The sequence below is a fragment of the Cynocephalus volans genome, chromosome 7 (genome assembly GCF_027409185.1).
Source record: "Cynocephalus volans isolate mCynVol1 chromosome 7, mCynVol1.pri, whole genome shotgun sequence".
Taxonomy (NCBI): domain Eukaryota; kingdom Metazoa; phylum Chordata; class Mammalia; order Dermoptera; family Cynocephalidae; genus Cynocephalus; species Cynocephalus volans.
The window spans coordinates 132,837,653-132,898,600 of record NC_084466.1 but is presented as its reverse complement, the minus strand read 5'-3'; the positions used below and the strand labels follow the sequence as shown (position 1 = coordinate 132,898,600).

The 60,948-nt window shown below is 46.3% G+C and overlaps 3 protein-coding genes across 7 annotated transcripts; all 3 read left to right on the top strand.

The window, feature by feature from the left end:
* The first annotated feature begins 1,878 nt into the window (after positions 1–1,878).
* Positions 1,879–26,675, top strand: OGA (O-GlcNAcase). Its single transcript, XM_063102860.1, has 16 exons — positions 1,879–2,174; positions 5,554–5,605; positions 6,012–6,109; positions 7,898–8,028; positions 9,765–9,936; positions 11,279–11,377; positions 11,834–12,118; positions 14,085–14,243; positions 14,725–15,338; positions 15,701–15,875; positions 19,107–19,192; positions 20,189–20,293; positions 21,139–21,224; positions 21,474–21,666; positions 23,289–23,448; positions 24,511–26,675. Exons 1-16 carry the CDS (start codon positions 1,976–1,978, stop codon positions 24,645–24,647), a joined length of 2,751 nt encoding a protein of 916 aa, XP_062958930.1. The 5' UTR covers positions 1,879–1,975; the 3' UTR covers positions 24,648–26,675.
* Positions 26,676–27,731: 1,056 nt separating this feature from the next.
* NPM3 (nucleophosmin/nucleoplasmin 3) lies at positions 27,732–29,795 on the top strand. 2 transcript variants are annotated; one of them, XM_063103283.1, is made up of 6 exons: positions 27,732–27,858; positions 28,186–28,271; positions 28,490–28,609; positions 28,733–28,805; positions 29,194–29,318; positions 29,413–29,795. In XM_063103283.1, exons 1-5 carry the CDS (start codon positions 27,741–27,743, stop codon positions 29,307–29,309), a joined length of 513 nt encoding a protein of 170 aa, XP_062959353.1. In that variant the 5' UTR covers positions 27,732–27,740; the 3' UTR covers positions 29,310–29,318; positions 29,413–29,795. The 2 variants fall into 2 exon arrangements, with proteins under 2 accessions (XP_062959353.1, XP_062959352.1); XM_063103282.1 differs by having other exon boundaries at positions 28,712–28,805.
* Positions 29,796–35,415: 5,620 nt separating this feature from the next.
* On the top strand, positions 35,416–40,993 carry FGF8 (fibroblast growth factor 8). 4 transcript variants are annotated; one of them, XM_063103084.1, is made up of 6 exons: positions 35,416–35,447; positions 35,549–35,585; positions 36,080–36,145; positions 36,405–36,552; positions 39,753–39,859; positions 40,703–40,993. In XM_063103084.1, the coding sequence occupies exons 1-6, from the start codon at positions 35,416–35,418 to the stop codon at positions 40,991–40,993; spliced, it is 681 nt and encodes a 226-aa protein (XP_062959154.1). The 4 variants fall into 4 exon arrangements, with proteins under 4 accessions (XP_062959154.1, XP_062959152.1, XP_062959156.1 ...); XM_063103082.1 differs by having other exon boundaries at positions 36,372–36,552; XM_063103086.1 differs by lacking the exon at positions 36,080–36,145.
* The last annotated feature ends 19,955 nt before the right edge of the window (positions 40,994–60,948 follow it).

The following is a 60,948-nucleotide window of genomic DNA, read 5'->3' as shown; positions in this document are numbered from 1 at the left end:
GATCCGAACCCGTGGCCTTGGTGTTATCAGCACCACACTCTCCCGATTGAGCCACGGGCCGGCCCTGAGAAGTACAGATATGAAAGGTTGTTCTTGCCTGGGCCACAGGCCACAGAGTCTGGACTGTGGAGAGTAGATGAAATTGAGGCTGCTGAGTTGCTGGCAGTTGCCACGGTGTGAGGTGTGAAGCAAAGAGGAAAATGTCATGAGACTAAGGGCTGGTGTCAGCCGGAACAAAAGCTTCCAAATCCCCCAAGGGACCACAGTATCCAGCGAAGTTCCTGGTGGCCCACAACTGTCATCACAGGAGATTCCCTAAGAAACTGCTTGTTCCTAACCCCCATCTCAACAATCCAAGACTAAAAAGAAAAGTGACTGTAATAGTTAGTGGCACTACAAGTTGGGCTACTGCTAGAGGCCTCAAATATCAGATTAAATGTCAGATTGAAGTGAAAGATAATTCAATACTGTCTTAATAACCAAAATGAGATTGATATGCCCATTTCACGTTCGTATCTCACAAACTGAGACAATCTCTCAACATAAATGTAAAGTGCATTATGATAGGACTACAGGGAGCATTGAAAACATACAGTAACGGGACCCAAGGCCATCTAGTCTTCTGAGAAGGCTTGCCCAGGAAATTGCGTTTATGCTGAGGCCCAAGGAATCTCACACTTGCTTGCACACACTGCCCACTCCTGATTCCCAGACAAGCTAGACCTTTCACCCCTCCCTACTTTTGGACTCCTGTTTTACTTGCCCGGAGTGCTGCCCTCCTTTCCTCCCTACTCAGCCTGAATGTCTTCTACTCATCCTTTATGATCCAGCTCAAAAGCGAAGGTGCAGCCACAGCCTCTCCCTAAAGGAGTCATTATGTCCTCTGATCTCCCAAAACACTTGGGTACATCATGTGGGAATTTTGTGTGTGTACTTGCTTGTCTCCACCACCATACTGTGAGCTCATAGTGGCCTCAGAGCCTAGCACGAGGCAAACTCAATAGGTGCCTGCTGAACGAAGGAATGAATGAATGTTTGCATTTTTAAATGGGGTTAGCGCCAAGGGAGGGTAGGGGAAGATGATTCAGGGCAGAGGCGTAAGCTGAGCTCCTTGGAATGGTGTGTCTTCACAGAACAGAGCCTGGGTCAGGCAGATAGAACGACAACCTATAACAACACTCTCCATAGAAAGTAGGTCAGTTCCTTCCTATCTTTTTAAGTACTAGAGGCTTCGTTTCGGCGCCTGCGCATTGAGAGAGTAAACACCTCTCCTTTCCACCCTCCCCCCTTCTCCCAATTGCCCCAACTGGGCACAGCCTCCTCCCATATTCCCCTCCTTCCGTTCGGGTAATGGTCGGTCCCAGTGCGCCAGGCTTGTTCTGGAGGGTGGCAAGCATAAATGGTACATTCCACTGTCTTCATTACCTTCCGCCTTTCGCCTCTCCTCTATCCTATTTCCTCCTACCGAATGAAGCTTAATAGGCTGGCCCCAAAGAAGGAGGGGTAGCCGGGCTGAGGGGACCGGTCTGAGCCGGTCTGCGGCGCAGGCGCAGTGCGGATAAACAGGAAGCGGGCGGTAGAGGCTGCGGCAGAGGAGACCAGGGGGCTTCGGGAGAAACAGCGGAAGGACGAAGATTATCGGGAGGGAAACAGCCTAACTGAGAACGAGAAAAGGAGCCTTGGCCATCTGCTTCCAGGGAAGGAGAGGTCGCGGCCTCGTTCTCTGCTTAGGGTTCTGGCTCCCCAGCTTAGGCTTAGGCAGCGGCTGACAAAGGGCTCGCGCCGGTGCCGCCGCCCTTCTCATCCGGGCATTCCTGCTCCAACGGGGGGGAGGGGGGAAGGGAAGCGGGGGAGGGGTAAGAGCAGGAGGGGCGCACGCTTCGAGCCAAAGCCCTCTCCAGGGCTCCGGGCCTGTGGCCCAACGGACGGAGGCCGAGGAGGACCAGCAGAGGTGGCGGCGGCTGGGGGCAGGAGGATGGTGCAGAAGGATAGCCAGGCAGCGCTGGAGGAGCAGGAGAGCGAGCTCAGCTCCAACCCTGCCGCCTCCGCGGGGGCATCGTTGGAACCGCCGGCAGTTCCGGCTCCTGGAGAAGAGAACACAGCCGGGGCCGGGGGAGCACCGGTGTCCGGGGCGACAGGAGGGGCTCGGAGGTTCCTCTGTGGCGTGGTGGAAGGTGAGTGCCTTGGCGCGGGCGGGCAGGAGCGCCCTCCTTCCCGCCCCGCCTCATTATTAACACATTCTGTCCTCGGGATGGGGGTGGTGGCGATGCTTCAGGGGGCTCTAAAAGACTTAACCCCCTTAGGTCTGAAATATGGCCTGCTGAAACGAGTGGAGAGGCGAGACCGTAGGCATCTTTCCCCTTCCGACCTTAAACGCCGTCGAATTCCCTTCTGGTTACTAACAAGCCCGATCCCACCCGCTTTAGGGCTTAGAGCCAGGCAGACCCCTGAGGCGGCGGTGGGAGAGAGCCTAGGGTTAGGTCAGGCTCTGAGTTATACCTCTTTGTACCTTGGGATCCTTTAACCTAGAATTGTCTGCGTTCGAATTTTAAAAAAAGTGTGTACTGTATTTCTGTCCCCACCCTTTGGGAAAAGAATCAACCCACACTGCCGTGCTGGTTGTACTTCTGGAGTGAAGAGAAGCATAGTCGGCCTATAGTATTACACATTCCTCTACGCTTAGATTTTTTTTGGGGGGGGGGCTGGCCAGTCCCCCCCCTCGCCCCCCGACGATTTATTTGCAGTCTAGAAAATTGCCCTCTTTCCCAGGTTCTGTGCCTTGCCCTCGAGGGATGAAGCTTTGTACTAACAGATTCTCATAGTATCTGAGATACGGAATTTGAACTTAGTGACTGCAGAAGAGTCTTAAAAATGCCCTTCTTGCCTTCTCCCTTCCCATTTACAGTTAGTTGAAAGGAGTGATGGACATTTTCGGTACAGAGGGGAAGTTACCAAAAGACTGTATCACAGTGTCTGTATAAGAATGGACAGATATTCCACCCTGCATTCTATGGAAACACGAATCAATTACATTATTGCTCTTTCTGCGGGTACAGCGTACAGCGTATATTTGAATTTTCTGAAGTATTTTGGCCGACCCAGGGTTTCCTAGATGTCTATTTTATTATTTCTCTTTGTGGGTAATGTGGATAGCAGTATAAAAATTAGTCTTTACAGAAAAAAAAAAAAGGTATGGAAAAAGGAAGAGTTGCCATCTTGGTTGAGAGCATCACTTTTTCCAGTGTCACCATATAAATATATAGAGTGTTCTTTTGAAAGATGGATGGTGATTATGGTATTTTATTTATTTATTTTGGTTTTGGCGGCTGTCTAGTACGGGGATCCGAACCTTTGCCGTTGGTGTTACCAGCACCACGCACTCTCAAGTGAGCTAACCGGCCAGCCCCCGATTATGGTATTTTAGATAAAGTTTAATTGTAGTGGAGAACAGACTACTTTGCAGGTGCAGTAAGGCACAATATAGTTAAGCAAAGTTAACTGTCTTGCAGAATTTGGGGGAAGACAGAATGGAAAACTGTACTGTATTCTACTGGAGTCAGTGTTTATGAAATCCTGATTGCTTTGTGTGATTTGTGCGTTGATGTATATACTAGGTTTAAGTGCAGGGAGATTTTAGAAAACGTATCTGTATTTTGTTATCAAAGATTTTGGGGTGGAGGGTGGGGAAGGAATGTTGGGGGCTATAGAAATTTCACAGCTGGACTGGAGTGAGTCTAGGGAAACTTGCCAGTCCACTATACCTTCAGTAATTAAAGGAGAAAGCTTATTGTAGTTTAAATTGGTTTGTTTTGAGTAGTATTAAAAAGGGACTCTTCCTATGTTAAAGAATAGGGTTGTCTTCAATTATCTTGTCGGTTGTCCTTCGTCCCTTCCGTTCTGTGGTATATTTTCTTGGTGACTGAGCACCTGAGCTAGCACTAATTTTTTATTTATTTATTTATTTTGGTTATTTCTTGATTGGTACCATTCCTAAAATGGAGGATAGAAAATACTGTAGTTACTGCCAAGATTCCTTTTTTGTTTTTTTCTCCCCTCATAAACCTTTGTTGGTTTTAAGGGTAAACAGCACTGCTTCCTTTTTGTGGTATCAATTAACCAAAACCGTGAACCTGACTCTCAAAGAGCAAAATTATGGTCTCTGAAGATTAAAATGTTCAGGCTAGACGCTTGAAAAAAATCTTTTATTTTTTAGGGCCAGCCTGTGGCTCACTTGGGAGAGTGTGGTGCTGATAACACCAAGGCCACGGGTTTGGATCCCTATATAGGGATGGCCGGTTAGCTCACTTGGGAGAGTGTGGTTCTGACAACACCAAGTCAAGGGTTAAGATCCCCTTACTGGTCTTCTTTTAAAAAAAAAAAAGAAAAAGAAAATCTTTTTTTTTAATGCTAAGTGCTGTAGAAAAGCTAAAGACTTGTATAAACTTTACCCAATCCAGAATATTTTAAATCATCTGTAAGAGGGTAACATTGGATTGTCAGAATTGAAAGTGCTACAGTTTCATACGTTGGTATGTAATGAATTTTTCTTTATTCTGTCATCGTCCTTTTTGTGGTGCAAAGTAGTCTCTGTGCCTAGAGATTGGTGAACTTAATACGTTTCAGAAATTTTGGTTCTAGATAAGTCTCTTATGGAGAGAGAGAATAGAGCATTTTGTGTTCAGAATGCTGTCTATTAATCATATCCTGAGAAGTTGTCCTCATCTCTTGCTGATGTTTAGACTGAGAGGTGGAAAGTAAAGGTTAGGCAGGCTGTTAGGTGTGTGTGGTGGAGCTATGATTAGCACACTAGGAAGCTACAAATACCAGTTTGGTGCTTATACAACCACTTAGGTCATCAGTCTGCAAGTTTGCTTCCTGCAGTGTGCTTTGCCGTCTTTATAGACACTCTGTGGCAGGTCAGTCACATTCTTGATTTTTTAGTTGTTCCAACCTTTGCTCTGGTATTAAGATTGCTTGAGAATTTGCACTTTGGGCCAGTTCCACGGTCGAATTTGTTGTAAATGTGGCTTCAGGTACTTTTTGGTCCCTTTGATTTTATTAGGAATTTTTAACAAAATCATGGTCATATAATTAAGTCACAGTCTTTTCTAATTCTGTATCTCCTCTCACCCCTCTAAAAGCAGTTTTAACTCCCCTCCTCGGTAGTAATTGTTATTATTAGCAGTTTGGATTACTTGCTTCCCCTTCCCCATTGTGAGATTGAGAAACTCTTAAAAAGTTAGATTTAAGTATATTTGGTCTTTATTGGCAGTGAAAAAAGATGATACCTTTAGTTGTTTTTATAACTATCACGAAAGTAACAAATGGCAGAAAAATAAGATGATTTACCTAAGCAAAAGGGGATAAAAGTCACCTATGATGTCACCACCCAAAGATAAAGAAATCTTAATGTTTTACTAAGTATCCTTAATATTTTGGTATATTTTACACATTTTTTACAAAATGGGGTTGTATGTTTTGTGACCTGCTTCTCTCAATAAAGTTTACCACATTTTGAAGCTGAATATCATTTTATTCTTACTTTGAATCTAGGATTTTATGGAAGACCTTGGGTTATGGAACAGAGAAAAGAACTCTTTAGAAGGTAAATATTATATGAAGGAGAGAGGAGAGTCAAACCCTTAACATTTCCTTCTAGTGAAGAAATACTAACACTGAATAGCCCAGGTACAGTTTGATGATTTCTCAATTGCAGAAGTTATTTTATTTGGGCCTTTATCTTCTTCACCTAGGCCAGGGGTTTTCAAACTCCCTGAGGAAGCTGAATATGTTTTGGGCTTTGCTTGCATCACCCAGAGCTTTTGTGTTTTTACATGTTAACGTACCTTGTAATATTTAATTTAAAAATTCCACTGGTTACAAAAGCTACTGTCCTAGAATATTATTAGCCTCATATGAGATGGAGATCCTCCAAGAAGAGGAGAAAATTGAAATTTGCAGCCTATATAAATATTAACTATTTTACATATGTGATTTTCTTTCCCCTTAAGGCTCCAAAAATGGGAATTAAATACATATTTGTATGCCCCAAAAGATGACTACAAACATAGGATGTTTTGGCGAGAGATGTATTCAGTGGAGGAAGCTGGTAATCTTTTTCTTTTAATTCATAAATTCAGAATATGTGAAGAAAGCAGCTATATTTTAAATGTAGTTGTACAAGAATTTTATTAAGTATTTCATTTTCACTTTTAGGTAGTTTCCTTTTCTTCTCTCTGGTGATTATTCAGTTTATGTGAGTTAGTGTAAATCAAAAGAGTGGCACTACAAGGTCATGGCCATAAGTATGATTCATGGGTGTGCCAGTCTGACTACCAATTCTGTGGTCATAGATTGCAGTCTTCTGCCAGTAGGCCAAACATTGGGATCCTGGGCATACAGGTGCTGAAGCAGGGCTAGGCCTAGGGCAAGGCAAGTGAGTCATGACTTGAATGCAGATTTTAAGCAACTCCGAAAAAATCAGTAATCAATAAAATAATATTTTATGCAATATTTTTTTAAAAACCAACCAAAATTAATGTAAAAATCCATGATGGACAATGTAAAGACAGGATCAGAATTACTGATTACCTTTTGCTTCAGGCTCTAGTATGGTTTGGCCTTGACTGTGACTGGTTCTTTTTTTTTTTTTTTGCAGCTGGCTGGTCCAGGGATTCAAACCCTTGACCTTGGTGTTATAACACCATGCTCTAACCAACTGAGCTAACTAGCCAGCCTGGTCCTGTCTTTATTTAAAATAAAGACCTCACCCTAGTTCAGTGAAGTGGAAAGACATGACAGACTAGCTTTGCTATGTGTATTCTTCTGTTGAGTTAGTTACGTAAAATTGATAAGTTAGTTGTACATCACAGAATCTCCTTATAAGTTAGACAGGTGGTGCTTTTCTCTGGGGACTTGAGTGAATGGGGAAATATTTTCATACTTAGAATTAAATAGTATACATGTGTAGCTAAGATAGTTGGTTACAGAGCCCAGCTAAGGCACTAAAGTCAGAAAGTTTTCTTGAATTATAAAGGAGTAATTAAAACTTATCCCATCTCCATCTAGTGTTGTTTTTTCACTACTCTATATAATTTAAGTGTGACTTCAACTTAATTATTTTTTTGGTGCTCGTAATGAAATTTAATGTGGTCAGTAATCAAAATGCAGTCAAATGACTATCTTGAGATACTACTGAAAGTTACTCAAAGATATATCCAGTGGTGTGTAGTAGTAGTATTTACATTTATTTAGGAAAATTGTCTGTCATATTTTGAAAGCTTAAAATCTGTAATGAATGTTTTTCCTGTGGATACAAAGATGAGGGGTCAGAACTATTAAAGCCGTCTTTTAAACTTGGTTCTTAAGAAAGCACTTTCTCTCAAATTTTAAAGTAGCTATATATATAGATTTATTTAGTAAAGAATTTAAGTTGTTCAGAGACAGCAGACAAAAACAAAAAACAGCATTTATACCTTTCAAATACCAAATACTATAGGAAATAGAAATGGCTTCTGGTCAGTTAGAGAATTGACACTTGTTCAATAATTTTGAGAAATGGCAATGCAGGAAGGAGAATGCTTTATTGATATTAGCTTGTTTCCTAAAAAAGGGTAAGAAACTTTGGAAGTGAAAAAGAAGGACTTCTTATTTTCTGTTGGTTCAAATAAATCAAAGATGTGAGAACTATTGTTCTTTTTGTCTTACATGATATCAAATCACTTCAGGTTTGTGCCATTTTGTATGGCCTGTTGTTACACTGGACATGACAATTTGGTAATATTTAAGGAACTTTTCCTTTCTTGTAAGTTAGGAAGAAATGATCTCTTCAGTTGAAAAGTGAAGGTTCTTTTAGTTTTCTGTGCTGCTTTCTAAAAACATGGACTCTGTTCTTTAGAGCAACTTATGACTCTGATCTCTGCTGCACGGGAATATGAGATAGAATTCATCTATGCCATCTCACCTGGATTGGATATCACCTTTTCTAATCCCAAGGAAGTATCTACATTAAAACGCAAACTGGACCAGGTAACTTCTTTCTTTTTAATTATTTTTCCTGACTTAACACTTGAAACTAAAAGTTTTCTGAGTTGTTTTTATGATGTTAAAAGGAAATCAGATTTGTACTTTTTTGTTTCTCTAGGAAACATTTTTTACTTTAATGCTTACGATAGAGCAATAGTTTTCCAAGGAGGTCAAAAGAGCATTACTGGAGGTAGCAATGCTTCTCAAATTTTAGTTTGTCTTAAAAGAATGCTTAGAAGAGATGCTTAAAAGAATGCCGACTACTAGGTTCTATTCCCAGAGATTCCTATGCTGACATGGGATGGGGACCAGGAATCCAGGTGATAGTGAGATAAGTAGTCCAGAGTCACACATTGAGAAACTGTATATACCATTGGGTGCTTGACTGAATTTGTGACTAGCTTATAGAAACAAAGGGTTTTACTAGAGATGTAATTCAGTCTGGAAATGGCTAGTTTCCCAAGATGAGAAGAAAAACAGACTAGCTATTGGAGAAACTGATCCTCCAAATTCTAATGTAAAAGCTGCATGCCATTTTTGGTAAAGTGTAGGACTCCTATTTTCCCTTTGTTTTTAAGTTTGCTGGTTTTTCTTTATACATGTTTTATTTCTTTAGGCAAGGATTTATATTGGTGGCGTTAAAATAGCTGGGAAAAATTTTTAAATACTTAAATTTTTTTTTTTTTTTTTAAAGATGACCGGTAAGGGGATCTTAATCCTCGACTTGTGTTGTCAGTAACACGCTCTCCCAAGTGAGCCAACTGGCCATCCCTGTATAGGGATCCAAACCCATGGCCTTGGTATTATCAGCACCACACTCTCCCAAGTGAGCCATTGGTTGGCCCCTTAAATACTTAAAATTTTTATGAATGAGCTTTTAAAAGGTCATTTCCTTATTTGATCAAATTTTATTGTGTTCTTTCTGATTCATGCCTATGTTTAACTGCAAAAGGATTAAGATCATTGTGCCTTTTGGGACTTGAACAGGCCTGGGGTTTTCATGTCTTGAGTTTACTTATTGATGTTTTTGTATATTTCTGATTCTGTTGGGTCTTCTACAATCAGGAGTCAAGGAAGTAGAAGGACTAGGCCACATTGCAGAAGCTTTGTTGGAACATATTATATTGAATTCAAACCAAAATGAAAAATGGGTCCCAAAACTCTGTCTAGCTATTTAACTTAGAATTTCTTCCACTGAAAATGTAAAAACAATAGGTCTGTTTTTGAACATTCTGCTAAGGAAAATATTTGACTTTAAGTATAACTGTTAAGTAAAGCATACCTTTGAACAACACAGATCTGAACTGCATGGATCCACTTAACATGTGGATTTTTCTCAACAAATATGTTGGAAAAGTTTTGGTTAGGTACATTATGAATGTATGAGTACCTAACCAAACAGTTAAATAGCCTGTCTACCTAATATAAGCTATTAGTAGTTAAATACTTTACTACTACCTATGTAAGGAGGCAGCTTTGTGGCCCTGCCATGTTGTTATTTAAGTAGTAAAGTTGTTGGGGCATTGAAAGTTTTAACTGTGTGGGGATCAGCACTCCTAAGCCCCACGTTGCTCAAGGGTCAACTGTATATACTTTTTTTTTTCTTTTTGGCAGCTGGCTCGAATGGGGATCTGAACTCTTGACCTTGGTATTATATATATATACTTCAATATTTAGAATTCTTTATTTTTTACTCTAAGACGAGCTGGTAAGCATCTTAATTTTTTTTCTTTTTCTAGGTTTCTCAGTTTGGGTGCAGATCATTTGCTTTGCTTTTTGATGATATTGATCATAATATGTGTGCAGCAGACAAAGAGGTATTCAGTTCTTTTGCTCATGCCCAGGTCTCCATCACAAATGAAATTTATCAGTACCTAGGAGAGCCAGAAACTTTTCTCTTCTGTCCCACAGGTATTGTATATAATAACTTTCTATTTAGTCTTGAAATATATAACTTCCAAAGAACCACGTATAGGCCCTGTTGTATCTCCCTGTCCCCCATCTTGGTGTATAAAAGTAGGAATCCTTTTTCTAGAAGACATTTCTCAAGATCTTAAAATGGAAAAATTTTAGTAATTAACAAATGTCAACTGACTAGGCAAACAATTTTATGTGTTTTTTAGTACTGGAAGTATATGAACATTACATTGTCAGAATTAAAGGAGGGATAGTATCATCGAAATGAAAACTGGAAAAAAACAAATCTATATTAGTCATGTCTCATTTCCTCCTACTTGTTCCCTTTTTCTGCCCATGCATAGCCATCTTCTTTTTTACTCTTCCCACTCCCATCTGGGCTCTTATTTCCAGTAGTTAGCATAGAAATCATAATAATTTTTCCCCTTTTCCTCCCCCCTCCCCCCCGATTCCTTCCATTGAAAATGTTTTAGTCTGTTTTAGTTGCCTTTCAAAATTCAATTTACAAGTTTTCCCCAGATTTGATTTCTTGTTCAGGAAGAGATAATATAAATTTTTTTTATTTGGTGTTTCTTTTTGTTGTTTGTTTTTTTGTGGCTAGCCAGTATCAGGATCTGAACCCTTGAGCTTGGTGTTATAAGGCTGCATTCTAACCAACTGAGCTGATAATATAAGTTAGTTCCAAAAAATTTTAGGTTGAATTATTTAACTTTTTGTGTTTGTTTGTCTTAGAGTATTGTGAGCCATGATACTACATGAACATTCACAGAATGTTTGTTTATATACCGGGAATTAATTCACTGCAAGTTATTATTTAAGTTGCAGTTGAGTACTAATAGCCATTGGCATAATCCTGTATTTATTTATTATTATTATTTTTTTTTTTTGGCAGCTGGCAGTAACGGGATCTGAACCCTTGACCTTGGTGTTACAATACCACACTCTAACGAATTGAGCTAACCAGCCAGCCTAATTCTATTATGATATTATCAAGTCATTCTTATTTGGCCTCTGATTATAACTAAGAAATATGGGCAATTCATAATTATATGTAGAAAATGCTAAATTCTAATTGTTTCTTTAGTAAACTTGGACGAGTTTCTAGTGACTGTGGAATCGTAAGGATGTTGGATGCTGTTGGAGGAAGAATATCAGATTTTATGAATTGATTTTTAAATGAACTACACACTTGAGTTTATTTCTTTTTAGCTATGACTGGAGGCCTTTTATCATTTGGATGAAATAATTTAGAATTGGTAGATGTTCTTTCCTTGTTCAAAAACCCATGACCATTTCACTCCTGACTATTTTACTTAATTTTTCCCCCTGCATTCAGAATATTGTGGCACTTTCTGTTACCCAAATGTGTCTCAGTCTCCTTATTTAAGGACTGTGGGTGAAAAGCTTCTACCTGGAATTGAAGTGCTTTGGACAGGTAAGTCTTTAAGATTTATACAGTAAAACTTTAATTAATTAGGACCTGGAGAAATTGGTTGTTCTTGTTAATTGAATACTTTTTTTTTAACTGAGCTGTAACTGGAAAATATGTCAAAATACTCTTTTCTTTTACAAAGTATACATTCTTCATTCTTCACTTGGTATAAAAAAAATCTTTGAGGATTTGCAGTGAATCTGATTTATTAGTTATGGAATAAATAATACATATCTGTAGGGAACTGGGCTAAAGAGTATTGATCCCAGCCCTAGGAGAATGTTTTATTTTATAAAATGAAGAATAAAACTGAGTAAAAAGACATATTGCTGTGTTAGTTTAAAAAGAAAAATTGTTAGAAAGTGTCCATATAAGGAAAACACAATAAATAGTATGAGCAGTGTATTTTAAAGAACCATTTGTACAGTTCTTTTAACAAATGGTGGTCGTTATTTCTAGGTCCCAAAGTTGTTTCTAAAGAAATTCCAGTAGAGTCAATTGAAGAGGTTTCTAAGATTATTAAGAGACCTCCAGTAATCTGGGATAACATTCATGCTAATGATTATGATCAGAAGAGACTATTTCTGGGCCCGTACAAAGGAAGATCCACCGAACTCATCCCACGATTAAAAGGAGTCCTGACTAATCCAAATTGTGAATTTGAAGCCAACTATGTTGCTATCCATACCCTTGCCACCTGGTACAAATCAAACATGAATGGAGTGAGAAAAGATGTAGTGATGAGTAAGTATCCTGTACTTGATCCTTGACTTTGGGAGGAGAGGTGGGTTTAACTAGAGCCAGTGGCAAGTATATATTCCTTTGTCATCACAGTTTAAGAGGTTTTATTAAGGTGTGTTTTTCAGTTCTATAATGAGGTATGTATATGATAGCAGAAAGGCTGAGTGGTCTTGGACAAGTCACTTAACCTCTTGGCCTTAGTTCTTTGTTTTTAAAATGTGACTTAGTCTTTGAAGTCTGAGTACCAGACCTGATAGTCTTTTAGTGTTCCCATTATCTCTACTCTCATTCGGATTCAATTTGTACTTTCAGGTGATTTTACTAAATGGAATATTTTATTTTATTTTGTTTTACTTTATTTATTTAAAAGATGACCGGTAAGGGGATCTTAACCCTTGACTTGGTGTTGTCAGCACCACGCTCTCCCAAGTGAGCTAACTGGCCATCCGTATATAGGCATCCGAACCCGTGGCGTTGGTGCTATCAGCACCACACTCTCCTAAGTAAGCCACAGGCCGGCCCCTTAAATGGGATATTTTAGATAACTAGATATTCTTGTCTGAGTTACTTCATAATATCATTTAGATTCAGCTTAAAGTTGTGGAACAGTCTCATTTTAGACTATGGGTTACTAATTTTTTATTTATAAAAAATCTCTAGGGCCGAGCCTGTGGCGCACTCGGTAGAGTGCTGCGCTGGGAGCACGGCGACGCTCCCGCCGCGGGTTCGGATCCTATATAGGAATGACCGGTGCACTCACGGGCTGAGTGCCGGTCACGAAAAAACGACAAAAAAAAAAAAAAAAAATCTCTAATAGAATTCGAAGAAAGAGAATGCTAGATGATTGTTTATTCATTTATATATATATAACCTATTATGGCAGGTGCATCGTCCTGGGCACTGAGGATTCAAAGAATAAAATAGTCTCTACTTTTGAAAAACAGACTAATGTGGATAAGACTTATGGGCAGTTGTACTATAGTGTGATAACTGTTGTGATAGTTATCTACAAAGTGTTATGGGAACACAGATGAGGAAGTGATTACTTTTGCTAAGTAAGAGTGGTGGGAAGAGATGTTTCACAGATAAGTAAATTATCTGAATTTTGCCTCATTTTAGGATACTGAAGTGTCACATTATGACACTTGGTGGTATGTAATATTATGGCTATAGTCTGTTTCTCAGTTCTGTAACCCCGCTTCCAGTTGTCATTGAATTAGTTCCTCTCTTTATGGCTCATTCATTGTCATCACCCTTTTCCCAATAAAAAACACAAAAGTAAGGAATATAATCTCAATCCCATCTGTATTCATGGCATTTAGCTACTACATCTTTTAAGGCAGAGCATGGAGCACAGTAAGCAATAGCAGACACTAGCCAAATTGGGTTGTGTGCAGGGGAATAATAAGGAAAGCTAAAAAGAGAGGATTTTTGAATACCAAGCCAGAGTTCAGAGTTAATTTTCTCTACCACTGTCCTGGTTCAAAGCTTCATTGCCTTATGTGTGCTCCTCTGTGGACTGTCGTTTCCCCCCCCCACCCCATGCATTTATTAATAATGAAGTTATAAGCCCCTGAAGGCTAGGGAATGTTTTCTTATGGCAAGCATGGTGCCTTTAACCTTGCATTCCCAATAATTGGTACTCAGTGGACTTTTATACTTGACTTTTCCAATGATTTGAAAATTACTAAATTAAATTTCTTATTTCAATTGCAGTTTTACATTCCACAGTGCACTTGGGTGACTATTCCAGATGAAATGGTTCAGTGAAGGGTCTTGGGGTCTTGCTTGTGTTTGCATTTTAATGTTTAAGGTTTAATGTTTGTTCTTATTTTGTTTTGTTTTGGGTATTTTTGCTTCTGTGGTTGTCCTGTAACAGCTAGTTGCATTTATTCCTCTCATTTGTCAGGAGGCTTTTGTAATCAAAACTATTTTTGTGCTATTCCTGTTTTTTTTTTTTTTTTTGCAGCTGACAGTGAAGACAGTACTGTATCAATCCAGATAAAGTTAGAAAATGAAGGCAGTGATGAAGATATTGAAACTGATGTACTCTACAGTCCACAGATGGCTCTAAAGCTAGCTTTAACAGAATGGTTACAGGAGTTTGGTGTGCCTCATCAGTACAGCAGTGAGTTTGGTCATTCTTTGTAAGGGGGTTGGGTCACATGGTTGAGTCACAAGGTAAAGAACACTGTCATGTGCCTTAACCTTAGGCCCACTAAGCAGAATGAAATTAAATGATATTTAGGGATCTGGAGATAAGGTTTTTTAAATCCTACTTTTGGTCTTAAATAGCTTTATCTTGATGGAATGTTAATTTGTCTTAAAAATGTCTTTTTTATTTAAGTGTTTTAAAATAGAATCTTCAAAAAAGAAGATAGTAATAGATGCTAGCATGTTGAGGGATGTTTATTACCGGTTTCTCCCTCCTCCCCTTTTATCCTTGCTTCCCTGGGGGTTTAGAGAAATTTCACTCTTCACAGAGCTCAAATTATTTGGATTCTCAAATTGAGGTTCTAGATACAGATATGATGATATAAAGAAACATTTCTCTAAAGCTAATTTGTTCTGTTTCTTATTCTGATTTCTTTTTCTTTTTTCTTTTGTAGGTAGGCAAGTTGCACACAGTGGAGCTAAAGCGAGTGTAGTTGATGGGACTCCTTTAGTTGCAGCTCCCTCTTTAAATGCTACAACTGTAGTTACAACAGTTTACCAGGAGCCCATTATGAGCCAGGGAGCAGCCTTGACTGGTGAGCCTACAGCTCTGACCAAGGAAGAAGAAAAGAAACAGTCAGATGAGGAACCCATGGACATGGTAGTGGAAAAACAAGAAGAAACGGACCACAAGAATGACAATCAAATACTGACTGAAATTGTTGAAGCTAAAATGGCAGAGGAGTTGAAACCAATGGACACTGATAAAGAGAGCATAGCTGAATCAAAATCTCCAGAGATGTCTATGCACGAAGATTGCATTAGTGATGTTGCCCCTATGCAGACTGATGAACAGACAAACAAAGAGCAGTTTGTGCCAGGTCCAAATGAAAAGCCTTTGTACACTGCAGAACCAGTGACTTTGGAGGATTTGCAGTTACTTGCTGATCTATTCTACCTTCCTTATGAGCATGGACCTAAAGGAGCACAGATGTTACGGGAGTTCCAATGGCTTCGAGCAAATAGCAGTGTTGTCAGTGTCAATTGCAAAGGAAAAGACTCTGAAAAAGTGAGTATGCTTAATTTGCTTGCTTCTATATCCGTTTAATTGAGTACACTGGTAACTGGCAGAAAATTGATCATATTTTAGAATATGTTCTTTGAAATGGATTTGGACTCTGCTGAATTTGGTACGTTCAGTTCCATAGTTTGACCTTGTAGTTAGAAATGAAGGAAAAGCAGTGTTGATTATTTTAGGAATATTTGTAAATTTGAGGAGAGACAAAGCGTTAATTGCTTAGCTAGAGTTTAAGCCAGTAATACTTTAATGATTAGGATAAATTGCAGGTATCTAATAACATAAACAGCTTAATTTATAACTTAGATTATTTTGTTAAGCTTGCAATTTTGAGCCTTTTTATTTTTCAATAGATTGAAGAATGGCGGTCACGAGCAGCCAAGTTTGAAGAGATGTGTGGACTAGTGATGGGAATGTTCACTCGGCTCTCCAATTGTGCCAACAGGACAATTCTTTATGACATGTACTCCTATGTTTGGGATATCAAGAGTATAATGTCTATGGTGAAGTCTTTTGTACAGTGGTTAGGTAGGTGCACCAGGAATAATCTCTTCTCCTCAAATATATTGTCTCTTAAAAACATTATCCCACAGGGAGAAAAACATTTAGGGAATCGGCAAATTTCCAAATTGTTAATTTTGTCCCTAGATTTCTTTCAAAGGTAGGCATTATTGGTGACTTAGGATACAAGTCTCAGTAATTACATTGAGCACATTAATTTTTCTCCCTTGGGCTAATTCAACATAAATTATCTTGAAAATATGTTAGAAAGTACTGACTTTAACTTGCTCTGACTGAATGCTTCCTGGATGGAACCCTGTACATCACTTTTATCTGATTTGGAGATGAGACACTATGAAATGTGACTCTGTAAGCTTTCTGCTGCTTGCTGTGTCTTGATAACATTAATGCTGTGTTTAACAGAACAATTGCTGAAGTGACCCAAGGGGCCTGGCAAGAGGAAGCCATCCTCCCAGCCCTGTGCGCATGCGAGCTTTAGTGGAAGGCTATTCTGGTGCTACTTGGTATTATTTCTCATGGCTTTTTCTTTATCACTCTACCAAGTAATTGGTTTTAACGGGATGGAAATTGCAGTCCCCTAAAAACTCACTGATTTGTTAAATGGACTTTTGTACATCTCCTTTGAAAACAGTGGTTTTTTGTTTCTTTTTTGGAAATTCTCAGACTTGGTAAAAAAGCACCAGCATGGCCAGGTTTCTCCAGGGACCTCATTTCATTTCCAGGTTTTCAATCCAGCTATAAGGAATATGTAATGGACTTACATACAACACACAGCAGGCAGCAAGGCTGACTAACATGTCATAGTTTTCGTAGTAGTCACAAATACTGTAATGGGTATCGTGATTCGGGTTGTGAAGTAGATAACCTGAAATACCATGATCTTAGATTAACAAGGAGGAGTAGTGAGATTTCTTACTTTCTGCCTATATACCTTAGGTTCTTAAATTTTTTAAAAAATGTTTTCCTGTGATGCAACTAATTAGCCACTAAAAGTAGAGTATCTGATTGTTAATTTGAAAATATAGCACTTTCTTTGGCTTGCTGTCACATAGCACAATGCTGTCATATAGCATATAGTGGAAGAGAGAATTTTTACTTTATTCTTGTTAAAAAGCTCCAAGATACCTCTTGTGGATAGGAGATGTCCGCCCTTAGGCTCAGGAAAAACCCACTATATTGGTTGTTGTATGACAGCATTTACCTTCCAGGCTTCTGGCCAGGGAGTTATAATTAATCTTGATAGGGATTTAAATCTTAAGTTTCCAAGGCCCCTAGGAATTTTGTACCTGAAATCTGGATTTTTGAGCTTGAGAATACATCACTTAAAACATTTGATATTCAACTTTTAATTCAAGAATTATTAAAAATTAAATTCTTGATAATATACAGTATTGTTTCTTTCTCTTCTAAGGTTTTATCTCTGTACTATGCGATTATTGGGGTAGCTTTCCCAGATTGTACATTTAGCTGTTGTATAATCTCATGGTCGAGCATCTTAGAAGTTTTAAATAATAGTCTTGGCATCCACATAGCTTTACAAAAGCTCACGACAGGGAGACTTTTTATGGTTCTGTAATAATTTCAGGGAGTTATTGATTAAAACCCTTTGTTTTCCTCCTCTCTCCAGTCCAGCTGGCATTCAGTCCTTTAAAGAATGTGGCTATGCAGTACTTTTGATTACTAATGACTTCTATTATCTTCTTCCCCATTGTGTACAGATGGGAGAATCCTCAGCACAAGTGTCTACTACTATTGGATGGACAGCGGCAGATGTTCACAGCGCGTCATGATTAATTAGTTTAAATTGAAAGGTTCTATCTGTGAGGTAGCTCAGGTAGATTTAAGGGCAGTAGGCATGAACTGAAGTCACGTTTGCGCAGCGACTGAGGCATTAACCATGTTTTCATTTACACAGCTCTTCGTACATGCAGTTTTTTATTGTAATAGTTGGAAGTGCTAGTTATGTTGTAGTCTCAAAGTGGGGGGTAGGGGAAATTGGCTGATTGGAAAGTTTGAGAGGTATAGATTTTTTCTTGCAGTGTAAATTACACTGAGTTATGGAATGGGGCAAGTTTTCTTCATAATCTAAATTTTAACCCTATTTCATATTTATTTTACAAACATTAACTTTTTTTTTATATATATATAAATACCCCTACCCCTAAACAATGACAAACCCAGATGTGATCTCTTAATGGGCCTGAATTGTCTCCAAAAAAATTGGTTTGCTTTGGGACTGTCTGACTAGCACACTATATCTTGTACTGATGAGACTGTTAACTTGAACAGGAGGTAGAATGCTGTCTTCCAATGGAAAAGAACTATATTGCGCTGCTTTATCTTGTCAGAAGACTAGGCAGTTGATTTTGATTTGGCCTCCAAACATTTGCCTTTAATTATCTATCATGGTTAGCTAGCTTTATTACCTATGAAGTTAGTTAAGTGGTGACCTTAAAATACTGACTTGTGGACGTCAAAGCCTGTCATTCCATGCATGTGTTTAGTGCATTGCAAAGATTATAATGGCTGATCAGAGGAACCAGATACTGTCATACTTTTAAGAAAAGTATGTTTTAGCTCTGGACAAATTATGAGCATCAATTGGCTCTCCTTAGTTCTTAGAATCTGTCAGACTGATATTATAACTAGCCAAGTCTGAATTTGGATTGTCCTTGTCCAGAAAAAATAAAGTTCTGTTGTGTTTCACTATGTCAGTAACAATTTCTTTTATTTATTCTGCTGACCTTAGTTTTCTGACAAGATTAACCCCCTTACCCCTTTTTCCCTTTCCTGTACCCTTCCTCAAAATGTAAAATGTGACTTCAGACAGGTTTAATTCCTCATGGGCTGTGATAATAAAATGTCTCATTATCGATCTTATTCATTTCAGTTTATAGTTACTGTAATTACATGATAAGAGTAAGCAGCTGACTTGATTTATATAGCTGTATCTAGGGAATATATAAACTTGACCCAGAAAAACTTGGGACTTACTTTCCTTCCAATAATTAAAGAACTGATAAGAGTGATTATTCCTTAACTGGAGGAAGAAACATCAGTATTTAAATGCCATTATGAATTTTTGAAAATAATTATTATCACAGCCTCGTCCTGAAACCCCAGATTATTACTGTTAGAGAGCTATTTCCACAAAGTGTTTGTTAGTTTGTTGGACATTTGAGACCCCAGGAAATCCCCTTTCTCGTAACATTCTCCGCTTGGATCTGATCTCAACAGGGTGTCGTAGTCATTCTTCAGCACAGTTCTTAATTGGAGACCAAGAACCCTGGGCCTTTAGAGGTGGTCTAGCAGGAGAGTTCCAGGTATCAATATGAATTCACAACTGAATTGACATTTTCTTTGTTTTATGAGAAACCTTATGTTGCGCATCAGATGGCTGGAAGGATTGGTCTGCCGAAGGCTTTCTAGTCCCAAATTCAATTTAGTTACATAGCTGAATTTTAAATCAAATTTTCCTCCTCTTTCACAGTAATTTCTGAAGGAGATGCTGCCAATTCCCCCCGCGCCTGCGAAGCGCAGCGGCTCTAGGTATACATTTCACATTGTTTCTTTGCAGGTCGCACAGCATTTTAATCTGCGCCCGCAATGCACAATGCGCGCATGCTTGTCTGCCAGTGAAAGGAAACTCCATGAGCAAAAAAGATGAATAATTATGCAAGTGAACGGTGAAAGGGCTTTTGGATATTTTCTCAGTTATTTTATAAATATAACGTGCTTGAAAGAATAGTCATTAATAAAAATTTGAACAAAATATCAAATTTTTTTTGCTGTTGGAATTTGTTCATGGACTTTTCAGGTGCTCTACTTTTCTCCCCCCAACAGGTGCTCTGCTGCGCACAGCAAATTGAAGCGCATTGCTATGGGGATAAAGCGTCTCCTGGACAGATAACCCTCTTCAGACCAAACCTCTCCTCCTGACATTCTGTTCTGCCATCTTTTAGTAGAGAGATGGTCTATATAAGATTGGTTTAAAAAAAAAAAAAAAAAAAAACAGATTTGTTATAATTGGAATAGGGTTTTTTTGTTTTGTTTTTTGTTTTTTGTGTTTTTTACTGTAAATTTAAATCTTCATTAATGTGCCACTAAAGTTGTGTAACTCAGTTTGGGTAATTTCTATTCAGAAGCACTCCCCTCCCCCAGCAAAGAGGTGTTTATATTAGTAAAGCATAGTACACCCCTCTTCTTTAGGTCTGCCTGCAGTAGCCAGTTAATGTTAAGTTGGTAATCTGCAGTGCACACACATTTAAAGAAATGGCTGTCTTCCCAGCACTAATCCATCTCTTTTTTTTCCCCCACAGCGTTTGCTGCCAATTGATGGGGCAAATGATCTCTTTTTTCAACCACCCCCACTGACTCCTACCTCCAAAGTTTATACTATCAGACCATATTTTCCTAAAGATGAGGTAATTGTCTGTCTACTTACCAGCTTGGTGTTTGGTTATGGTGCACACTTACAACTTTGCTTTGAACTCACTGGTTAAAAGAATTTGTTCTGTGTCTTAAAATGTGAACTTTAGATAGAGAAAGTTAACTAAAACATTCAACACAGAAAGAGGAAACATAAAAAGAAATTTGAGGAAGAACTGAGGGAGTTTAGACTCCTAATATCTTGTGCCAAGTTCTTTAATTCCTCCCTTAAAACAGTTAGATGAAATGTATTCAGAATTAGAATTACGAAATGGTCAGTGTGTCTAAATGTGTTGCCCTTGACTGATTTTCAGCAATATATTAGTATCCTGTAGTTTTCAATTGTGAAATACGTACAGGCTGTTGACAATCAGTTATAGCAAAAAGCAAGCCTGTTTAAAAATAGTAACAGGTGTAAAACGTTTTAGAAGTATTCTTTTTTTTTTTTTGGCAGCTAGCCAGTATGGGAATCCGAACTCTAGACCTTGGTGTTATAACACCGCACTCTGATTGAGCTAACCAGCCAACCTTAAAAGTATTCCTAACGTGCAAAGATGAGAGACTCTCAGCCTCAAAGTCTGCTGGCTTATGAATCTGAAACTTACTACCACAAACCATCCCTGTGAAGCAGTTCTCAGTGTTTACTAAAACCTTTTCTGTTGGTTCAGTTTTCTGCTAGTTTTATAAATCTAACTCAATGAATAAACCTTTATTTAACAAAGCAAAGGTGATATTTCTGACAGGCCAGACGTTATTCCTGAGACCAGTTTACGAGTCATATTGTTGTTAGATTCTGCTGCCATTTCTCTTGATGTGTTGCTTAACTAGATTATATTTTCAGGCTTCTGTGTACAAGATTTGCAGAGAAATGTATGACGATGGAGTGGGTTTACCTTTTCAGAGTCAGCCTGACCTTATTGGAGACAAGTATGTGATGAGTATTTGGCTTTGGGAGTAGACATTTCATAGCTAGGTTTATCAGGTTGAGGGGAGGTGATGACTGGAAATAAATATATACTTTTTAAAATTCCACTTTAGTTTTAGTAATATCTGAATATTATGTGTGCATTTCCAGTTTCTTTGTTATCATTCAAGTACATTGGGCTTGCATCACTGAAGTCTGGATTTTGTGTTAGTAACATGTAAACTCACTCTGGCCTCTTTCCTTTTGAGCAGATTAGTAGGAGGGCTGCTTTCCCTCAGCCTGGATTACTGCTTTGTCCTAGAAGATGAAGATGGCATATGTGGTTATGCTCTGGGCACTGTAGATGTGACCCCCTTCATTAAAAAATGTAAAATTTCCTGGATTCCCTTCATGCAGGAGAAGTATACCAAGCCAAATGGTGACAAAGAACTCTCTGAGGCTGAGGTAATACACAGGTTTAGAATTGTACTATGGTAATGGTTGTGTGTATGTGTGTGTTTTCTTTTTTTAATAAAGTACTTTTTGGGGGTGGGGGGGAGGGGGCTGACTGTTGCTGGGATCCAAACTTGTGACCTTGGTGTTATAAGATGGTGCTCTAAGCAACTGAGCTAACTGGCCAACCAATAAAGTACTTATTAAAATAGAAAAGTAAGCAGGTACGTCATAAAATCTAATTTTTTTAAATTATAGAAACAAAATTCTTAGGGGTTATTTTTAGCATGACATTTTCCACTGATCCCTCAGTGTTAGGAAGTGTTTGATTTAGGAGCATTGTTGTAATATTTCTTCAAGTGAAAACAAAATATAGACAACTAAGGAACTTTTTTTTTCCTTCCTTTTTTTTATTTTTTGGGGGGAGGTTGGCCTGTACAGGGATCCGAACCTGTGACCTTGGTATTTATAAAGCTGTGCTCTACCCAACTGAGCTAACCAGCCAGCCCTCCTTATTTTAAAGCACCAGACTTAAGAATATTATGATCTTTTGTGGGGGTAAGATATTTTTGTTAGGTAATTAAAATCTCTCATTTGGTTATTTGTCAGGAGGCTAACTTGCCTTCTCAGTAATGCACTTTACATTGTAACAAAAAAAATAATAGGGGTGAGCTTCTCTGAGAGTTTGCTTTCCGGTAGGAGCACTTGTTGGTATGCCTCTCCTGTCACAACTTAAATGCATTTTTCCTCTCCAGAAAGTTTTGTTCCCCCTTGGTCAGTTTATGATTATTTTGGTTTATATATCGTAGTTTATGGGTTGGTTTTTTTGTTTTTTGTTTTTTTGGTGGTTGGCCCATGCAGGAATCCAAATGCTTGACCGTGGTGTTGTCACCACACACTGCCAACAGAGCTAACTGGCCAGCCCTTTTAAAAATGACTCTTGTTTACCTTCTGCCCTTAGCCAGGTGGCTGTGTAACACAGGGCTGGTATGGAATGGTCTTGCTTGGTTGGGATTACATTGACACTGCAGCATGCCTGGTGACTGAGTTGTTGTTGTATTGCTGTTCCTCATCTGATAATTACAGTTTTCAGCATAAGAACATATAAAAAGTGTCTATTACAAACTTTAAAAAAAAAAATTGTGGTAAAGTATATATAACATAAAATTTACCTTAACCATTTTAAGTGTACAATAGTGTTAAGTACATTCACATTTTTGTGTAAGCAAAATGTTAACTTTAAACAATTTTTATTTTAAATAATTTTAGATTTACAGAAAAGTTGCAAAGTTAATGCAGAGTTTCTGTGTACCCCTCACCCATTCTGCATTTGTCAAGTCTAAGAAACCAATATTGGTACATTACTATTAACTAAACTCCAAACTTTATTTTCTCCTAATGTCCTTTTTCTGTTCCAGGGTCCAGTCCAGGATATCACATTGCATTTAGACAAACTGTTTTTAAAAGTGAAAATGCTTCAGCTAGAATTACAAACTAATTAATTCTGCATGTGATAATTATGTAATGACTAGAAGAGTTATTAAATATCGTTTTCCTTGTTTCTGAGTTTTGTAGTTGGGATATAGATATGTAAAGGGTAGCTATTGAAAGTCAAGAGATTCTAATTTTTACAGAAAATAATGTTGAGCTTCCATGAAGAACAGGAAGTATTGCCAGAAACTTTCCTTGCCAACTTCCCTTCTCTAATAAAGATGGATATTCACAAAAAGGTAACTGACCCAAGTGTGGCCAAGAGCATGATGGCTTGCCTCCTGTCTTCACTGAAGGCTAATGGTGAGTACATATTTGTGGAGATAGGGGTGTTTGGGCTGGACTATATTTTAGAATTTAAAAAAAAGGAAAGAAGTGAATTTTCACTTCTCCACCTTTTATTGTTTGGTTTCTGAATTATTTGTATAAAATTTCACGTGTATTAATCATCTAAAAATGCTGCTACTCTTTTACACTATGAACACTTATTTTGAGCCCCAATTAAATGAGAAGTGAACACATGAGATTATGTTTATTTTGCCAGGTTTCTGTAAATAATAGTGGAAAATTAAACCTTAGGGAGAAATGTTATTTTAGGAATGTAATTTTTACTTAAGAGTTTATATAAATTCACCCTTCAAAAATACTTTGCTTTACATTAGTGATATGAAACTTTTTCTCTAGTGTGCCAGATAAATGTTTTAGGCTTTAAGGGCCACATATGATCTCTGTTACATATTCTTTTTTTAAAACAACCCTTTAAAATGTAAAAAACCATTTTTAGCCCTTGGGCCTTATAAAAAAGCCCTCATTAGATGGTTACTGATATATGAGAATTTACCTAGTTTATTGTTGCATCTTTATATCACTTGAATTAGTGGTATCCTCTTTGTGGGATAATTTAAATAACTATCTCAAGAAAGGATGATTCTCAGTGTTGTATTTGGAATTGAATCATCAAATATGTGGGGTATCTTAGAATATATAACATTCTGGTTATCTTGGCTTGTGACATACCCTAGAATAGGCTTTGCCCTGTGGGCCCTTGAAAGGTACTTAATATATTTTGAACAGAGGTGTCCTTTGCATTGAAGTGTCTTATACCCTTTTTCCTAAAAGATTTTCTTTCTGGGGAAGAATTTCACTCACTGTTGAATATTAAAATTGTGGATACCGGCTAGCCACCAAAAAAATAAATAAATAAACCAAAAAGTAAAAATAAAACTGTGGTACGAAATTTAGGAGCGGGTAGAGACAAGCCCCTGTTATCTCTATTAAATATATTAAAGATTAATTCCAATTCATATCCACAATTCTACTAATTAAATAACTTATTTACGTTTTGAATATTTGTTTTACTTCTAGGCTCCCGAGGGGCTTTCTGTGAAGTGAGACCAGATGATAAAAGAATTCTGGAATTTTACAGCAAGCTAGGCTGTTTTGAAATTGCAAAAATGGAAGGATTCCCAAAGGATGTCGTTATACTTGGTCGGAGCCTGTGACGTTTATTGGCACTGTGAACTGTCCAAAAGTCTCTTAATTCCACCTTGTGGGGGTGGTTGGGGTCTTCATACAGTTCAGCCTCTGGAGTGGCAACATATCAGCCAATTGGATTGGAAACAAAGAAGACTGTAAAACTCACCCATCATACTTTCGGACTACTCACTGGTTGGAAGAAGATAGTATTGCTGCAAATCCTGTATGAAACAGATGTGGGCCTCCTTTTTGGGTCTTGTGTCTTGTGTTAGGTGCCAAGACCTCTTACATGGGCTTATTAGAGAGGTGGTCTTCAATAAATGTAGTCAGCACTATTTTCTGCATCCAGTGTGGTTGCATTTCTCACCTAAAGAATAACCAAAATCACTTGTCATTTTCCTTGGTTTATTGAAATGTCTCATTTTGGGGGGAGATGGCAGAAATGAGAGAGATTTAGTGGGTTCCAGAGGCTTCAGGGTGAAGATTCCAAGTGGGATGTTTGTGGTATTAGTTTAATCTGGATAAATGATTTCAGTTTTGGGCAGTTATCCTGCTTTTTGTAAAGCCTTGGCCAATTGTCTTCTGTAGTGACCTTTGGTTCAGGCATGTGCTGTGCTTTGTAGGGACAAATGTGCAGTTGTTTGTGGCAAAAGCCTAAAATTGACAAAATTGTAAATTTCTTTGTATATAAACTAGCTGTAACCTGACTATCCTTTGTGTTTACTGTTTTTGTATATTTTTTTCCTTTTGAAAATGAAAGGGTATTGGTTGAAGATGGCACTTTGAATAATGTAAATCAGAGGAAGGTGGATTTTATTTACTTTTGTCTTTCTGGGTTTTTTTTTTTTTTTTTTTTTTTTTTTTGAGAAGTTTTATTATTTTTAAAGTGCCTCCCTCCTAGGGCTAGGCCATGACCATTTTGGGTACAAGAGCCTAACTTCGTAGGACTCAGTCTGTTGCAAAGTGCAGTCACTTCTGGAAATTACCCTCAATAGCAGGTCAGCATGTGAAGTATTAGTTTTGACACCTGTCAGGGTTTGGGAACTGAATGGTCCCATTTGCCCTTAGATCAGTATTTAACCAAGACCTATTACTACTGGTTTTATTAAATCAGTGTCTTTAATTCTTGCATGTTTGTATCTAATTTTTGAAAGAAAGAATGAGCATACATTAACCAATGATTTATGGTTACCCTTTTCTTTTTCCTTTAACCACAGATTCTGAAAGCCTCATGTATTTTAATTTAGATTTGGTGTTTTTAAGGGGTCTGAGCATGAGGCTGGCAGGTAATCTCTACAGGATTCATTTTTTCATCGTGGCTGGCTGACTTCTCCGTAGATTCATAACAGTATTTTGTTACTTGCTTCCCTGCAGTTTTGCATCAGCTGTTTAACTTTGAGCTGAGTGAGAGGAGAAAAGGGCAAAGAGGAGGAAAGTTAAAATGTATTTTCCTTCATAGAATTCCTATGAGCCCTGCGAGTCTTAAAGCATTATACCTAGTGGTACCTAGTGACTTCCAACTGAGGCCTATGAGTGTGCAGTGAATGGGTAAGAAGGAAGGAGGCCGCTTTAACCCATAGAAGGATGTAGTATGTTGGAAAGCTGGAACCAAGTTTGTACTTTTGAGGGCTAAGGTGAAGGGAAGATCCATACTAGATATTGTTTAAGATGGCTGAAATTTACTCAGTTTTATCTTAGAATACATCTGGAACACTAGTGGACAACTTTAGCATTTTACCTGAATTATTTCAGAATCAATCTCATGGAATCAGGGCTTTTAGCAAGTTTGCTTTTGCTTTCATCTTGACTTTTAATAATCACTTTGACTAGTCTTCTGGTCACAGGTGTTAACTGTGAAACAGATGTCCAGGTCTATACCTTTATCACTCTAGGATCATAAAGTGCTATGCTGTCTTCCATGGTTATGAATACTTATTAAGGTTGGAATGACATTTCATTGATTGTTTAGATCACAGCTCAGTTCCTGTAGAAAACGAACTGTAAAACTATCTGAAGACCATGCAAGAGGCAAAATAAAACTTGAAGTGAATGTGTGTGATGGTGTACTGTGTGAACCTACTTCCTGTTTGCCCCCACCTTTTCTCCATCTTCCATGCCTCACTTACAGGCATGTATTCCTCCTCTCCACAGTTGTTCCAAGATAGAGGTTGGCTCTTGAAGGCAGCCCTCCCCTTTTCTCATCCCCAGTAAAGGACTTCCAGATTTTCCTTAAAGCAAAGCAAATGCTCTTGCTACAGTTAATAACTTGGGTGTGAAATCGGGCAGTTTGTTTCTGCTGTCTAATAGGATAGGGAACACACAGGTTGCTGGATTTAGTCAAAAGGTGAAAGATGGGGAGTAACCTAAATTGTGAGAAGAGAATCCGAGGCAGAAGGATGTTTATGGGCTGATTCGGAATTACAAGCTCAAAAACGGGTCTGCCAGGAGGAGCAGTTGGGTCCCACACCTGAGCTAACTAGTCCTCTACTAGCAAGCGCCCGCATCCAGCTAGAATCTGAAGCTCAGTGAAGATACACCATCTGGACAGCTGGGTAGTTGCAGGGTCAGAGGAGGAAGCCTATCTAGGAAAGGCTTACGCCGAGAGAATGGAAGGGTTTGGGTGGAAATTCCTGGAGCTGAAAGTTCCTTCAGCTCCTCTCGGCTCTCTTGGGGAAAAGTCAAATCTGGGCGCATTTCCTTTGTTTTTATAAGAAAAGCACTGCCCCGAACCCCGCCTTCGCTGGAGGAGGGAATAGGAAGTTTACGTGCTTATATCAATAACCCCTTTAACGAAAGCTTACCCTGTGTTGGAAGAGCGGGAGACAATATAGAGGAGCTGGAGGAAACGGATGCCCCCAAGGTCATGGAAATGACCAAGGATGTTAACATTAAACCCAAATCCATGCATCTGTGATGTTACTTCCTCTCCGCTTTCTTGACAAGTCTGAGCAGAAGCCGCGGGATCCTAGGCGAGACCGGACGGAGAAGCCCCGGACCCGCGCGGTCACGGTGCCTTTCCTCTCGGGACTAAGCGTCTCCTTTAATAGGCGGGGCCGGAACGGCCGCGGTCCCCGGCTTTGTACGTGTCGGGGGCGGAGTTTGGAGCCCGCCCTTACAGCATGGCTGCCGGCACGGCCGCCGCCTTAGCGTTCTTGAGTCAGGAGAGCCGAGTCCGGGCTGGGCGTGTCGGGGGTCTGCGGGTCCCGGCCCCGGTTACTATGGACAGTTTTTTCTTCGGTAGGGAAGGGAAGGGCTGAGGGTATGCTGGGGCGCCAAGAGGTAGGGATGAGGCACAGGATTGCGGAGGGTTCCACGACGGGTGTGGGGGCGGAGGGTTGCCTCGCTGTTCCCCGAGGAGAGGGGGCGCAGGGGTGCCTCGTTGTTCCCCTGCTCGAGCGGGGATATGCGGGGCGGGGTTCAGAGCCAAGCGCCCCAGGTGTTCTGAGAGAAGGGACGACTGGTGGGCGTGTAAATGGCCGGTCAGTCCGTGGCTGCACGTAACCGGCGGTTGGTGAAACGCGTCTCCCCTCCCCCCACGCATACTCACACAGTTCTCTCTCGCAGGCTGTGAGCTCTCCGGTCACACCCGCTCCTACACCTTCAAGGTAGAGGAAGAGGATGATGCGGAGCACGTGCTGGCATTGACCATGGTGAGGGTCGGGGAAGGGGGCAGGCAACTAGTGCGCCTCTACCCACCCCCCACCCCTTTACTGGGTGTCACCTCCGCTGCCTAACTTCCTCACGGGCGACTCTCATGGCCAGATGATCCAGGGATCTGTGAGGCTGGGCAAGTTGTAGGGTAGATGTGTCCACTTGTGGTGTCAACCCTCGTTCGAGGAGACCCTGAGGCCCTGTGTACCCTTCCCAGCTCTGCCTCACGGAGGGGGCCAAGGACGAGTGTAATGTGGTGGAAGTTGTGGCCCGGAATCATGATCACCAGGAGATTGCAGTTCCTGTGGCCAACCTCAAGTTGTCCTGCCAGCCCATGGTGAGTTTACCAGCCATTCCTTGATGTGTGTGGGGCGGGGGGAGCTTTAGTACTCATCACGAGATGGAGTGGGCCAGGCCTCCATCCTTGTCTTCCTCCCAGCTTAGCTTGGATTACTTCCAGCTCCAACCACCTGTAACCTTCCGCCTGAAGTCTGGCTCAGGCCCTGTGCGGATCACCGGGCGACACCAGATCGGTGAGAACAGGGGAGGGCCCTCCTCTTTACCTCCAGAAGACTCTGTCAGGCCTCTCCCTACTCACTCCTACCCCATATCAGCCTCATCTCCCAGTGTAGACCCCATGCAGGCCGTGTGCCCTGCATGATGTGCCTCCCATTTTCTGTCCTACTCAAGCCTACCTCCTTCATGGAGCCTGTCCTAGCTTCTCCAGCTCCAGTGATGTGGACTCCTTTGGCTCTTTGATACCCAGTTTCGTTATCTGAGATTCTTACCACCTAGATCATAAGCTCTGGGAAGTCAGGGTCTCTGCAAGCCTAGCACCACAGAGCGTGAATAAATGACACATGGTGTGAAGGGGGTCTGGCTTTAAACTCTGTCTCCCTCTATTGCTTGTGTGTCCACCAGTTACTATAAGTAATGATGTTTCTGAAGAAGAGGAGAGCGAGGAAGAGGACAGTGAAGAGAAGGAAGCTGAGTTGTGCCCCATCCTTCCTGCCAAAAAGCAGAGGGGCAGGCCCTAACCCCTCTTGGTGAGTTGGGGAGGGGTCCCCAGCAGGGTCCAGGGGAGTGGGCAGGAGGAACAGGAGAGGGCCTAGATGCTGACCCCTTGTTTGCTCTTCTCAGGTCAGCTTGCTGCCTGCCACGTGTGCCATGCACCATGTTTCTGGACAAGTTCCAAGAATTTGAAATGTTTCTTCTCTGTTGAAGAAGAGAGTTTGGGGTGGGGGTTGGGAGGAAGGGACTTGGGCTGGTGGTAGGAGAGAAGGGAGCCTGTTCTCCATGGGGCGCTGGTGTTCTGGTCCTGCACCATGCCTGGGGCTTCCCTTTTCGCTAAGGGTGGGAGGAACTTCCCTTTTCTTTTGGGTTGGGAGTTCACTTCTATCCTGACCTTCTTTCCCCACCTGCTTATGAGGATTGGAGGTTAGTATCCGAAGCTCAGAAGTATACATTTTTAACACTTTTTACATTTTTGGATGAAGGTTGAAATAAAGTGACATTTTTTGCAACTCATTTGTGTGGCTTCTTCCTATATTAGGGTGACATTTCCCTAGGGACCACCAGATGGCACTGTGGCAGCACTAAGGGTGGCCCTAGGCCTGGGGGAAGGTGGGGAAATGTGGGATCCTGGTATCCTCAGTGCCCTGGGCCAGGACCAGACCTGGGCCCCAGCTGCCTTGCCGGAAGGGGACCTCCCAACACCCAGCTCATTCCCAGTCCCCACAGGTGGGGGAGGGTCATTGCAGGAGGTTATCAGCATCCAAACAAGGGGTCTGGGCCTCTGTCAGCACTCAGGCTGATGGGCAAGGGGGACTGATAAGCGGGCTTAAGCAGCCTAAGGAATGTGCATCCCTAGCCCTTGAGGGGGCTCAGGCCCAGAGAGCCTGTGAGGGGTGGGCTGGGGACCAGTCTTTGCTCCTCCCTCAAGTCTTGCAGGCAGTCTCTGAGCGGGCTGGGCCCGTAGAAACATGATTCCAGGGGCCAGATGGAAGGGACTGGCCAGATTGGGTGACAGGGAAACCAGAGTCCGGGTGGCCTGGCATATGGGGGCAGAAAGGGGCCCCTGGGAATCAGGCTCCTGGGATAAGGGATTCCTGACCCCTGGCACATTGCCTGGTCTGGGGGTCTCTGGTGCCTGGAATCAGGTGTTCTGGGGCCTGGCTGTTGCTGTGCCAGGAAGAGAAAATGATGTTTCTTTTTTTTTTTTTTTTAAATTAATTAATTAATTTATTTATTTTAAAAAGATGACCGGTAAGGGGATCTTAACCCTTGACTTGGTGTTGTCAGCACCACGCTCAGCCAGTGAGCGAACCGGCCATCCGTATATGGGATCCGAACCCGGGGCCTTGGTGTTATCAACACCGCACTCTACCGAGTGAGCCACGGGCCGGCCCGAAAATGATGTTTCTGAAGAAGAAACACCTCCACCTCCACCTGGTTGAGGATGAGTGTGTATGTTACCAGCTCTAGGGTCAGCAGTTCAGCAGCTGTGTTAATGGGGGAGGTGTGGAAGTGGGCAATGCCCAACAAACAAACAAAACGTTGTTACCTCCCCAGACAGGCTGAGGATGGACAGAGAACAGGGCCTGGTGGGGGTCAGGCCAATTCCCCACATCAGCTGCTGGACAAGTGAGTAGGCAAGGGGGAGGGCACCCTAGATAAGGGGCTGGTATTGGGACAAGTGAAGTCACTCTGAAGAGTGTGTCCCCACAATATGGAAAATCACTCTGTCTTCAACACACATCCCTAGAGAAGGAGGTTCTCCCCCCAACCTCGTGGTGAGGAGCTAGGGGGTCCAATTTTCCTCCCTTCTTCACGTCGAGGACAAAGGAAGATGACCCCTGTCTGTGTTGCGCAAACGCCTTTCTTCGCTCCAGGAGGACTTTCCTGAAATGCTTCCACCCGGGAGCCAAGGCGGAGGGGGCAGTCAGGCTTGGAACCATTTTCCTCCCTCCCGCGACACGGGGTCGTAAGGGACAGGGGAAAGTGGAGCTGGCGCCCTCTGGTGGGCGAGGTCGAGACCGTTTGTGACCGTACCGCTCCCCAAGCCGCCTCTCTAAAGCCTCTAGGGGTGCGCCGCGGTGCAAGGACCCACGAGTACTCGCGAGTGGTCTGGGTGGCCGAATTTTAGGCGGAAGGCGAGGGAACAAGTCACTATGGCTGGCATGCATGCATCCATTCATTCGAAGGGCTCGGGTTAGAGTAGAAGAATCGGGCTGCTGCCTTCACTCCTTTCCCTTCCTCCTCTTGGATCTAGCCTCCAAAGTCTTCCGCACGTGCTTGGATGGAGGCGCGGGAAACAGGCCGAGTGCAGCGCCGTCATCTCTCCCGGGGAGCCTCCCAAGCGGACCCATCTACCCACTAAGCGTGGCCCCGCCCCAATATCTACTCCCCACCCTCGCGACGCCGCCGATCGCTCATTATATTCCTCGCCTGGTTTTCTGGTCGATTTGCCGGCGGGTGAGGGCTGGCGCCGAGCGTGCTCCTGTCCGCAGTGGGGGACCAATCCACATCGACCCCTCCGTCCAGCAGTTTCTCAGCCCGATGGGGCGCCCCGCGGACTGAGCTGGGAATTGCTTTTACTCCCTCCCCGCTCTCGTTTCTCCTCGGTCCCCCTTTCCTGCCCCCTCGGGGCACAGTAGGAGCGCTGGGGGATGAAGGCGTACGCCGGGGTTTGCAGACCGCTGGAGGAGGGGCAGGCCTGTATTTGGGGGACAAGGAGCAAAGACTCCCAGACGGGGCCCGAAGTGCATAACGCCGTGGCAGCGATTTGCATTTCAACAGTCGACGGAGAGTCCGGGGCGCTTTGAATGCCGGACTCAGGAGGCGTGCTTAGCAGCGAGCGGCAGCCCCCGAGCTGGTGTGGATTTGAGGGTCCCGGGGCGGGCCGGGGACCGGCCGGGGCGAGGGCTGCGTTTGGAAAGAGGCTGAAGGTGTGTGTTTGGGTCCCGGTGAGGGCATGTTGGCGGAGAGGTGACGTTTGTGTTGGCGAGCAGTGTGTGTTTGTGTTTGCAGGAGGAGTGTGTGTGTGTGTGTGTGTGCGTGTGTGTGTGTGTGCGCGCGCTTGAGTACGTGTTTGTGTTTGCGGAGTGTGGGGGCGGCGGGAAAGGTGGTCTGGCTGTCACTCAGCGATCAGGTTGACAGGCGCTCCCTCATCTGGGCCCGGGAGCTCTGATTGCAGACTCGAGGAAACAAAATAGCAATTGTAATTACGGGGCTTTGATAAGATAAAGGAAGGAGAGCTGGCCGGGAGGCCAGCGAGCGAATGAGCAGGGGGGGCAGACAGCGGCCTGCGGGGGCCCTGGGGAACATTTGCATCTGTCAGTCACGGGGCGTGCCAGGGCAGACCCGGGTGCCTGCTGCGGGGGTGTTCCCGCCTTCCCCCTCCCACAGGGACAGGGACTTTGGGGGAGTTGAGAAGAATCTCAAGGAACTGGGTGAAGGCCCAGTTTGCGGGAGGGTCTCCAAATGCAAAGGAATTCTGGTCCTGCGGAAGGTCGGTGGCAGAGGTTAGGGTAGGACTGCCCTGACCTCGGACTCTTTAGGCCCCACGATGTCCATCTCCTCTGGGGAGAGGGAGGAAGGTGGATGAAGATCATTGAGGTTCAGCCCTCAGAATCTTCTAGGGATTCCATAATCAGAGTGGAATGCTGGCCTGAGCCAGGTGCTGTGCCCCTCTCCCCGATTCAGGGGAGGGGCAGGTGCCCAGAGTGGCTCTGGCTGGGACTCCGGGACCATGAACACACTACTGGATGGGCTGTCCTCCCTGACCCCTACCTGCTCCCTGCCCTTCTCATCAGACTTATTTTCAGAGGGCTGGGTCCATGATAGGTAGAGGGCCTTTCTCTCTATTCATTCACTCACTCACTCATTCATTCATTCATTCATTAATACACACAAATTAACATTTTTGAGGGCCTACTATGTACAGGGCATGAGGTTAAGGTGGTGAGCAAACAGACATCACCCTTGCCTGCTTGGAGCAGTGCAGAGAGGCACTCAGTAAGTCACGATGCAGGCCTCTAAGACAAGAACACAGTGAAGGAAAAGGGCTTGCCTGGGCAGTGGGCACTGGAGCCCACCTGGCTTTCTCCCCACTAATGGACCCACCTCCCAGTGGGGTTGAGAGGAGACAGTGCCTGCCAAGCCTTTAGCATATACAAGTGCTCAATAAATGGTGGTGCTTATGATGCTTATCTGTTGAAAGGAAAGTGAAGGCAAGTCTCCCTGGGAAAGGTACACATAGGCTGAAGTCTAAATGCTCAGTCAGTGTCCCCATTATTCATGCATTCATTCACTCAATGAACATTTAACTGCAGTAAAACTCTGCCCAGCTCTGTGCCATGAGCTGCAACTTCTGAGCTAGTAAGACATGGTCCTTGCCTCCAGGTTTGTGTGGGCAAGAGCAGAGCAAAGTCTTCTGGAGAGGGGTGACAGGTGGGCTGAGTAGGGACAAGATCTTGGGACAAGCCCTCTAACTCTGTTTTCCCTTCTATACGTTGCTCAGTGTTTGCATTTATGGTAGGGAGTGGGAAAGGTGGAACACAGGGAAAGGTGGGGCACAGAATCAGGGAAGGTAGGCAGACCCTGTCTGTGCTGCTGGACAAGGGCCTACCTGCTTCCTCTGGCCTAATGGTTTCCTGGAACCATTCCCACCCCTCCAGCCCACCCCAACCCCCCTTGGAGGGCCAGTGGGGAGGAGGAGTTTGTGGGTGAAGGCAGCAGCTGGGTAGGGCATCTGTGGCTCCACCTGCTTCTCAGAGTACCTGTCCCAGAGTACCTCTGCACATCCAGGCTGTTCCCACAGAAGTAGTGTGGTGGCTCGGAGTTTCCAGAAGCCCCAGGGGGAAACAATGAGGTGAGGGGCTGGGAAAGGCTTAGACAAGTCCCTACCTTCTCCCCCCAACCCCAGTTGACACAAGGCACCAGCCCATGCCTAGTATTAGTACCCAGTAGGTGTGTAAATACCTGTTAAACGAAAAAAATTGGGACTCCAAGGGGGAAAAGGCTGGGCGACCCGGAAAAACTTCCCCTAGGAAAAGCTGTGTATTTATTTTAGCCCCTGATGCCTGCTGTGTTGGGGGGCAGTGGCTGTGGGTCCTGCTAGGGACCTCTGGGCTCCCCCTTCCCCATAGGTGGCTCGTGGTTCCTCTCAAGCTTCAGGCTGCGGGGGGCGGCGGGGGGGGGGGACAGGAGCAGGGGTGATGATGATAAAGGGTTGCGGGGAGGAAGGAGGCATCACTCGATCCGCAGGGAGGGCCTTCCTGGAGACTGAGCGAGACGGGAGAGACCTGCGAGCAGGGGTACTCAGCCTAAATGTGGGGGAGCTGCACAGACGCGCACTGCGAGAGAGGGGCGCACAGCCATCCATTGCTCACACGCTCAGCGGCCGCTTCCAGGGAGCAGACCCGCCGGGACAGGACACACAGTAGGCTGCTCAGAGACAGGCCACGTAACCAGAGGCATAAGCGGAGCCGGCCGCACCGCGGAGACCTAGCACCCCCGGACTCGGGCGTACCGGGCGGTCCAGGAAGCCCCGGCCGAGGGTCTCCCGCCCCGCTGAGTAGGCTGCCCGAGGCGTCCCCCATCCCCGCGTGTCCGGGCCCCCAGAGCGCGCGAGGGGACAGGCCGAGGACAGGGGGAGGTGCCGATACCGGGTCCCCAGACCCCTCCCCTAGCCCAGACCCCCAATCCCAGACCCGTCGGCCGCCCCGCCCCGGTCCGCCCCTCCCCTGCCCGGGGCTGCGTCCGGGCCCCAGCTCCCAGCCGGGGGCTGCGGGCTCCGGCCGCCCGCCCCGTGCTCCCCCCTCGCGCCGGGTGCGGCGCCCCCCGCCCCACCCCTCCCCCTCCCTTCCCACCTACCCACCCACCCCGCCGGCCCGTTACCCTCCCGCCTGCTCCGGCTCCTGAGCAGCCAGCGGCCACCGGCTCGGGCAGCGGCGCAGAGCGTCTCAGCGCTGCGCGGCGAGCACGACATTCCACGCGACCCGCGGAGCCGCGTCGGGATCGCCGCTGGGCTCCCGCAGCGACCCTTCGTCGGCCTCCGCCCCCCTCGGCTCGTCCCTCCGCGGCCGCCCGCGGGACGGCGTGATCCCGCCGGGGCTCTCGGTGCTCCCGGGGCCGCGCGCCATGGGCAGCCCCCGCTCCGCGCTGAGCTGTCTGTGAGTACCGCCGTCGCCCCCGCGTCCCCGCGGCCCGCGCCCGCCGCGCCCTCGCCGCTCACCCCGCGCCTGTCTGTCCCGCCCGCTTTTGTCTCCCACAGGCTGTTGCACTTGCTGGTTCTCTGCCTCCAAGCCCAGGTAAGGAGCACTGCGCAGAGGCGCGGGCCGGGCGGGCCGGAGGGGGCGAGGGCGGGCAGGGACGCGAGGACCGACCCCGCGCGGCGCGGCTGGAAGGAACGCTAGAAATCCAGCCCCGCACCGCCCGAGGAGGGAGCTAAGGAACAGAGAGGTAGCGCTCTGCCTCAGGTCACACAGCGAGTGAGTGGCGAACCTAGAGCCCAAGATCGCGGAGGCCGGCGCTGTCTCCCACGCACCCCAGCCCTGCGGGGCGGATGCGGGCTCGACGGGAAGCCGCACCTGGCCGCCGAGGAAGGGGGCGGCCGGGACCAGGGGACGCTGGTTGTCAGGGGAAGTCGGGGTGACGGGGCAGGAACCCTCTCCGCGGCCCTCTGGGGGAACGATCGGGTCCCCAGGCCCTCCGCGCCCTCCACATTTGCCCCATAAATCTGTCTTTATAAATGTCACGGGTCGGGGAGCGCCGCCCGCGTACTAACAGCGCCCTGCTCCTCCAGGAAGGCCCGGGCGGGGGGCCTGCGCTGGGCAGGGATGGCCGGGAGCCCCAGGGTGTTTCCCAACAGGTGGGTCCAGATTCTCCCCCTTCCCGCGCTCGTCCATCCTGGGTTGGGTCTGCCCGACTTTCCTGGGCAGGGGATGGTGGCCTGAGCCGGCATGTTGGGGGGAACCCTCCATCCCCTACTGGCTGCCTGGGGCAGTGGAGGGAGGTGCGGGGCGATGGGGGCCACTTGGGCCCCTGGGCGGAGTAGCATTATAATGGCGTGTTGTGTATTTTTCAATTTCCTAAAGGTAACTGTTCAGTCCTCACCTAATTTTACACAGCATGTGAGGGAGCAGAGCCTGGTGACGGATCAACTGAGCCGCCGCCTCATCCGGACGTACCAGCTCTACAGCCGCACCAGCGGGAAGCACGTGCAGGTCCTGGCCAACAAGCGCATCAACGCCATGGCGGAGGACGGCGACCCCTTCGGTAAGGCGCGCTGCCCTGGCACCACGTCAGAGTGAAGGTAGCCTGTGGACCATGCGGCTCCTGCGGGCCTGCTGGGACGGGACCACTAGCCCCAACGGCGCTGGCCAGAGGCCTGCAGGCTCTCCAGCTCAGAGGGGAAGGAACTAAGACCAAAAGGTGTCTGAGGGTCAGCTGGAGGAGAGAGGGCTGGGGAAGGGACCTTGGGGAGTACTTGGCCCGCAGGTGCCCCCTTCCCTGCCCAGCCAATGAATGAATCCAGGAATCTCCCTTTACACCTCCCCCTTCATACACCCCTCCCCAGCTGCAGGTGGAGGCAGGGGGTTCAGAGGGAGGGGGCTCAGGTTTAAGGGAAGCTCTTGAAAGAGGATATGTCGCCAGGGCCCACAAAAGGAGAGAGGGAAAGAGAAGAGAGAGAAATCCCCCAACTCTCCCAGCTTAGGAAGGGGGGATACTGTGAACCTTTACAGGCTTTGATTAGAATGGTCAATTACACATGAGGACTAGGCTTGGCAAGGGGACCTCCCTGCTCCGTTCGCCCAGGAAGCCAGGCCGTCGGGGCAGGGCTCCCGGCTCCCTGTGGGGTGGTGAGTACAGGGAGCTACTGCCGCCGGAGCCGGCTGCGGACTGATTGATTTCTAAAACATTCAATATTCCTGCCTTGAAACGGGGCCAATTTCCAGAGTCCTGGATGTATCAAGAGAAAAGCAAGCCCTCTGGGCGGCTGGCGTTGTTTTTAGAGAGCGATTATTGTGAGTTTAAAAACCTTTAAATAATGACCAAGTTAAACAAGCATGAAAGGAGAGGGGAAGACTCTATTAAAATGTAATAAAAAGGTGAGGCATTTTAAGAGCTAAGAAGAAAAATGAAGAATGATATAAAACAGAAAAAGAACGAGCCTTTTTTCAGATGTGGAGTTTGAAAGGAGTCGCAAGTCTGTAAATGTTAAAAAAGAGGTTCGAGATTGTTCTCTATGAATCTCTGGAGAGACCCCCGCGTCTGGCAGAGCGATTAAAACTCTTCTTACTTTCACCTTTTTTAACATTTCCTGAATACTTTCTCCTCTTCGTGAGCCAGTTTGGGGGATCGAGTATGTCTCGCTGCATTTTTTCTGCATCGACGTAGCTGACTTCCCTTCAAAGCTGGAGGAGGAGACATAATTTTCCTGGGATAAATCTGTCACTGGGGTGGAAGAATAGGTTTGAAAATGTTAAGCTTTCCAAAAGCCCGGTTGGGAAAGCCGCTGTAAGCTGCGGCCCCAGCTCCCCAGACCCATGCGGGAAGGAGAGTGGGGGCTCTGTACAGTGGGGGTGGGGGCGGCCTGCCCGGTGGCCGAGCTCCCCCGCTGGGCTGGCAGGGCCTGTCTACGGTCCCTTTGTCCCTCCAAATTGGCTGCTTGCTGCCCTTCTCAGCTTCCAAGGAAAGGGAACGAATGCCTGGCTCCTCCGGGGCTTGCTCCATTGGAGCAAATGGCCTAGCATCCTTGGATTTTGGGGAGGGAAGGGGAGGCCAAGCTGGCGGTGGGGGGATTATTCTTTAGACATCAGAGGAGGCTGATGCCCACCTCTCTCCTTCACCTCATAGAGGCTTCCCAGGTGCCCTGGTCATTGCCTGCAGGGCAGGAATAGAAACCAGTGACCCAAGAGCGGAGGCTTAGGGTGTGCAGCCAGGGCAGGAAGAGTCTGGGGGAGAACAGCAGAGAGACCCCAGTTGCTTCTTTATGGGCCCCAGGAAGGAACAGAGTCACCTATCCCATCCCTATCTGCACCGACCAACCGTCCAGAGTCCTCAGAGTGGGACCCGCTCACCCTTCTCCAGCCAGCATCCTTCCTGACCCTTAAAAGCAGACATTTCTTGCTCTGGAAAACAGACCAGGAAAGGGATGAGCAGACTGCCTAGGTCCAAGGGAAGGTGGGTAGGAGGGGAGGTGACAGCTGCATTTCCCTCGTTGATTTGGGGCCAGACTGGGGACTTGGCCACTGGGTCCTAGCTTTGTGCCTATGTGAGGGAGGTTGCAGGGGGTGGGAAGGTGGGTGTATTTCCAGGCTAGGCAGCAAGGGCTGCCTCAGTGACCTAAGTACCCCCCTCCCCGCCATTGGTTTTAGGGACAGAGAAGTAGCCACATGTCAGTGCAGGCTGAGTCCCAAAACTGCTTTCTCAAGGAGGCAAAACGCTGGGCTCTGCAGTAGGGAGGGGAGGAGAGCCAGCCCCTTCTCTTCCACCCAAACAGCTAAGTCAGCCCTCGCTTCCTTCTTGGGGACAGCCTCTAAGAGAGGAGCTGCACAGAGAGGTGGACAGGACAGCCTTCTGTGGCATGCTGGCTGTCTAAGAGTGGAGGAGTGAGGGAGAAGGCCGACTCAGCCCCTGCCTCCTGGTCCTCCAGACTGAGAGGCACACATGCCTGGCTTTCTCTCCTCCTCACCCACAGAAAGTGTTTGGTCGCTGGGGTGAGAAGCCCAGCTATGATGGAGGGTGAAGGAGGAAAGACGATTGAGTTGTTGATTTCTGGACACTAGAGCTGGGGACTGTGGTGACTGGGAAGCTCTGGAGAAGAGGCAGAATTCTCCCAGCTGGTGTCTGAGGTTATGGTAAAGCAGATGACTTTGGGCTGTGTGTGTAGGGAGAGCTGTCCCCATCCCCATCACTTCACAGAGTAGAGCTGCCCAAAGCTGTGAGTTGGGATCCCAAGTGGCAGAAACAGGAGAGAATGCTTTTTCCTTTGGCCTCAGGGCTGGAGGTCACCGCAGCACCTGGATATTGGCAATGGTCTGCGAGGCATGCCCACATAATATTCTGAGTTGAAAGGATCCTTAGAGATCTTTTGATTAGCTGTGGAACTCTGGCCAAGTTAAAGTCAATCACTGTTTAGTTTAAAAAGAGGGTGGAAGAAATGGAGCTTCAGCTTGTTCAATTTGATGGCCCCAAGACCCCTCTGCAGAACCCAGCTTGCAAACCATGATCTTGTTCACTCCTCTCTGTACACCCATGTGTGGGGTCTGAGGCCCAGAAAAGCGACTTGATCTTTCTTGGGGTTGCACAGCATATTAATAGCTGGGCAGGGGCTGGAGCCCAGGTTCTGGGTACCTGGCCCTTGGAGCAGTTGCTGCTGGGATGTGACAAGTCTGTGGGACAGCTGGGGTGAGGATGTGGAACAGTGGGGGTCAGGGACCTTCCAATAACCATCCCCCCACCTTCCCCAACAGCAAAGCTCATTGTGGAGACAGACACCTTTGGGAGCCGGGTTCGAGTAAGAGGAGCGGAGACGGGCCTCTACATCTGCATGAACAAGAAGGGGAAGCTGATCGCCAAGGTGAGGCCCCAGAGGAAGGCGGGGCCCTCGGGCCGTGGGAGTGGGCTGGGCTGGCTGAGCTCCTCCAGGACAGTCTTGTGCTCTGATCTCAACAAGGTGGACAGAGAGACACAGAGCCACCTTGGGGTTACCTAATGATTGGGAAGGTGGTAAGAAAGAAGGGAGCTGCCTGAGTGATGAAAAGCTATAAAGGCGAAGGAGGAAGAAAGAAGACTAGGAATGGGCTTGGGGGGCGGTTGGTAAATTCCATATATCTTTTTAACAAATCGCCAAATTGCTTTGCTATTATGTCCAATTACATGGTACCAGCATTTGGAATGTTCAGTAAGCCGCAGGCCCAGCCCCTCAGCCGGGCTCCGAAATGGCCCCATTAGTCACGCTCCTCTCCAGCCTGGAGCTCCCCGCTTCCTGGGCTTCTGGAGCTTGGGACTCAGAAGCTCCTCACAGGCCTCCCCTCCCCCGTAGGGTGGCTGCCGTGGGGCCAGGGAGCTGGAGTCCTGAGGGGCCGAGGGGGCAGGTGGGGAAACGGGTACGAGCAGCTCCGCCAGACTGGTGGGCAGGCGGCCAGAGCGGGCAGGCCCTGGGCCCCTGTCTCTGCCTCGGTGCGCTGGGGCCCAGCCCCTCCGTAGACAACCATGTGTCACTGCTGCCCAGGAGGACAGGAAGTTGCCGGGTGGGCTGCGGGTTGTGAGGGATTAGAGAACGGGTGCCCGGGCAGGGGGTGGGGCTGCGGCTCCTGCCCACCTCGCCATCTGCTGGGGTGCCCACCTGCTGTCTGGGGCCGCTGGCCCTCTGCTCTGAGGGGGGGGCCCGTAACGCCGTGTCTGGCCCTCCTACCTGCAGAGCAACGGCAAAGGCAAGGATTGCGTCTTCACGGAGATCGTGCTGGAGAACAACTACACAGCCCTGCAGAACGCCAAGTACGAGGGCTGGTACATGGCCTTTACCCGCAAGGGCCGGCCCCGCAAGGGCTCCAAGACGCGACAGCACCAGCGCGAGGTCCACTTCATGAAGCGGCTGCCGCGCGGCCACCACACCACCGAGCAGAGCCTGCGCTTCGAGTTCCTCAACTACCCGTCCTTCACGCGCAGCCTGCGGGGCAGCCAGAGGACTTGGGCCCCCGAGCCCCGATAGGCACCTGCCCGGCGCCTCCCCAGCGGGCCAGACCACGGAGGTCTGCATCCTGGGGGAGTGCATTCAAGAGAAACTCAAGCAAGATGGGATCCGTGCTGCTGAAGGCCTGAAGGCCGGGGAGGAGCTGGGGGAGCCCTGGGTCCAGTTGTGGATATTGTTTGCTGTTGGGTTTTTTGTTTTTGATTTTTTTTTTTTTTAACAAAAGAGAGGCTCTATTTTTGTATTCCACTTGGCTGTGGTGTCTGTCTTCTTAACTCTCAGAAAGGCCCATTATTTGCCTAGACTGAGATTCCGGCTGGGGGCTCCCAGGGCTTGGGGGGCTTTCTCTAGTCCAGCAGAAGAGGTGCTCCTGAGGCCCCAGCCCCTACAGGGCCAGTTGGCCAGGCAGCCAGGGTCTCTGCTGTACTCTCAGGTGGGACAGGGAGGAAAAGGTTGTGACACAGGCCAGTTCTTCTAGGGGTGGGTATCAGTGGGGGGTGGTTGTGTAATAGTTGCTTGAAATGATTGAAATATTTATTTAATTTGCATGTTAAAAATGTGTGTTGGAGAGTGAGCTGGGGTCAGCCTTCTTCCGCCCTGCCCTGCTCCAGCTGGTGGGCGGCTGGGCGATGCAGCAGATCAGGCACTAGAGCTGACTGTAGCCTCCCTCCATTCTAAGGACCCATGCCTGTCAGTTGTCCCCATCACTGTCACTGGAGGGGTTTTCCTGGGAGGACAGAGGCAGAGAAAGGAGCAAGAAGAGGTTCTTAGCTGGTCCTGGGAGTTCTCAGGCATGGGCTTCCTAGCTCTTAACTGGAGTCATTGCTAACACATCCCCAGGCTACCTCAGGGCCAGAAATGATGAACATGTTAGGACCAGAGCTGCAATCATGGATTCAAGTCTGTAAGAAAGTCCTCTCTGTGCCTGGGTCTATGTGGGAGACAGTTTGGTGATTCCAGAACTGGTTCTTTCTGAGAATCAGGCTCTAGAAAATGAATGAAAAGAGAAGTTACCAGGGTCCAAGGTGGAAGTATATTGGAAGGGGGGACTGCCAAGGCTGGTGCTGATGATCGTGACATGGAACAATTATTAACTTTGGAAGATCTGGTTAGAGAGCTGTGAGCAGAAGTGCTGAGCTCAGGTGCTGCAGAAGAGCTCAGGAGACTGTTGACCAGGAAGACACGGCCGACCTCCCTTGGAGAGAAGGGCCTAGCAGAAGAAGAGCTGGGAGTGGGGCAGGGCCAGAAGGGAAGCTCATGGGTGGAGAGCAGAACTCAAGCCGGTCGTACCATGGTAGCAATGGAAGAGGTCCTGGTGTGGGTACAAGGACTGGCCCGTGGTAGGAGAAGGCGCATGTGTTTGCATGTGGGCCAGTGAGATTGGCACCACACCACACAGAGGGAGAACCCAAGCCCAGAGGCAGATCTCCTGAGCTCAGAGCTGGCCCAGTCTTTATAAGTGAGGCCTCCCATTCTGGCTGCTTCTGCTCCCTTCTTTGAGGGTGCCCCTGGGCTGCTCCCATAACCCAGCTACTGGGCCGCTCCCATAACCCAGCTACTGGGCCAGTCCAGAAACCTCTTTCCTCTAGGCCTCTGTTCTTTGGTACTTCACTTGCCATCTCATTTGGGTGAGGAGCAGCCCAAGGCTTCCTAACCATGTGGGCCTCCCAGAGTTGCAGCCCAAAGTCCCAGGCTCAGCCCGTCCAGGTGGATCAGGAGTTCCAGGGCTGAGTGGAAAGCCTTGGAGCAGAGAGGTTAGGGATATCACAGGGTCTGTCCACCCCACTTCTTGTGGCCTGCTCCAGGGGGTGGGGTCTCTGGAGACAGTGATTTCTCCTGGTGCGTAGACATTGGGGACATGGGGACCCTTCCAGCTCCCCCAGCTCTTGGTGCCTCCTCCTCTGCTCCCCTCCCCCTTTAATTAATTCTGGGTGAGCAGCCTGGCTTTATTGTGCAAGGAGCTGGGGTCTCACTGTGGGAAAAGTCACACCTTCTGAGCAGCTTCTGATGCCATGCAAATGAAGAGACCGTCCAGGAAACGCTTTCATCTGCACGGTCGCCTGTCCAGCCCCCAGCCCAGTAATTACCCACATTTCATTTGTTTGAGAGCAATTGCTGGGGGAAGCCACAGGGTAGGAGGGAGTCTGGGGGGGTTGGTGGTGGAATGTCAGGCTCTCCTTCTGTGATCCTGGCCACAAAGTGGGGCCAGGCTGGGCCAAGTCTGGTCACTGGCGAGGCCAAAGCTAATCCTCAAGCCCCCAGGCTGAGGATGCTCCAGGGTGGTGGGGGTGGAATTGTGCCGCCATGTTTGCACTTAGGGAGAAAAGATGAGCTGTCCAGAGAGCCAGACCTGCCTCACAGAGAGGAGGGAGTTGACTGGCCGGGGGGAAGAAGAAATAACGCGGACAGGAGGGTTGGGTCTAGTCTTCGAGTCTGCCTAAGGCTTTGTGAAGGGGAAGACTCCCAGCACCACCCCAGGCCAGAGACCCATAGGAGCTGAGCCCAGAGCAGTGGGAGTGGGTCAGGCTAGAGCACCCACCAACTTGTTTATCTTTGAGTTGCTGCTTCCACAGAGCCCTCACTAATGGGGTTTTACAGCCCACTCAAGCTGCAACTGGCCAAGAATCAATCATTACCGGCACTTAGTGGTTTGATAGTTAACAGCCTGAACTGAAGCCAAACTGGTTGTTAACTGTGATAACAACTGATTTCAAGGGGTTATTGCCGGCCCAATATGCTCAGCCCATTTATTTCGGGGAAAACAAGCAGGGAGCTGTGGCAGGGCCCAGAAAGGGGAGGAGGACTGGGCTTCCCTCAGCCAAAAGGCCTGCCATTCTGCCCTGGAGTCAGTGCTGGCTGTGAGGGCCTGGGGGCCTACAGAGGTCTGCAAGGAGGCTTGACCACCTACACCCACTGAGGGCCTGCATGCATGCCCAGGTGATCGACTCAGAAGGCCCTCTCCAGTCGTCCCTTCTCCCATCTCCTACTCCTCCAGCAGCACTCTCCATGGTGCCCTCCCTGAGCCCATTCCCCATGAGGAGGAGCCCAGGCCTAGTGGCCAGGCCTCTACTTGTCCTCACTCAGCAGGTGGGGCTGGCCACCTCACCCAGAACCCCTGGAGCTCTGCCAAGTCCAAACCAGAAACTTGCCTTTCATTTCAAAGCCAGCAAAGACTCTGCCCAGGTCTTGACTGGAAAGAACGAGTATTCTCTTTTCCCACACCACCAGGTCCTGTCCTGGTCACTACCTTCTACCCTCAGCTACATGGAGGCAGGTGAGGCTGTGCTCAAGCATCATTCTAGAATGCTGCTGTTGCAAAGGACCACAGGAGTACTCCACCCTCTACAAACGGACTGCCTGAGACCCAGGAGTCACGTGACTAGTGTCAAAGCTAGTACTAGAAGTTGGGTGTTCCTTCCCGGATCCAGGCTCCTCTTGAGGACTGTAGGTCTTTCCCTAATTCCATTCATACATTCATTCATTCATTCACCAATTCAATAAGTCTTTATTGAGTGCTTATTATGTGCCTGGCTCTATTCTGGGTAGAGACAGAAATAAGAGACAAAAATCTCTGTCATTATGGAATCCCCCATATTCTAGTGGGAGGGGTTGAGTGCACAGCAAAGAGCATGTCGTGTATCAGACAAGAATAACTATGGAGACAAATTCAGAGAAGGCAATGAGTGCGAAGGGAAGTAGCTGTTTTAAATAGGGTGACCAAAGGAGGCCTCATGGATAGCTTCGTGTTTGAGCAGACAATGACGGAGGTAAGGCATTCAGATATCTGGGGGAGGAGCCATCCAGGGAGAGGGAACAGCAATTGCAAAGGCTCACTGCATTAGGGGACTCGGAAGGAGGCCAGTGTGGCTGGGGCACAGTGAACGGAGGGGCTGGGGTGTGTGGGTGGGGAATGACTGCAGTGAGGTGAGGCCAGGGAGATGGAAGGGACGGTGGTGATCACACAGGGCCATCGAAAAGACTTTAGTTTCGACTCTGAATGAGACAGCAAAACCGTTGAGGAGCTTTGAGCATTAGAGCGACATGTTCTGAATTAAGTTTTAACAAGATTGTTTTGGTTGCTGGGTTGAGAATAGATAGTAGGGAGGAAAGGAGACCAGTTACGAAGTTCCTGCAATAATCTAGGCGAGAGGTAACAGTGGCTTGAAGGTGGTGAGAAGAAATGGGAATTCTGGACATTTTATGCAAGTAGACATGACAGGATTTGCTGATAGGTTTGGATGTGGCTTGTGCAGGGAAGAAAAGAGTCTAGGGGGTTCCAAGGTTTTGGGCTTGAGCAACCGAAAGGATGGAGGTTTCATTTAGTGGACGGAGGAGATGCCAGCAGGGGCAGGTTCTGTGGGGAAGAGCAGTAGTTTGGCTTTGGCCATTTAGTCTGAGCTGACTAAATAAATATTCAAGAGGAGATGTTGAATAGGCAGTTGTGTGTGAGTCTGGAATTTAGGGGAGAGATCTAGTGTGAAGATATAAATTTGGGAGTGTTTAGCACACAGATGATTTTCAAAGCCAGGAGACAGAATGGATTCCCTAGGGAGTGTGCAGAGCTAGAGGAGAGAAGAGATCCAAGCCTCAGTCTTGGTATACTCTTAGCATTTCAAGGTCAGAGTGAAGAGGGAGAATTGGCAAAGAAGACTGAGAAAGTGTGGCCCATGAAGTAGGTGGGAGGAAAACCAGGAGAGTGTTGTGTCCTGATGATATAGGAGATGGACAGAACAATTTCTCAGCCTGAAGCTTTAAGTGGGGTTAGGGAAAAGTTTTACTGTCATCATCTGTCTCCCTCCCCCTCTCCTCCCACCAAACCCAGGGCCAAGAGATGGTTGTCAAAACACAGGGTTGGTTTAATCCTGGAGCCTGGGAGCCTCCTGGATTCTTCTCTCAGCCTCACCCCTGCCTCTCATCAGCAGGTGCGGCTGGCTTTACCTCCAGGACATTTCTCCAGCCCAGTCCATCTACTGTCCTACTTATCCATTGCTACCACCCTGCTCCAAGCCATCATTACTTCTTGTCTGGTTTATTGCCATAAAATTGCCCAAGTTGGTTTATGCCCCCAACTGCTCTCCCTGGTTCCTCTCTTATCTCCCTGAAATCCATTCTGCACTCAGAAGCCAGAATTTTCAAAACACAAGTCTGATTGTGTTACTCCCACTGTACCTAGACTCGAATTCAAACTCCCATCCATGGCCTGCATGGTCCCCTACGTGCTCTGGCCCCGTTCTGCCTATCTAATCTCACTGCTTACCCACTTGCCCTCTCACCTGCTGCACTCTGGCCAGCTCCTTCTGGCTTCTCAAGCGAAGCTCACATCTGCCCCTATGTGGCTCAGAGCCTTTGCATTTCCTGTTCCTGCTGCTTGGAATGCTTTTCCTCTAGATCATTGGATGGTCAACTGCATGATTAGCTCTCTCTGCTGTCATTCTCTGCTTTATTTTCTGTATGACACTTATTGGTATCTGACATTACCTTGTAGGGCCTGGCTGGTTAGCTCAGTTGGTTAGAGTGTGATGCTGATAACACCAAGGTCCAGGTTTGATCCCTGTACTGGCCAGTCACCAAAAAATTTTTAAAAAGGAAAATGATATTATCTTGTTTTTTATTTATTTATTTGCTTATGGTCTGTCTACTTCTACCTTCCAAGAGAGAAAGAACTTTGACTTGCTCATTGATGAATATCTAGTGCCTAGAACAGTGCCTGACACATCATAGGTGTTCAGTAGACATTTGTGGAAGCAGTCAACAGATAAAACAAGTAGATTCTGAGGCTGTTGAGTGGAGAAGGTGGGTTGGGAGTATCCAGGACTTGGGTCAGGCATTAGGAAATGCCTGAGGGTCAGGAAGACATGTGTGGATGGTCCTGGGATGGGTGACCTCTCTTAGCCCAGCCAGACATGCATTGTCTTACTAAAAAAGGCCCAAAACTGCCTGACACAGGCACACCCCCATTTTCTCAGGCTACAATAAATGCCTCCAAAACCTGGACAAATGCACATCTATCAGGGCCTGTAGGGATGGACATCCCTGAACCTCCCAAAATTCTGTTTCCTTCACAGCCACTGGGTTTCCATAGCAACCAAGGGACTTCAAAGGAGAGAGTAAAGGGGAATTAAGAGCCAGAGAGAGCAGAGGAGAGAGGAGGAGTAAGTGGTAGCAAGACAGATGGGGAGCTGGCAGCGACTCCAGGGGGATCCCCAAGTCCCATGTTACTGTGGAGGGTTTGTGCCAATAGGTCCCTTTGGTTGCCCCTTCCCCATCTGGAACTCTTGCTGACCCTCAAGAAGTAGCTGTCCATCTGGGCAGGCCCCAGAGCTGAACCCTCATGCAGTCCCTCCTACAGGCTGGCAGATGCTGAGCAAGGCTCTGGCTCCATCCTGCGGTCCAGCTCCCTCCCTTGGCCTCTCAGCCACTCTGAAAGAAGCTGGAGCCCCTGGGGCAGGGTGGGGAGATGTGTTTCTTGTTGGCTGTATATGGCATGGTGGGAAGGGCAGGTGGGGATGGGGGGAGTCATCGCATTATCCCATGCTGAGCAAGGTCCCTAGCTTTGGCATTTAGGGATTATGGCCAGGACCCCAGTCAGCAATGGTCAGATGGGCTCTAGCTTAGGGCCTGGCTGGAGGTGCTCAGAAAGGGGCCAGGCCTGGGTAGTGCTTTGAGGGAGGAGAAGCCTGAATAGAGCTCTGCCTGGTTTTCAGCCTCACACTCCCTTGAGCCCAGAGGACCAGAAATGCCAGGGGCCAGGAGTGGTGGAACAGCAGGCCTGAGAGCAGCCATAGCCAGAGCTGTGGGCCTGAGACCCAGGCCCACTGCCTGAAGCGCCTGTCAGTTCTTCCAACTCATCTCCCTGCCCAGTCTCTCCCTGGGCTTTTTCTACCCCTTCCCCCTCCCCTCCTGCACTGGCCCTCAGTAATGAAGAGCAAACTCATAAAACATTCATCATGGGTAATACACCATGTAGGATCTGCCTGATCTCGGTTCTGATAGATTAGGCCAGGTCAGTAGGACGCTGGGTCTTAGGCTTCTGAGGGTTTGGGCTGACTTCTCTGCCTTGGTCTCAAATTCCAGCCACTTCCCTTAAGTCAGGCTTGATCGTCCCTTGGAGGGTGGGGGTGGGATATGTCCTAAGCAGAGGAGCAGAGGAGGTTCCTGAGAAGGGATGCTAGCAGTCCAGGGAGGGAGAGTGGCTTCTAGGTGTACTCTTAAGGGAGGCATGATTGGTAGCTGGGGCTCTGAATAGAAGCTGGAGGACAAGGTGAGCCAAGTGACCAAAAGGCTGAAGCCAGAGGTTTGTGCTGAGAGCGAGAGGGGTCAGAGCCTAAGCACGCAGTGCCTGAAACTGTTTCGACCTGGGAAGCTGGTAAAATGGCAGTGTGCACAGGTGTGCGAGGGACGGGGGATCTGGTATTGCTGGCAGGCCCTCTCCAGGACCCCTGTCCCAGAAAGCAGGCCCCCATCTGGGGCACTTTCATCAAATCAGTGGGGGGGTAGAGGGAGGGAAAGGAAAGGGGATCTTTCATATTCTCACTCTCCCCCACAGGTCTCAGCAAAGTTCAGGAGCAGCCAGAAATCGGTAGTGCTTTGGTGTGAGCATTGGGAGCAAGGGCCTCGGAATCAGACAGAACTAAGCTTGAATCCTGGATCGGTCACTTCCTAGCTGCATAGCCTGGGCAAGTCATTTCACCTCTCTAAGCCCCAATTTCCTCATGCGGAACACACTGCCCCTTACAGAGCGGTCAGGAATAGTGCTTACCTGAGTATGTAAAGCTTCCAGCAGAAAGCATTGGATGGTTCCTAACAAACGGGGGCGAGGGGCTGGGCCACCTGAGCTAAGTCCCCGCTAGCCTGGGTGTGCAAGTGATGTCATCCAAAAGGCACAATGAGGAACTCCAAGGAAGGCAGAGTTCCTCCTTTCCAAGGCAGGCTGCTTTCCCAGGAAAACAGCACTAGCAGCCCAAGGGCCTGAGGTGCCAGGAAGCCGGGCGAGGTAAAGGGCAAGGTCCTTCAGGCACACAGAGCCTGGTCTCTCCCTCTCCCTTCCACTCATCCAAACAGGGTGGCCGCCGAAGGCCTGGGGTCCTGATGACCTGGGAGAGCTGAGAGGCGCAGATGAAGTGGTGACCTGCAAGGGAGGTGGTCCCCTGTTACTCTCGGGGGCCAGTGTGCAAGTTCCTACCACCTTGCTGCTCTGATCTGGCCTTGCCTCCCCTCCTTCTAACCCCCAAAGAAGCCCATGCAAGCTGGGGAAAAGGTCAAGTCCAAGCTGCCTGGAGTTGGAAAGAACAGAAGGGGAGAGGAGGCCAGAGAACATGGAGAATCAACAGCACTCAGGGCTTCTTATCTTTCCTCCTAGCCAAATGCCCACCTTTGCCTTTCCCCAGTGCCTTGCATTGATTCATGACTAATTTATTGAGCACTTTCTACGTGCCAGGCATTAAAGTGTTGGGAAGCAGGTTGGATAGACCCCAACTCCTGACGCGTCCCATTTAGCAGATGGCCACAGCTAGACAGGCAGTCCCAATGAGGTGTGGCAACAGCAGAGACAGCAAGAGCAGGGCTGTGTGAGGAAAGAGTTTAGGGGATGAGGGCAGGACTGCTCGGAGGGCAGGACTGCTCAGACTGCAGGCCATGGCTGGTGCTGAGGCAGTGGAAATCTGGTGGAAGAAAGGCTCCTGAGCTGGTTCTGCTGGACTTCAGCTCAGCTCAGTCCCAGTTCAATGACATGCTGAGTACTGAATTGCTGGAGATAATGGGGTAGACATGGCAAGGCCCCTGCCTTCGGGCTGCCTCCATGTATTGGGGTTCGCAGACTAGTAAACGTAGAGTGGCCATACAGTACAGAGCAGGCCATAAGCGGGTTAGCACCAGGTACTCCACTTGCCTGAATCATAAAAGGGATCACAGGGAAGATAAGAGTTGAGAATGAGGAGCTGTAGGATCCTCAGGGAAATTAATTCATTTTTTCTGAACCTTAATTTCCTTATCCACAAAGTGAAGGGTTTGAACTAGATTGTATAATTTTTTTTTTTTTTTCCAGTAACAGAAGGAAAATCTGTATGGAAGCCTATTTTGTAAAATAGCTGAAAGCAGTATCTGCTTTGCTTGGCTCTGGGGTTGAGGCCCACTCAGTTTCTTCTGTCATGCCTGACATCTCAACTGCGGCAGGTGGTAAAGGAGACGGAGGGTCTGAGCCCTTCAGTGTTCTCTTGGGCATCCAGGAGAAGATGATGGCAAGGATCCTCCAAAGAGGAAGAGTTGGGTGGGCTCCAGGCCTGCCATCCAGGCCCCCCCCTCAGGCCCCATGGGAAGGTGCCTCTAGGACAAGAAGCTGAGACCTGCTACCCCCTCAGAGCACCTGGACAAGTGGGGCTGTTCCTACAGCCTCCCACAGAGGCTCCTGTCTCTTCCTGCCCTGACCACTCACATCCAGGGATTATCCCAACCAGAAACTTCCATTTGGAACTAAGCTCCCAGGAATGAAACCTGAGCTGCCACTAAGAGGCTCCCAGGCTAACTGGGAAGTGGCTGGGAAAGAGAGGGGGAAACTTGCAAAGCACTGGGAGCCTCAAGGAGGCTATGAAACCTGAAGACAAACGACCAGCCAGCGACTGGTGCTGCAGAGCTGCCACTGCCTTCTGCAGAACCAAAGGTCAGGGCTGATCGGAGTGGGAAACCAAGGGGGAAGTGCGCCCCAGGCTTCCTTCAAGGGAAGAGTAATTGGTGCACCTGTGGCTATTGCCAATATCTCCCGTGAGGCCCTCAGGGCCGGCCTGCAGTCACTCAAGCTGTCCCCTCCCTTCCCCCTCTCCCTACCCCCTCCCAGCTGCTTCCACTTACTCCAGTGGGCTGCTGGAACGGTCAGTGATGGGTCTGCCGGCAGCGACGGGGGCCTGCACCCACACAGCCAAGGCAGGGGAGGGAAGAGTAATAGCCATAGTTACCACTTATTGAGCACCCACCAGTGCCAGGCGTGCTGCCCAGGTTATTTCTGATCTCAAATAGCCCTGCAAGGTCAGAACTACTAGCCCCATTTTACTGATGGGGAAACTAAGGCTAAGAGGAGTTAAGCAATTTGTCTGAGGTGCTAGAGCTAGGTAGTGGGTGCCCTGGGATCTGAACCCAAGGCCTTTGGACTCTAAAGCACTAACACAACTTCTGCCAGGCTGCTTCTGTGGGCTTGAAATCCCCCACTGGAGCCCAAGAGCCCCCAGCTGATTTCAAAATACATTCCTTCTTCTCCTTCAAGCCATGGCGTGAGACAAAGGAAACACTAGGAGTGAGCATAGGTTGGATCCTTGTGACCTTGTGAAAGTTACTTCGCTTTTCTGGGGCTCGGTCTCCTCAAGTGTAAAATGGGATTTGTAATAGTGCCTACTTATAAGTGGAGGTCCAAAAAGAGACCACATATAAAGTATTTAGAACAGTGCCAGGCACAGAGTCAGTGCTCAATAAATACTGTTATTGTTGTATGAAGAATTCCTTTTCCCCTTTTCCTAGGCAGCCCAGAGACCTGAGGAAGGAGCCCTCAACAGGCTGAGTGGCTTATCCTAAGCTCAAACCTCTCCCTGATGCCTTGAAGGATGCAGGTGTAGGTAGAAGGAGACTCAGAAGGGCTAAGTCCTTTGAGGGATTCTGGGAGCCAACAGGCAGCCTTCCGCTCAGGCAGCTTCAAGCCCTCCAGTGGCTGAGCCACCAAATCTTGCCACAGAAGTAACATGTTTAGCTGAGCTATGAGATTGCCCTGGCATGGCTCTGAAAGCCAACCACAAATCAAAATCCATCTTGTAGGATTCTTGAAATTAAGCTGACTGAGGATAGAGGCAAAGGAGAGGTGCTTAGGATAGATCCCAGGGACTGGGTTGTTGTCTAGGTGTGGGGATCTCTGTGCTACTGCCGAGTGGGCAGGCAGCTTTAGACTATGACAAGGAGTAATTTTGCTGGTGCTTAAGGCCAGGAGCTTATACTGATGCGGTAGGCTCTCTGACTAGCCTTTCACCTGCAGCCTCCCAAGCTCAGGTTTCCCAGAATAACCATCCTCTGGGATGGCTCTTCCCTGCAGAGAGAGAGAGACCCTGCTGGTGCCTGCTCACTGCCTCAACATCTGAGCACACCAAGGCCAGGCTTGTGGCCGCTGTTACTGACTGGGGGTTGGGCTAAGAAGCTCAAGACAAACTTGAAGTAAACTTTTGGGATGACTATGCTTGGGCCTATGCAGTCAGTAAAAGGGAGTGACTGAGAGGAGGTAGTGGGCTGGGCAGAAGGGTAGCTCACAGCTTGGGGACTGGCTTTATGTGGAACATGGGCTTATAAATGATTCTTTCCATGGACATACACCAAGCTCTAGGCTCCACTCCATTTCTTACCCCGGGGACACACGGACTGTTCCTGTTCCCAGGGAGCCTGAAGTCTAGTAAGAGAAACGACATATACAAATGATAGTTGAACAGCAAATAGGCGATTGCAAATGCGTGTATTTTTCATTTTATTCCAACTATGGAGTACAGTAGGTGAGTCAGATAGTATCATTACTCCCCCGTCCCTTTTTTTTTAGCCAGCTAGCTGGTATGGGGATCTGAGGGTGTTGCAACACTGCACTCTAACCAACTGGGCTAACCAGCCAGACTCATAACTCTTTAAAGATAAGAAAATCAAGGCCTAAGTGCAATAACAATATTGATATTGAGTCCATACTACATAAATGTTTTAAGCTAAGTGCTTTGGTACCAAGACTACTGTGTGTGTGTGTGTGTGTGTGTGTGTGTGTGTGTGTGTGTGTGAGTGTGCAGTGTGTTCACAAGAACATTCTTTAGTTAATACCTTAGATTTCAGGAACTGTGTATACATACTTTATTTCGATTGTTCCTTTTATTGACCTTCTAATGACCCAATGTGTTAGATATCAATATTCCAAATTTACAGAGGAGGAAGTTAGAGTTCAGCAGGGTTAAATAATTTCTTAAAGCCATGCAGCTGGTAAGTGGCTGAGCCAGGATTTGAAGTCAGATCTGTTGAACCCAGTCTCTTTCTGCTCGGCAAGCACACCAATAACTAATAATGCAAAGCAGAATGTACTGGGAAGATTGACCTAAGACAGGTACCTAGGTACTATGGAATTTCTGGGAGGGGAGAGTTCCGCCTGGTTGAAGGAAGAAGTACTGTGGAATAGACTTACTTGCTCAAGGTCATACAGCTGATGAATCAGGAGTTAGAGGTAGAATTCAGGTTTCTTGACTCCAAGATCAATACTAGATTTTAGTATCACCGACAATAAGAACTTTGAGAGGATGTCACCTCAGCTCTGTTTTGTTAAAGCAAAAATTCTGAAGTCTTTGAAAGTCCCCAGAACCTTTGTGAAATTTGGATGAACTAAAAGCACATGCAAGAAGTGGAGAAGAAACCAATTTTTCTGTTGGGAACCAGAGAAGCAGCAACACTGTTCCGCCTTTCTGGTGGGTCAGGACTCCCTTCCCTGGCCCAAAAGGTTGGGACTCACAGTGCAATCACCCAGCAACAAAGCAGCCAGAACAAACATTTCTATACAAAGCCAAAGAGCATATCAAGTCACCTGCAGGTTCAAAATCTCCACTATTTGCCTTTGCCCACCGGATAAAATTCAAATTCCTCAGTGGGGCATATGGGGCCCTTCATAATCTGATCACAACTGGCCGGCCCGTGGCTCACTCGGGAGAGTGCGGTGCTGATAACATCGAGGCCCCGGGTTCGGATCCCATATAGGGATGGCCGGTTAGCTCACTGGGTGAGCCTGGTGCTGATAACACCAGGTCAAGGGTTAAGATCCCCTTACCGGTCATCTTTAAAAAAAAAAAAAATCTGATCACAACTTTTCAGATTTATTTTCTTCCACTTTTGTGAAAGATTCTAGTAATGCACTGTTTTTTTGTTTTGTTTTTTTTTTTTACCATTTCCCAAATACTCCCCCGCATTTGTCTTTTCACATCATGTTCCCTCTGCCCAGGTAAACTCCTGCCTACCCTTCAAGACCTAAAATTTTTTCCTCTCCATTATGTCTCCCAGGCATCCTCTGTGGTCTCAGATGTTATTCCATTTATAACACTGAGTTGTAACTCCTAATTTATAACTATAATTCTTCAAGTAGTCTTGGAATATAGTAGGTGCTTCATAAATTTTGATGAATGAATGAATGATGTCCGATCTGGATCTTCAGTGCTTGGTCTTGCCTTCACAGGGTGAATAAGAGGGCTACAAACATGACTTGGGGAGAGTTGGCCAACAATCCCCACAGTTTTGGATCCTTCAAAGATTAGAGGTAATTTTAGAAAAAAGTATCATAATAGCTACCATTTATTAAGTGCTTACTTTCTACCAGGGATTGTGCTAAGCCCTTGATATATCTCATCTCGTTTCATCCTCCTAATAGTAATATGAGGTAGTTATTATCCTCATGAAGATTTTGTCCCCTAAATAAGTTGTTATCCCCATTTTACAATTGGGGAAACTGACGTTCAGAAAAGTGAAGGAATTTCTCCCTTCCGAAGTTAAACAGCTAGGGTTTATATATATATTTATTTATTTTAGGTGGCTGGCCAGTATGGGGACCTAAACCCTTGACCTTGGTGTTGTAACACCATGCTCTCTAATCAACTGAGATAACCGGTCAGACTTTCAGCAAGGATTTAAATCCAGATCCGTTGGCCTTTCAAACTCAAGCTCATAACCACTAAGCTTTTCTGCCTCTGATTCCTTGATGTGTGAACTTTTTCTTCTTTTTTTCTATTTTAATGTTTTTTCTTTTTTTCTATTTGGTGACTAGCCTGTAAGGGGATCCAAATCCTTGACCTTGGTGTTACCAGCACCATGCTCTCCCTAGCGAGCTAACTGGCCAGCCTGAACTTTTTCTTCTATATCATGGGAGAACCAAATCCCCGTCCTCCTTGTGCTTAGTCTTAGAAACACCATTGACACATGGGTTCTGAACTGTATGGCATAGGGACTGGGGCTACACAGGCAGGCTGGGAGCGATCAGAAGCTCCAGCCTGATGTTTGTACTGAGACCCTGACATGTGTTCTTGGGTGGGGGTTCACTAACCATTTACTTATTACTACCTCTGCCACCCCCTGGAATGGCCTAGGCTGAGGGCTAACGCAAAAAAACCAGGAAAACAAAACAAAAAACTGACCGGGAATTGGCTGGGATTTCCCTCTTCAGTTTACAGGCACTTTGTTAGGAAAATAAAATCTCTCATTGGAAGCTCAGAAAGACTTCACTTTGAGGATTGAACCTGGGTGCTAGCCTGGCTTTTGTTACTAACCAGCTATGTGACCTCAGGCAAGGGGCTTAACCTTATAAACCTTTGTAAGTGGGCAGAAAAATGGGCAAGAACACAATGCACTTACAAAGGAAAGGTCCAGACGACATCTAGAGGATGGGAGTCTGAGCTGGAGTAGAGGTCACTCCCAGAAAAGAGGCTCCAGAGCTGCCAGTGGTAGTGTCCCAATGTGCTGCCTGGGGTGAAAGGCCACTTGAGAGCAGACACCACGGGCATACAAGAGGAAACCAAAGACAAAAAAAGCACTCTCCTTTCTTCATGTGGAATGCCAAAAGTAAGCCCTGCTACAGTCCCTCTGGGACGTCAAGAGGTGGGCATCTAGAAACTCTCACCTTCAGGAATAGCTAACTTCCCCTTTCTTTGGGTCTTCCTGTACCCAATACATACTTATATCTCAGAAATGGCTTCGCTGCCTTATACTTAAATGCTGGCCTTTTATGGCCAGCCCATGGCTCACTTGGGAGAGCATGGTGCTGACAACACCAAGTCATGGGTTAAGATCCCCTTACCGGTCATCTTTAAAAAAAAAAAAAAAAAAAAAAGCTGGCCTTCTTAGTAGAAAGTGAACTTCTTGAGGGAAGGAAACCTGACTTCTTCATCTATGTTTCTCAGCCACTATACTGACTGACTGCCTGGCACAGTAAGGACCACATAATTGCCTGATAAATGAATGAATGGATGGATGAATAAAACTCAGGTGATTAGGCAGAGATCCAAAGTGAGAGTAGAGTAAATCTTTAAAGTTTATGACAAAAGAGGAGGTATGTATAAGAGTAGAATTCCAAACGGCTTGGGGAATTTAGGAGCAGAAGAGCCAAGAAAAACTGAGAATACCAATTCACATCGTTCCTGGGGCCACTGATGGCCACAGAATCCTTGACTGGGTAGACTCTACACCGCTCTTAGGCTACTTGAAGAAGATGTAAAGGCAGGTGGCACAAAGTGCTCAGATTCATTGTCTAAAGTGATCACATGTCCTGGTTTATATACATTTTCCCAGGGTAATTGTTAATACCTCAAAAGTATCCTGGTCTGGTTTGAATGACAAACTTTCTTTTTTAGGTGGTATTTTTTCCTCTGTCTTTTCTATTTTTTGTTGTCGAAATAGAATTCATATACCACAAAAATTTACCCCTTTAAAGTGGACAACACACACACACGAAAAAAAATTTAAAAATCCCTAACACCAAGGTCAGGGATTAGCATCCCCATACCAGCCAGCTGCCAAAAAACAAATTAAATAAATAAATAAATAAATAATAAATAATAAAGCGGACAATTCAGTAGTATACTGACAAAGTTGCCCAACTGTCACTATTATCTAATTCCAAAACATTTTAATCACCCTAAAAAGAAACCCTGTACCCATTAGCAGTCACTACCCTTTCCCTGCCTCTCTCTAGCCCTTGGAAACTACTAATCTACTTTCTGTCACTGAGGATTTACCTATTGTAGACGTATAAATGGAATCATACAATATGTGGCCCTTTGTGTCAGGCTTCTTTCACTCAGCATAATATTTTCAAGGTTCATCCATGTTGTAGTATGAATCAGTACTTTGGACAATACATTTTTCAGTCACTCTCTATATAGCCCTTAATATTTTAGTGATTGCATTGTGGGTGTTCCCCTGTGGCCAGAGAGGAACTGACCAGATCAGGTGTGTTCAGGGTGGTATGGCTGTAGATGACAAAGGAATTGAGATGGAGAAGCCAAGCTGAGATTCGCTTACTGTTGAGGCCGTTCTGTTGACTCAAGACACAGAAACACTGGTGAGGGGATAAGGCAGAGAAGGAGCCTCATTCAGGATTCTAGACTCTTGAGTTGGCAGTTTTATTGGCTTTGAGGTCTTGACTTCCCTATAGTAGTTATAGACAAATGGCAACAGTCTAATCTATTGTGAGCTTTTTGAAGAAAAGCAGCACTTAATGAATTAAAAAAGTGAACCAGGGGAAAAATGAACTCTAGATTTGAGCCTCTGCTCAGCTACTGGCTTTGAGTGAAATTAAAGGGTTCCTCCATTTTTTCTATTCTCTGTAAAATGAGCTCAGTGATAATGAGGAAAATCCCCAAGCTATTAGGTTTTAAGACACTTCAAAGAACCTCCTAATATTCTCTGGATTGTTCTATGATGTGTAATGCTAAGATCTGCACACTTAGGGAAGACTGAACCTTTTGAAAGGTATATGGCTCACTACTGTGTGTGGTTTTGAGCACTCCAGTCAATTGGGTAGTATGTGTGCTAAGCAGTTAGGCCAGAAATGTTTGGGCATACCTCACACTGTTTTAGTGGCATGAGGTTAATGATGAGAAAATGTTATGGATGTTTCTACAGATCCATGTCTACTTGTCTCATTTCCCCTATTTGTCTCATTTCCTCCAATTGTCTTGAGTTCACAGGGCCAAGGGCCAATTTTTATACAGTTCTGTCTCTCCTATGATACCTAACACAGGGCCTTACACATACGTGTGCTGCAAGGAAGGGAAGGGAAGGCTCAGCAAGTAATATTGGTTAGTGGAAGTATTTCTTCATCTTCAGGGGATGATTAGAACAATATGCCAAAGACTCTGGGGCCGTCGTGAGCGGCCCCACACCTCTACCTCAGGCAATCAGAAACAATTTTGAGGTGCCATTAGACTGCATACCAGGAGGGAGGCCACTGAGCAAGGGCCTGTGAGTTGGCAGAACTGGAGAGGCTGTCCTCAGGGGAAAACCGAGGAGGGCAGGGCATGCTAGCCAGGCCTGCTGCGCTGAAAGCAGCAGACGGGTAATTTCCAAATGACCATTTCAAAGGAAGGTTGAATTTCTCCAAGATAAGAGGGAGAGCAGAGAGCATGCCTATATCTCTAACCCCCTGAGCTCACCGCCGTGATAACAGCTGTGGGGTTGGAAACCTAATGCTGATGAAAGAGTTAAAGGGTGGCTGCGGGCAGCTATCGGTGACACCACTAGGAATTGAGCATGCTCCTGGAGCGCGGCTGGGGACTGGTGTTACTCCATGAATAGAGGCCACTCTCAGGGAGTTTTTCCAGGAACAGAATGGGGTCAGGGAGCCGCTTGGGGAACAATGGTTGCCACCGACTAGCTGAATTTCTTACAATCACACACCATACCCCCTGATCAAATAGCTCCTTTGTCTGGCTGATATAAAAACATGTCATACAATGATGATTTGGAAGAATGACATGGGTTTGCCTTTCACAGAGATCAGAAGGGCTTGTTGTGCAGCAGGGGGAAAAACATCAGAGTCAAGGAAAACCTGGAGAATAAAAGGAGCAAATGGAAACAGACAGCAACAATAAGAAAAGGGCTGGGTTGCTGGAAAGGCAGACAAGGGCTTGGTTACCAGCAGGGAGACCGAGCAGCCAGGCAGCTCCAAGGAAGGAAGAGCCTGCTGGCTGCCCGGTAACCAGTTTCACAGCGCCCCCTTGAAAGTCATGAGAAACTCAAGGAATTAAAGAAATACAACTTGGAGGAAGAGATGGCCTACGTTGGCTGGTGGGTGTAGGGCTGTGTACACAGAGCAGAGGGAACACAAAGGGACCCGAGAGAGCACCCTACCCAAACCATTATTTTATGTATGGGGATACTAAGGCCTGGAGAGTGACAGTAGCTTAGTCACCCACTTGGGTTGTCTAGATTCAGGTCTTGCATCTCCTATTTCTGACTTTGAAGATGGAAATATAGGAGTTCCTTAAGCATTCTCTTTTCAGAGAAGAGATGAGCTTTAGGGGTTGAAATGGGACTCTTGCCTGAACCAGGGATTCCTTATACAATGGAACTCATGAAAGGCACTGCACTTCTGTGTGCCTCTGTTTCCATATATGTAAAGTGAGGGCACTCCTGAAGCCAGCCAGCCAGCCATTCAGACATCATTTATTAAATGCCTTCTGTGCATCCCACTCTGGATGAGGACCCTGGAGAGAGGAGGAAGGCAGAACCTCACTAAAAGATGACACAGTCACTGGATCCAGTTAGGAAAAAGCTGGCCAGACAATGTGGACACTAAACCTTGATTCTCAGCTGAGACCTGTAATTGAAGTGGGCAGGTCTCCTGTCTGTTTCAGGTAGGTCAGACTGAGACTTTGTTGTTCAAAGACAGGAGGCTCATATAGCAAGACGAGCCTCCTGTACTCCCAGTCATCCAATAGGTTCACAAAGAAAATGACAATTGTCAATGTCACTAATTACCATTCGCCTTCAGAACAGCAACTGTAAATGGATCTGAAGCCTTTATATTAGATTTCTTTAGAATTATGTGGTTAAAAAGCAGTAGTATTTTGTGTTAATATATTCTCTTTCATTCCCAGATCCTGAAATCCTTTACCCATAGATAGCCAGTTCTCAATGCTGCCCCTGTGGGGAATGTGGCAAGTGCCACTCTCCTTGTTCTCCAGCTGGGAGTCTTGGGTCACAGAAAGGTTCTAAGTGCTTCAGTGGGGGATGGAAACCAAGACCATCACCTTCTCATTCACTGCTCTGGCTTTGGACTAAAGAACAAGGGGCTGGAAAGCAAAACTGGAGAGTAAACCAACAGTGGATCTGGTATACTTCTGTTAGAGAGAAGCAAAATTCCTTTTGCATTTGTAAAATTTATTTGTTTAAATAGATAATATACATGGTACTTTAAAAGATACAACAGAATAGAAGATAGTCTCCCCCCAGCCTCTGTCTCCACATGCACCATTCCCTACCCTGGAGAAGACCAGTCACCAGGTTCTTAAAAACTATTTTGTGTGTTTATAAACACAAACATAAAATATTTTTCCTTACTCTTGTATGATATATAAACTCCTCTGCACATATAGAGCATTTAAAAGTAAATATGAAATGAACAGAAACTCAGGGTATAAGAATCCAAAGGGTGGCCCCAGGTCCTGGAGAGAATGTCCCCCACCCGCAAATTGAGCTGCTGTCTTTCTGTGCTCTGTTTTGGAAAAAGTATAATACCAGAGGCATGGTTTATGAGTTCCTCAAGCTTTTCAAAGAGAACTACCCCCAAGTGAACTACCCCCTCACAATTATTTTTCTACATAAATCATGGAAGCAGCCAGAGTTCAAAAATAAGAGGTCAGGGGCATCCCACCCCCAGGCTCTTTTCCCTCTAGCAGAATGTCCCATGATCTTCATATAGGAGCTGAGAGCCCTTTGATGTGAGGTGTCCCATGTAGGTTTCAGAGCTAACATTTTGAGTGCTTATTGTGTGTTAGGCTCTTAAAAGTGATAAGCACTTTTCATACATTATTTCGCTTAATCCACATGTCTGCTATCTCCATTGTACCTCTGAGGAAATGAGGCTTAACTAATAAGAGGCAGAGCTAGGAAAACTTGACCTTAGGTCTGAGTTCTACTTTCACACTTACTCCCAAGAGGTTCTTGCCTCTGTCTGGTACCTGAAGAATCAAATCCAAACTCCTCTGCCTGCAACTTAAGCCCCTCCACCATCCTTACAAATGTCCTTCCCAGTCTTCCCTCTTGCTCCTCGTCATTGAGCATTGCATACCTGAGTCACACCAGATCACTTGCTGTCACTGGTCCTTGCATTCTTCCAGGCCTTTGCACAGGCTATTCCCTCCCCATAGAATCTCTCTCTCTCTCTCTCTCTCTCTCTCTCTCTCCTCGCTGTCTGGCAAGTTGCCAATGTGATTTTTCTAAAACTC

Coding starts and splice junctions, on each gene's coding strand:
- FGF8 (XM_063103082.1), top strand. CDS start 35,416: ATGGGCAGCCCCCGCTCCGCGCTGAGCTGTCT. Junction 35,448..35,548: donor CGCTCCGCGCTGAGCTGTCT/GTGAGTACCGCC, acceptor TGTCTCCCACAG/GCTGTTGCACTTGCTGGTTC. Junction 36,146..36,371: donor CCCAGGGTGTTTCCCAACAG/GTGGGTCCAGAT, acceptor AATTTCCTAAAG/GTAACTGTTCAGTCCTCACC.
- OGA (XM_063102860.1), top strand. CDS start 1,976: ATGGTGCAGAAGGATAGCCAGGCAGCGCTGGAGGAGCAGGAGAGCGAG. Junction 2,175..5,553: donor CCTCTGTGGCGTGGTGGAAG/GTGAGTGCCTTG, acceptor CTTTGAATCTAG/GATTTTATGGAAGACCTTGG. Junction 8,029..9,764: donor TAAAACGCAAACTGGACCAG/GTAACTTCTTTC, acceptor TTCTTTTTCTAG/GTTTCTCAGTTTGGGTGCAG.
- NPM3 (XM_063103282.1), top strand. CDS start 27,741: ATGGCTGCCGGCACGGCCGCCGCCTTAGCGTTCTTGAGTCAGGAGAGC. Junction 27,859..28,185: donor TATGGACAGTTTTTTCTTCG/GTAGGGAAGGGA, acceptor TCTCTCTCGCAG/GCTGTGAGCTCTCCGGTCAC. Junction 28,272..28,489: donor ACGTGCTGGCATTGACCATG/GTGAGGGTCGGG, acceptor TACCCTTCCCAG/CTCTGCCTCACGGAGGGGGC.